Source organism: Lutjanus erythropterus, chromosome 18, assembly GCF_056507025.1.
Source record: "Lutjanus erythropterus isolate fLutEry1 chromosome 18, fLutEry1.hap2, whole genome shotgun sequence".
Taxonomy (NCBI): domain Eukaryota; kingdom Metazoa; phylum Chordata; class Actinopteri; order Lutjaniformes; family Lutjanidae; genus Lutjanus; species Lutjanus erythropterus.
This window is the reverse complement of record NC_139334.1, coordinates 21,844,992-21,917,080: the sequence shown is the minus strand read 5'-3', so window position 1 is coordinate 21,917,080 and position 72,089 is coordinate 21,844,992. Positions and strand designations below refer to the sequence as shown.

Sequence of the window (72,089 nt, the reverse complement as noted above, 5' to 3'; positions counted from 1 at the left end):
CTCCCTTTCCTCAGATGTATTTCAATGCCAGCATCAGCAGCACGACCAAGCTGCTGAAGCCATTGCTGGTGTTTGCTTTCTGCATGGCGGCGGGCCTCGCCGGGCTGACGCAGATCACCCAGCACCGCAGTCATCCAATAGACGTCTACGTGGGATACCTCATAGGAGCCGGCATCGGAGTCTACCTGGTTAGTTTACTTAAGTGCACGAAACTGTGCGACAACAAGCGTAGATTTCAGACTTGCCAAGCTTTTAACTAAAATCCACAGGCAAAATATATTAAATTACATAATTTATTTAGCCGGTTTCAAGATAATTGCTCCTTTTATGATAATGTGACTCGCTGAAAGACATTTGAACAAGTGAAATTGTCTGCAAATGGATTTACTATTTTAGGATTTAGTTTGCGAAAATGAGTGCCAGCATATGTTTGAGTGTATTTAGGGATTTGTTTTGTCCCCAGGGAACAGTTAACAGTCAGCACTCAGCGTGGTGGGAATGACCGATTTTTATTTTTTTTAATAAAGTGGTTTAGTTGTTTTGCTGTGACTGAACTGTCCCATTGTATTATTATAGCACTATCACAGCATGTGTTAACGAAACGCTTCTTTCTTTCATCACCTCTCCTCTCCGTGTGGCTTCCATACTTTTTTCTCCAAGCTTTTTTTTTTTTTTTTTTTTTTGGCAGGCTCTATATATAGCTTTTTCTATTACGGAGGGAAGGGAGAGAGAATGAATAATCCGATAAGAATTCTCTGGAACAATTTCACACTTCATTTTAAGAAAACTTGTCGTTGCCATTTTCCACGCTTGCCTCCTCCTCTTTCTCTCCCGTCTTTTGGTTTTTAAGAGGGGGGAGCAGTTCTCCCCCTCATTAAAGGATGAATTCTGAGGGAGACGGAAGAAGAGAGTGATTCATGCTGACCTCAGTCTAAACAGGAGGAAGAAGGAAAGATGCCTATTCATGCACTTGCTCCCCGCTAATGGGAATTTACATTTTTCCCCTCCTCAAGATTAAAGAAAACACCTTTTTGTGCTTCCGTCTTTGTTTAACACACCGGGCGCTTGTATCTCATCATTTATTTCTCCTCCCCGTATCCCTCTGTCTTCTGTCAGGCTGTGTACGCGGTGGGAAACTTCAAAGCATCAGAGGAAGACGCTCACTCTTTACAGAGGCTGACCCCGGCTCAACAGAAGGACGGCCTGAGGGTACTGAGTCAGCGGAGTCATGACTCCCTGTACAGGAAGACTCCCAGAGTGTCTGAGAGCAGAGAGGAGCTGGGGGCGGGGCTGGGGTCCGGGGCCCGCAGCAAGGTTAGGAGGGAGAAGGCGTCACTGGCCTCCCTAAAACGAGCAAGCGCTGATGTGGAGCTCCTGGCGACGCGGGGTCCCATGGGCAAGGAAACCATGGTAACCTTCAGCAACACCTTGCCCCGTGTCGCAAATGGCAACAGCCCCATCTCCCCCTCAGACGAGCCGGTGACCACGCAGCGCCACATGACCTTCCATGTGCCCTTCGACCCCCAGAGGTCTCGGCAGCTGGTGTCCGAGTGGAAGCAGCGCTCGCTGGAGCTCCGCAGCCAGAGCTCACGAGACGAGGAGGAGGGAGCGGAAGACGGAGATGAAGGAGCAGCAGGAGACGGAGGCGACCAGGAGATGCCCTCGTCTCTTTATCCCACGGTGCAAGCCAACAAGGGCATCGCCACGCCGACTGCAGCCAGGATGGCGATGGCACCCCCACTCGTTCACATCCCAGAGGAGGCCACTAGGCCGCCACCTGTCTCCCCTAAGAGTGCCAAGACCCGTGCCAAGTGGCTGTCACTCACCGAGGGAGGATCGGTGAAGGAGCCGGGAACAGGTCCCATCGCAGTGTCGACTCCCCGCGTGCCCAACACACAGCCCAACCAGCCGCCAAGCCAGCAAAGAGTCACTCAGGTGAGGATGAGATTAGAAACTGAATGCCTTCAAATCATGATAATGTCATTATTTTGAGCGATAATTTTTCATTCTTCAATTTCAGTTGGCGTGCAGCCGGTCTGAGAAATGTAGTTAAGACAGAGGAGCTGCCAAACGCTGTGCTGCACACACCTATGATTTATTTTGTTGGTAAAATCAAAACAGAACGTGGTTGGAGGCAATTCCACTGATTAGTTTCCAATATAAAATACTCTCACAAGGGTTCAGACACTAATTATTGCTGGAGATAAATCTTATTAAAATGTCCGTATGGGATAATGAATGTCCTACTATTAACCTTTACAATGTTTACCACCATAAAAAGTCCTTGAATTCTGGGTTTATTGTGGTACAAAGCAATTTTGTAAATACTATAAATTACTGATTTTTATAGTAACAGCTTTCCTTGAGATTGAAAGTTCTTTCTCGACCTTGGAAACAGTTGGCAAAAAGCTGTCTCATCACACGGTCCATTAAGTACTTGTTATGGAGGTTTCAATCATATCACATGATCTTCCTCAGCAGATGGAGTCGTTCAGTTGTCATTGATGTAAGTAGGGCTGACCTGAATGTCCCTCTTTGGGGGCAGGGATGAAATACAGTGGTTGATTTCTTCTCTCCTGTTCTTGTCTTTCATTAGACTCATAACTGACCCTTCCTTGTCCCGCCCTGTTTTGGTCTGTGCTCCAAAAATAGTCAGCAGGAAAGGAGAATTCCCTGTTTTCTGTACTTAGATGTGCTTTGTGCTATGCTCGTTTATGTCGAAAAGAAGAACAAATTTTGAAGATCACATCTTGAGTTAGTCTTGCTAATTAGCTAGATGATGCAGAACAGAAAGCTTGCTAGCTATTTGCTAACACTTGACTTCCCGCAACATCACCACACATTTTGTTAGGTCAGTTCTCCAGTCAGTGCTCTAAGGCCAAGGTGCTGGTTTACAACTGAAGTTGGTCCCCAGGTGCTGCACAGCGGCTGCCCACTGCCCCTAATACTGCAGAAATGCGGATTATGAATTTGCATGTATGCTTGGTCTTTATTGTGATCATACAGTCTTATAAAGTTAACCTTTGCCATTTCAATTAGTTAGTTAGCTAACATAAAGGAATTTTCATATTTTGTTGAGTGTGTAGGCCTCTGTGGATAAAAGTGTATGTGTTCCCACTGCTATAACCACAAAATATAACATAAAAACTAAGTTTATCTAAATAAAAGTCTGCTACCTTATATGATAGTCCCAAACTTCAGATATTTGTGGGTAATTCTCCTGAAACATCGAAGCCTCAAGCCTGGAATAAGGGACAGTCCTAGTTGTAAATGTTATAAATGTTCCAATTTAAACTCCTGAAACTAAGTTCAGTGTTTACCTTGGAAACAGCAGTTCCCAAAGCAGTAAAATGCATTTGGTAGCTTATGTGGAGCTACTTGAGAGCTCCTCTGAGCATTTATAGTGTCTTTCCTTTATACATTCTGACAAGAGCTTCTCCTGTCCTCCAGGTGATAGCCATGTCTAAGCAGCAGGGTGGACCCGTCACTTCGTCCACCAAGACATCAGAAGGTGGCTCCTCCTCTGGCGGTGGGTCCAACTGCTCGGAGTCGCCATACTACCGGATCCCCTCCGATCGAGACAGCTGCACAGGAAGCAACCCGGGGAGCATCGCCGGAAGCGGGAGCATCGTCACGATCGACGCTCATGCCCCTCACCACCCGGTGGTTCGTGTGTCGGCCAGTAACGGCAAGCCGTGGGAGTGGAGAAACACCATCAGTGGAAACATGATGACTGCTGACACGGCAGGGGACAAACACCGAGCGGCGCTGCAGCGACAGGACAATGTCAGTCACTACCGGGATTACCGGACGCTCCCAGTGAAAACGGACTCCCTCTGCTCCTCCTCGGCCAGCGGCAGCGCCGAAGGAGGAGCGGAGCTCCCTCCCCCGCCTCTCCCCACCTCCTCCTCTCCTCTGCCTCCCCCTCCTCAGCTGTCGTCATCCCCTCTACCTCCACCACCTCCTCACTCGTCTTCTTCCCCCTTGCCTCCCCCTCCACACCCAAGCTCCTCGCCACTGCCTCCTCCTCTTCCTCACATGCCTCCACCACCTAACCTGTCCTCTCAGATGTCCCCACCACCCCTGTCATCGTCCTCCCAAATGCCTCCACCTCCACACCCTTCCTCCTGTCAAATGCCCCCACCTCCACACCCTTCGTCCGCTCAAATGCCCCTACCTCCTCACCCATCCTCCTGTCAAATGCCCCCACCTCCTCACCCGTCCTCCTGTCAAATGCCCCCACCTCCTCATCCGTCCTCTTCCCCTTTGCCCCCACCACCTCACCCCTCGTCCTCAATGCCTCCACCTCCTCACCCGTCCCTCTCCAGCATGCTTCCCCCTCCTCCCCATCCCGACTTACTGATGGACAGCCACAGCCAGACGCTGTCCCGCACCTCCACCCTGCCTCGTCGGCCCTCGGTCTCCGCTCGCAGCCACGCCGAGCAGGAGCACTACTACAAGGCCATGCAGAATGAGAGGATGTTATAGTAAAGGGGGAAAGACATCAGACATCATTGTCACATCAACGATTGTACGTCAGAAGACTCAGCTGAAAGAGACAGTGAAACAAAGTCGGTTGTGGCAGGTGAAGAGAGATTTATGAAAAATGTCAAAAAGGTTTAGAGACGGTGAATCCAGAGCAGCAGCTTCAGTCAAAATGCTGGAAACAAGGAGGTATGAGGGGTAGTAGAGGACCACTGGGAAGTCTGGCAGCTCACACACACTCAGCAGGGGATCTGGTTCTTCCCTGCTCACACGTACTGCCCACAGCGCCGGCTCAGCAGCCCTGACTGGGAAAAGAACAGACAGGAGAAGAAAGAGGAGTCAAAAGAGAGCAGGGTGGAGAATTAAAAACCCTAGTTCAGCTCTGGTTTCAGCACGCACATCCTCCGTGTTTCTTTATGACATATTCAAAAGCAGGAACGGAAGAGGCTGCAGCTGAAAGAGATATCACAATGAACGGTCTGGGATTTGCAAGCTCAAGTTTCCCTTGAGAGGGAGGATAAGACTGAGAAAACAAAACAACTACAGGCAATACTCACTCTCCTTAAACTAGCGGTGCTGTTTGAGGTTGCCAGCCATTACACACAGAGAATTTGCTATTGTAACCAGTTGAAAAAAAACGCTTCAAAGTACCCAAAAGCTACGAATAAAGCAAAGAATGCAGTAACGTTAAGTTCAAACACAGGTTCAAGAGTATTAGCCACAACCCACAAAAGCATGAGGGCCTTTTTGCCCCCTCTGAATAAACAAACCAAATGGGGAATTTTATGTTTGACGCCAAGCAAATCTGTCAGCATCCACCAGAGAGAGCCGGCTTAGGAAGATGGGGTGAGAGAGGAGGAGGATGAGGAGGAGGAGGGGTGGGTATAAGGAGGATCACGCACAGCTGGGCACCCCTATACAGACGTCACTGAATGGATTACTGTTGTAAACACGAGAGGCGGTGGAACGGAAAGAGAATTGTTCCTAAAGTGAAGAGGGTGGCCGCGCAGCGCGGTGAGTCAGGCAGCCAGTCTGTCTTTGCTGTGTGCAGAACCTGCCACGGAGCCTGAAGCAGCACTAAGGAGATTAACGTTTGTTTATCAAACCATGCTAGCGCACTCTTCCCTCCATAGCCCCTTCACATTTTGGCCCTCTGGCAAATCATAATGGTGCTGAGAATTTTAATGCAAAGCTGCCCAGCCAGTAGTGCAGACCGCCATCACCACCAACATGCACACTGGCACAGTCAGGTGCTGGTTGGATGTGGCTAACTGGCGTCTATTTATACCTGTTAGCATTTCAAGGGTTTTGGTACCACTTTCTAACAATGCATACTTTATAAGGGGTTAAAACATTGGTGCTTTCTTTAGGCGTATTTATTTATTGTCAATTTGTAAAACATCTTGCTATTTGATTTTTCAGGAAAGGGTATACATGAAGACCCGTTTATCTTTTGCAGAATCACAAGAGATCACCAGTCTACCCTTATTTAAGTATTCCTTATAAGAATGTAGTATCAAGACTTTTTCTTCTTTCTTCTTTCTCTAATTTACTGAGCAGATGACTGTCTAAACAGCAAACCAACACCATAACAGGTCAGCAAAACCTTCAAAATATTTAGACAATCTCAACTCAAGGTCTACTTGCTTGCTTGCTCAAGCTTTTGACCCACATCACACGGTCTTTATCAGATGTTGTTGGCTCAGTTGCCATGGAACTATAGCCTGGTGTCTGGAATCTCTTTAGTTCATTTTTTGTTTCCAGGGGGCATTATCAGTGGACGCAGACCAGAATGCCTCTGGACGCAATTGGATGGACCTGCAACCATTCAGAGTAACGAAATGTGTGACATAGCGCAGTTGGTAAAGCTGGGCGCACACTGTTCGATTTCAGAAATGTTGTTTTGCAATTCAAACTGCTGCTGTAGATTTATGTGCTCACACTGTACAGTCTGATTGTTAAGCTACAGCCTGAGCACGTGTACAATATTCAACAGAAGCGGTTTTCCATCAGTGGCAGCCATCTTGCTTGGTTATGAAATGCCTCAATAGCCAATAAGGTCATGCTCCTCTGTACAGCTATCATATCAAACATGCCCATATTGGATAAACGGTTGTGATTGGCCCAACGAGATCCTGTACAGACAGATCTGTACAGGAGGGGGCCAGGCATGTCTGCAAGGGTAAATGAAACATGAACTTGCAGATTCGTCTGGTCCCCCAGACTAATGGAGCTGTTAATGTTATAACAAACTAAGGGGAAAAACTGCTGATGAGGAACATGTGATGTGGTCAGAACAAACAAGTGAGTACAACTCCAATTGAGATGTGTTTTGTCAATAACTGTTTCAGAGGTTGAGAATGAGCTGCCCTGCTGAAGGTTTACATTTAGCTTTTGACATTTTAGATGAAACAATTAATGATTAATTGTAGAACTAATCTAATTATTAATCTAATAGTCATTGCGCCCCTAAAAAAATACAACTGAACCGACATCTACAAATTGAGAGGAAGTGCGTGTTCTTCCTGCTCACCCCTGCCTCTTGTGTGTATTTATACTATGTTGTATAAAGTTGTTATCTGGTAGCTATCATTTCATACATCCAAGTTTTTTCTAACTTTGAGACGGTATTCCGTCCAATGACAAGTGCTTTATTTTGGATCGTGCTTTGATCATGATGTAACGAAAGATACAAACACGTAGATAAAAAGGTTGGTTTTCACCCGTGCGCCACAACATCTGAAGGGTACATGAACTGATTTTTTTTTTTCTTTTGTAAAGTTGTGATAGGACGGGGTGAGTTAAGTGGAACAAGTTGTATTTTGTAGTGGAGCTCCTCACGCAAGGAGCTGGTAGATAATGTTGCTCGTCGGTTTGTGCTGCATGTGTGTACGAGCGTGTTTTTTTTAACTTCTGTGCTTCAAGTCTGACAGACATGCAGCATTTTTCAGTGCTGGTGATTATCATACTACTTTCCCCCATTTTGACTGTAAAAATACTTGATATTACCTAATATTATTAATACTATTATTATTCCGCAGTCCTCTTTTATGGGCTCATGTTTTCTATCTGTGGTGATGTGTAACATTAATAACCTGATTGAATAAAAAATGAAGACTTCTTTACTGAGGTTTCATCTTGTGTTACTTGACAGCACAGTAGCCGGTGGATATAATATGGCTCAAAGTACAAAGAGGGTCAATGTTGGAGCAGCTTTTACCGCAAGTCTAATGAAAAGGATCTTCTCCATTGATTCTTGGGTCGTGAGGACTTTCATGCTCTTTCATACTGTACACACACACACACACACACACAGCCAGACGGATACAGCACGTGCACATTTGCAATGCAACATTTGCTCTTTTCCTGTGGGCTAGTGTCAGGTTTCCATAATGAATTCTGCGAGAATGTTGGTTAGTCCCAGATGACCTGCAGGGATGTTGCAAGCATTGGCTGAGATCTCTGTGTGTGTGTGTGTGTGTGTGTGTGTGTGTGTGTGTGTGTGTGTGTGTGTGTGTGTGTGTGTGTGTGTGTGTGTGTGTGTGTGTGTGTCTCTGTACTTGTAAGAAAAGCTTTGTGTGGTCCAAGTGTTTCAGACCTTCAGAGTGAGATCATTCTCGGAAAATGAGGACATTTTGGACACTCCTCATTCCTTCAGATGACTGTTTGAGGGTTGAGACTTGGTTTTATACTTTAGGTTACAACTAGGTTAGGATTAAGGTAAGGGTTGGGGTTAGGTACTTAGTTGTGATGGGCAGGGTTAGGGTAAAGAGCTGGGGAATGGATTACATCAGTGAGGGTTATCACAAAGATTGATGTGCATCCTCACTGTTTACCTGTAAATTCCATATGAAAACAAACATTCAGACTCAAAAATAGTTAACTGGGGATGGCTGGTGTAGTTGATCCTTCCTAAGTTCTGCCCGGTTTTGTTCTGTGCTCCAATAACAGAAGGGGAGAAACTTGGTTCCAACAGGTACCAAGATTGTTCAACTGTTTCACTTAGACATGCTATGAGCTAGGCTCGTCTTTGTTGAACCAAATTTTTAAGATCGTTGAAAGATTGCTGGGGGACCTGGGGAAGCAACATAAAGGCATAGTCATGTATTAACTTTGCTAATGTTAACAAAACTGGCCAATTAACTAGCTAACAATTGATGTAGAGTAGCTAGCTATTTAGCTAGTATTTTACCAACAGTGATCTGATGTAACTAGTTGGCTAACAATTGATATAGATTAGCTAGCTAATTAACTAGTGTTTTGCTAACATTAGCTATCAGACAAAGCTAGCTAATGATTGATGTACATTAGCCAACTAGTTAGCCAGTTTTGCTAACATTTTGGGTCACTCCTAAAAGTTAGGGTTAGGTTAATTTTAGGGTAGTCCTACCATACCAGGCAAACAGAGCTCTCGCTGCTTAACAAATCATCTGGGGATTTCTAAATACAAAAACAGTTTCTGAACGACAGGGACAACAGCTGCTAACAATCCTGTAGCCCTTACATTTTCAAAGGACACACTTTAACAGAAACGGCTCTCTCCCCATTCTCCTCAGTGGTAGACACTTCAGCATGTCACCGCCCCAATATGAAGGTTTTTGTGTCAACCCAGTTTTAGCAGCAAAAGCTGGGAAATTTGTCTTCGGTCTCTAATGAGTGAAGTGTTTAGAGAATTAATGTTCATGAGTATAATGTAATAAAGGTAAACTTTGCGTGTGTAAAGAATTTTGGTAAACATGTTCCTAAATTTGACTTTGTGATTGAGTACATGCACAGGCTGTGTCATCTAAATAAAAATATGCCCCTGTGTATATTCTAATATAAATTATAGCATCATTCACATGCATGTGTGTGTGTGTGTGTCCAGGTGTAGTGAGGTCATGCGTCCATTCAGATATGTGTCAGTTTGGTACATTTTTCCATCTGTATGCATGCCCGAGTGTTTGTTTCAGTATGTATGTTTATGTGTGTGTGTATGTGAGTGTGTGTCCAGTGCTTCGGAGCATTGAGCTGTGTGATGAGGCCGTACAGGCAGTGGGGGTGCAGATGGTGTGCTGAGGCCTGAGGACAGTCAGCCTGTCCATGACTCACACTCAGCAAAGCCAACAGCTCTCCCTCTCCCTCTCCCTCTTACTCGCTTCCTCTCCCCTTGGTGGCCCAGAAAGCACAACACAACAAGTGTGTATGTGTGTGACTGCGGGAGGCAACAAAAAATGCGGAGTGAGCTGTCCGTATGCATGTGTCTATTTTTGTGACTATGCCTGTGTGTATGCTTATATTTGTGTGTGTGTGTGTGTGTGTGTGTGTGTGTGTGTGTGTGTGTGTGTGTGTGTGTGTGTGTGACTGTCCAGGGGAGGCTGCTGACATTCTTTTCAGGACTGATTTACCACTGCAGAAACGGCACAAAGGCTTTTGTCCACAGCTCCACTTTTATCTAACTCACTTTGTCACTATCATTCCACCTACTGCCATCTCGGCCGGCTCCTCGAGAACCTTTACACATGGAGGAAAGGGATTTGGAGCTTTGGAGCTTATATGGTGATTTTCTTGCAGCTCCCAGTTTCTTCAATGAGGGATTAGAATTCTGAAGGGTCACACAGGGATCATTTTACTTCCAGTCCGATCAATATTGGAGGTCATTTTTTGGTCGCTCTTTATCTTACAGTACACTAATAAGACCAGACAAGATGTCTTTGTATTCAATTGGACAAAAAACTGGAAATAATACATTCTTTATTCAACAGTATTAGACTCCTAATAGACTTGATAAGAGGGTAATCGGGGACACACGAAAATAGATCTGTACCGTAAACTAAAGTGTATTGTTTCTCACTGTTCAGCCCTTATAAGGCTTTACAAGAGGGCAAGTGGGGACACATTGCAACTGAACTATACTTTAAAATAAAGCGTGTTATTGTCCATTGTTAGACGATTATTAGGCTGGACTGGACTGGACTGTAAACTAAAGTGAAATCACATATCTGCCCCTGCCCTATTTAAAAACAATATGTGAATCAGATCTAATCAAGCAACACCCAAAATTATTGAGGAATATTTTGTCTATGGGTGATGGTAGGAAACAATATACAACAGAACTATACTGTAAACTAAAGTAATGTATCCCAAATTCCAAGTGTACTATTTCTCACTGTTAGACCTTTATTAGACTTTATAAGAGGGTAATTGGGGACCCATTAAATCAAAACTGTACTGTAAACTAAAGTGGATTATTTCCCACTTTAAGAACCTTATTAGACTTTATAAATAGGTAATTCTGGACACATTACAACGGATCTGTACTGGAAACTAAAGTGCATTATTTCCTACTTTCACCCATAGACAGAATCTTCATCTACTTCTGTAATTGTGGCCGTTACTTGGTAGATCTACTTCACATTGTTCTTAAATGGGAAGTAGCAGATATGTCTTATAAGGTGGGAAACACTACACTTTAGATTACACTACAGTTCTGTTATAATATGTCCCTAATAACCCTGTGATAAAGTCTAATAAAGGTCTAAAGAGTATAATACAGATTAATTCCAGTTTTTTGTCTAATTTGATACAAAGTACAGCTTGTTATGCCTTATTATTGTACTGTAAAATAAAGTGTAACAAATCTTTCTCTAAAAAAATCAAATATTGATGCATTTTAGCATGAAAAGATGGTCATATCCAAAGTATTGCCCTCTGGTTAGGATCTACATGGACTGACTACAGTGACAATGGTTTCCAGCACTTGAAGAGTTATTCTGTATCGGGGTTCGTTGCTAAAATGGTCGAAGAATCCCTGTTTAACAGCCCTCTTGAAGCGCTTCACCAATTATGAAAAGGAAACGAGAGTGATGGTTTCATATTCCCAGGGTGTAACGGTTGTTAAAATTTTCAGCCCTCCACCCACAGTACATTACATTTAGTCTCAGATGGGCTTATTAAACCATGTTAGAAATCCTGTCATTTGTCGGCCCACCAGACACAGACCTTGTAGCGAGCTCTTTTAGATCCCAGGGTATGATAACCAGCCTTAACGTGCCAGTCAGCCGTCTACCACCACAGCTAAGGGCTAAGACTGACATTTCTAGGAGGCTGGCTTCACTGAGTCACTATCTGTATTTACAAAGCGTGTTTCTACCTAGGGGTCCGAGACAGTTCTTTTTTTAATCTACATTTAATCAGTCTTTTTTTTTATGTGACCAAAAAAAGACAACAGTAAAATCATGAGTGAGTACCTGCCATAGTAGAAGGTAATGAAACATGACATTTACAACCATATAATTTGCCAACATATTGCTGGTGGGAGAAATTATCTCCCTCCATGGATATCGTCGCGGAGTTGGGGATATATTCTAGCTCGCTCACTCTTTAACCCACAGGCTATAGAAGGTGATAAATGTCCTACCGGGCTACCGGTTGCACAGTTTCAGTCCAGCAGGGAGCCTGACATTTTTACAGGGTTGTTCTCGCCTCTCAAGGCAACTGCTGCTTTACAAGAGCTTGATTTTCAACCACATTGATTCTTTAGACATTCCTTACATGGAGCACTTTTATTTCCCCACCTCAACAGAAGGTCTACATAGCAAGTATTAAAAAACATGATAAAGAGCCCACAGCCGTGTTAGCAGCTCTGTGAGGCTGCAGGGGAGTCGAAAGTATAGAGAGGGCACGGTTGCAGCACAGGCCTTTTCTTTTGTAACAGGAACATGAAGTACACTGAAAGTACTGAAAATGAGCCCGGACTGATCAGTTTTGTCAGTTACAATAAAGACTTCCAATAGAAAAACAGATTTTTCATTTGGAAGGTAAAACTACAAGGCCAGGCTGACATGTCAAAGAGCAGTGCGCATCAAGATGGCTGGCGTTAGCATCAGAGGAAACGTCAGAGAGATTCGGGCATACATGTTTTGGCCCAAACTCAAATGACGAGTTTGTTGTGCGCCAAAATCGGTGACTAGCAGGCGTATCAGAATGACAAGTGCAGTTAGCATGTTTTATTTGTTTGCATGTTTTATCTGAGACGGCCAATGAAGCTATAGCCAAAGTTCAGTCAGCGAGATTATTCTTTTGCACGTTTGGCCTGTAGCTTATTCTTCTTACCCTCCTTCCTCTCAGGCATGCTCACTTCTATCAGCTAGTAACCTCTATCCAAATGCATAGCAACACACCTTTTTCATTAGCCTATCATCTTGTTGCTGTCTTTTAAAATGTGTTTCCCTCTCTGCCTGTCCTTCCTGCTGCTGGTTTGTGCAACCCTCCATTGCCCCATCACCACCCAGATGTCACAGATTCATTCATTCATCAGCATCATCAGTCCCTGGGTCATCAGCTTCCACCATCACCAGTGTCTGGACTCCATGATGGGTTTTATCTTGATGCTGCTAAGAGCAGACGGCATTCGATTACAAAATCTTCCTGTAGAGTCTAAGCACCAAAGATCTTCTGTCATGTCATCACATATCATTTGTGTAATAAAATGTATTGTAACTTCATTCACTTGTTTCTCCTGATTGAAATACTAACTCTTGCTGTCTGTACTGACCAGTCTGCTCTGTGCTGGAGGTTTCAGGTTTCTTTGCCTGCATCACAGCGAATGACTTTGGAATTTGTTTCGTACCAAATCTTTGCCCAAGTTGTGTTTGGCTTAGATTTTACAGAAGTGCACAAGGAAACACTGCACAGATACAAGTAAGTATACTCAAGGTCAGACATTTTGGAGGACATAAACATACGAAAAACACATTTTTGAGAGGAGGGGGTCTTTAAGGGATCATCAAGTGAAGACAGTTGATCCTGGGAAACATGAACTGACTGTTCCTGCCTTCAAATGCCTTCAAATGCCTTCAAATAACAGTTGAGCAAGCTTGGCAATGACAATGGGATTAATTCATTTGTATTTGAATAATTTAGAATAACATCAGACTGTGGTTATCTGTTATTCATATCATGAAGATCAGTGGATTCTGTGGATCATATGAAGAATAATGGCTGTGTTTACAAGACACACGGACCATAACACACAGATGACAGGTATGCTATAGTCACTTTAAACGTCTTTTTACCCGATAAGATCGTCATTAAACTACAGGAGCTCACAAACACATTTTTAGATGTGCGTTTATCACAAATTCCTCCCACAGTGGTGATATCACTCTTCATCATCTGCTTTAAAACAGACTGGATGACATCAGCAATCCATTATTTATCATTTATAATCAGTGCAATACACAAATGAAAACACATCAGTAATACTTGCAAATACACAGAAATTCATTTACAGAAATGAACAGGACATTTTTTAAAACCTAAAAGAAGAAATTTTAAGTGATTCAATAAGAATATTTTCACAGATTCATATGTCGTTCATATTATTTGTTATTATACTGGTTAATATTTGAAATAAAGAGGACAGGATTCAGGATTCAAGACAACTTCTTTTAACTCGGGACTGTCCTGAATTTTTCAGGACACCTGGTCACTCTATACGCAGCTGGATGTTGGTAAACTTTCACTTTTCCTGTTTCCTGTACTTAGATGTGTTGAAAAGGAAAACAAATTTTGAAGACTGGTTAAAAGATGTTGCATGTACTCACATCTTAAGTTTGCTAACATTAAGAAAACGTCTGATAAAAACATGAAAACAACACATCTGATAGTTAATGTTAGCAAAACACCAGCTAACTAGCTAGCTAATTCACATCAATCATAAGATAGCTACATCTGCATTAGCCAACTTAAGATGTGACTATACAGTATGTCCCCCAGCAACATCTTGAAACCATCTTCAAAATTCTGTTTTCGATTCATCACAGGCAAGACTAACATCATTTCAAAGTACAGTAAACAGGAAGGGAGAAAGTTGACCGAGGTTCTGCCTTGTACCAACTGTTATTGGAGCACAGATCAAAAAGAGGCGGGACTTTGGAAGGGTTACCTGTTAAAAGACATTTTACTCAAAAACCACAAGTGCCAACCCACCGGTTGTTCTAGAGGAAAAGTCAGAGGATGATCAACGTCAGTGAGATTCAATCTCCGAAGACTATGAATGTTTGTATAAAAATCCATGGCAATCCATCCGATAGTGGTAAAGATATTTCTGTCTGGCCCAAAGTGTTGAACTGACCCAGAGTCTGACATTGCCACACTGGTAGCACGGCTGAAAAATCATGAAAAGCATCCACGATAGAGTGGAAAAAAAAAATACACCGCTGACTGTCTGTAAATAAGACGGTTTCTAAAAATTCCTCAAAAGTTGACTTTGCAAAGACGAGAGGCTTTCATGTGACAGCTTAAAGACACACTCTACCGAGCAGAGAAAGCATGCAAGTCTATCGGTACCCTCTCTCTCTCTCTCTCTCTCCATCTCTGCTTCTCCAATTATACTTGATACATCTGCTTGGCTGTCTCCATGCTCTCCACCGAGAATTGAGGCGATGAAGATAGAGAGATGGAAACATTGTACTCATGTACCCCCTTTACCCCACATGCATGGGCGCACACAGAAACACATAAACACAGTTGCACGTTTCTGTACACACTCAGTAAATCTGATTTATTTGCTAAGACAAAAATCGTTGTGCAGATAGACGCACAATCGTGCCTACTTTTGCCCTCGTGCTATTTGTCTACGTGTAGACACAGACGAGGGGGAACGGTGTGTTTGAGCATGAGTGGGCTGATGTGGTTGTGGCCTTACATGCATGAGTAAGACTTTACAGTACACGGCTTCAATACCCTACAGGCCTAGGAATGGGTACTAACACACTGACACAGTTATCAGACCAGACTAATTGGGTCTGGGACTATATGTATGTGTACATGTGTGTAGGAAAACCTCATGTCTTAATGTATGTGAGACCCTTTTGTGCATTTGTTTTAAGGCCCTATACACAATTTGCTCAGTCTGTTCTCCTTCGCTGGCCACTCACCTCTAAACCTTCTCAAATGTGGGCATAAATGCATGCATGTATATGTTTATCTGCTCTCGTGTTCCTCCATGCATCAGTAATGACTGCATATGTCACATTTATAACCCTGTCCCTCTGCGCGCTGTCATACCTCTGCTCCCGTACCTCCTCTCAAATTCATATGCATCTCTCCTGCCAGGGAAAAACTGTCAGATGTGTCAGAGTTTTCTATGGGAGTTCTTGGCAGAGGATCACGCACTCTTGCAACCGTCTGACCCAGTTTCAGTCCTCACATCAGCACTGTTAAGATGCTGCTGAGGGATATTATGCATTATACACAAAAACACAAACATTTAGCTAAGTCTGCATCATTGCACAGTACCCCGCAGAGTCGCCACGCCACAAGCAAATAGTATCAAATCTGCAAGTACACATACATGCACACGCACACTGTAGCTTCACCAGTGCAAGTAATCCAGTACAAAATTAAAAAAAAAAAAAAAAAAAGACAGTCCCACCGTTAATCCAGTCTAAATCAGTCGGTCTGGGAGCATCAATTTAATGAGTAAATTAGAGCGCTGCGGCACCACACTCATCTGTACTCATGCCTGTGATCCGTCCTATTTCATATCAGCTGTGAGCAGGGGAGCAGAGACAAAGACTGCATCTAAATGGAGCTGACTGGGTGTAAGTGTGCCTGACTGTTTCTGGGTATTTTCTAACCTGGTAGTCGTTCTGCATCTTGTTACATTCTTGGCGAGTGATCAGATCTGAAAAGGAATACGGACTGATTGATAAACATGGATCCACTACAGAGTACACACATAGAGGCAAAGGAGGAACAAAGAAACAAGCAACAGAAGGCAAAGGCAAAGAATAAAAGAGGTTGGAAGCAGAAAGAGGGAAGTAGGACAGACAGAACAGAGGAAAGAGAGGAAGAGAGGTGGAAAGAATATACAGAAAAACAAATGAAGGAATGAATAAATAAACGAATCAAGTGTGATGCAAGAAAGGATGAAAGGAATGAAGAGTGGAGGTATGAAGAGGGATGACAAGAAATCAAGGATTAAGAGAAACATGGAGGTATATATGAGGAAATAGAGGAAAAAAGAAAGGAAGGAGCAAAGTCAAATAAACAGAAGAAAATTAAAGAGGGTTAAAGAAAGGAGGCAATGAAAATCTACATTCAGACAGCAGGCACAATCTCATATCTGAGAGACTGGGAGGGACCTGTACTTTTAGAGCTGGTTATCAGTACTCACTACTTTTAAAGTACTGACTGAAGTAACTAGTACAAAGTAGAATCAGCATTTATCCTGTCAAGTGAATGGCATCCCATCCCTTTTGAGGTCAGGCTGAGAAAAAATAACTACATGTATGGTTTTGCTTGCAGCAAATCACCACAAGCATTCTTTGACTTAATGCAAAGTGTGATTCACCCACTTCTGCATCAGCTACAACCCTTACGGGCCGCGGTCACACGTGCAGGAATTTGCGTCCTTTCTTTGTGTGGAGGTCAACTTCAGTGAACTTTGGTGAAATCGGAGCCCTGGCAGGTGATGGCTATTCCCCTTAATTTTGCGCATGTGTGACTGCGGCCACAGTTTGCCAAGATGCCACCAATATGAAAAAATGTGTGGCGCCTTGTTGCGTCTGATAAAAATTGATGCATTACATGTGGAAGGATTTTTTTCAGGAATGCTTCCATTTACGTGATAGGTATTGAATGAAGTACAAAAAAGATATCAAATGAAGTACTCTAGTGGTATCAGTATCACTTTAAGGGTAACGATACCCAGCCCTAAGTTTCATATTTGGTCCTATCAGATCTAGGTCTGATTTTTTGCAATGAGACCACAGTTTGAACAGTCATTTCGGAATTCATGGAACTTTTACGTCACTCTGGTGTTGTAACCAGCTTGTGTGCCAGCTAATACAACCCAACTCCTACGCACTTTCTAGGGGAGATTGGTCACCTGACCTGAGTGTTTTAGTCCCAAAAGTTTTGTGGAGAAGCACTGATAGATGTAGTTAAAAGTAGCCCTTGACATCCTAAACTTTTGAATGTTACTGTGAAGCCATTCGCGTCACGATCTCACCGCTCCGCATCCAAACACACCTCCGTAGAGAAGTAGCAGCCAGCACTCCACAAAAACACATAATTAAAAATCTGTGTCTCTTCTCTTCATCCTTGTCCTCATTATCATCTGATCACGAATTCACTGGCTTCCACTGCACATCGTCTTGTAAATAAAACCCTGAACACCGACTTCAGTGGCTTCCATGTTCACTTTGTATAGATGGTGCTGTGTGTGATGCTGTATGACATGTTACTGTTGTTTTGTTCTTTTGACTGTGACCAGTTCAGACTGAAATCTGATATTGGCTGCATTTTAAAAAAAAAACAAAACAATGAGAACGTCCAAAATGAAGCAATGAAGCAATGAATCTGAATTAAGGGTTGCAGTGTGAATGTAGCCAAAGAAGGAAGGAGCAGGAGTGACACATAAAGAAATTAACAAACAGACAAATGTATGGCACAAAGACGTGTGATATTAAAGTGGCCATTTTATCATTTTCAAGCTCATACTTTTATGTGAGGTTTCTACTAGAAAAAGCTTGCATGCTTTCATTTTTCTCATACTTGACATAGTTGCAACATTTCTATGCACGCTCTATGCAAATGTGTTACATAGTGATGTCACCACGTAACAGAACAAAGGCTGGATTACAAACGAGGTGTCTTTTCTGTAGAAGTGAGTAATTTCCTTTGGTATGGACTTTGTGACTTTGCAGACCTGTTATGTAAACAAAAAGCTATATAACATCTTAAAGGAAAGGGAAACCCCAAAAGCATAATATCGCCACTTTAATGAAGGCTGGAAAGCTTAAATAAGGATAATTGAAGGAAATGAAGAAGACAAAGGAGAGGAAAAGGAGGCAAAGACATGAGATGATCAAATGAATTGAGGAGAGAAAAGGTCCTTGTCAAGTTCCAAGTGACTTTATGGGTGAAAGACAGAAATAAAAGAGCTGTCACTCCACTGTGACTCCCAGTTGAGCCTTTGAATGGATCACTGGCTTCACCACGATACTCGCTGACCTGCATAACAGCCACCGATTAACACATTGTCACATCTGATGCCAACTTGATCCAGAAACAAAAGGGGGGGGGGGGGGATCACAGCGATGGTGTGTGTAAGGCAGAGAGACAGAGAGACAGACAGATACTGAGAAAGAAGAAAATAGAAATACAGCCCCAGAGCCTTTAGCCAAACATGAATGTGCATGTGTGTGTGGGTGGCTGCAGTGACGGGACAGTGACAGTAGGTGTGTAACTAATGATGGCGCCTTATAATGAGGCCAACACATCCGTTCACACTCACACATTTTTCATTGCATGACCCTCATTATTCCCCCGCGGTGGATTTATGGCAGCAGACTGATGCGCATTTGTGTGCATATTCAAAGGGACAGCCAGATTAAGAAGAGCGGTATTAAAAACTGAGTCAGTCGCAGACCAAAACGCTCATCTTTCATTATTCATGTCTGGTTTTAGTGGCGGTATTCTGCTGTCGCGGAGGGAAGGAAGCACAAAGAGGACTAAAAAGTGAGACGGGAAGAAAGGAAGAATAACAAAATGAAAGCATCAGACAAACGAGGTAAAAGGGGTTAGAGAGAAACATTATCGTTTGATGTACTCCAGTGAAACAGCTCATTACAAACCAGAGCAACAAAAGAAAGTACAAAAATTCTTCAACTCCCACACTCACCCACTAACACAGACACAACAGTATATAACAGAGAACACAGAACAATCTACAGAGGCCCGCAGAGGCTCGGCTGACATTAGAAAACATACAGACAGGAACAGACAGACTGAGGCAGGTAGACACATACGCTCTGAGAAATAAAGGTTCCAAAAAGGTTCTTCCTGAAGGGCTGAGGCTCTACACAGAAAGATTTGCGTCTGACGAACCCGCCGTTGAAGAAAAGGTTTGTCAAGGGTTTTTCGTAAGACTGTAGGTTCCCTTAAGAACCCCTGTCATCTAATAAAAACTTGTTAGAAAAAGGATTGTTGAAATCCTTGAAGAACTCTTTCGTCAAGGGTTCTTTATACAATAGTATAAAAGGGTTCTCTGTACAGCCCCATTGGTGGGTTCTAGATAAAACCTTTAGAATATATATAAAAAATACCCTTTGGATTAAAAAATATTGGTAGAACCCCCTGAGTGGTTTCTCATTAGCACCCAGAAGGTGGAAAGGTTCTTGATAGAACTCCAAGAGGGTTCTGGGTGGAACAATCAGACCATAGACAGGTTCTCTGTAGAACCTCTCATAGGTTGGAAAAGTCTTTCTTTCAAGGGTTTGTCAAGGGTTCTTTGTACTGTAATATAAAAGGGTTCTCTATAGACCCCTGTGGGTAGGTACAAAAAAAAAAAAAACTTGAAATATGGTTCCCAGTTGAACCCCCTGCATGGGTTCTTGATAAAACATTTGCAATATGAAAGAGTCCTCGGTGGAACCCTTTGAGTGGGTTCTTGACAAAACCTTTGGAAAAAAAAATCTTGGTAGAACCACCTGGGTGGTTTCTTGTTAGCACCCAGAAGGGGGAAATGTTCTTGATAGAACCCCAAGACGGTTCCAGGTAGAACAATAAGACCACAGACAGGTTCTCTGTAGAACCTCTCATAGGTTGGAAAAGTTTTTCTTTCAAGGGTTTGTCAAGGGTTCTTTGTACCGTAATATAAAAGGGTTTTTGAACCCTGAGATGGGTTCTAGATACAACCTTTCGAATATAAAAGGGTTCACGGTAGGACGCCCAGAGTGGGTTCTAGATACAACCTTTTGAATATAAAAGGGTTCATGGCTGGACCCAGAACCTAGTAGGTTCTTGATAAAACTGTTGGAATAAAAAATCTTGGTAGAATCCCCTGGGTGCTTTCGTGTTAGCACCCAGAAGATGGAAAGGTTCTTGATAGAACCCTCAGTGTTCTGTTACATCATAGAAAGGTTCTCTGTAGAACCTCTCATCAAGGGTTTTGAGGACTTTCACAAAGCCCTTCAGTCCTTCAAAGTCTTTCCTTGAAGTCTTTCACAAATTGTTTTTCATGATGGGCTGTAGTTAGTTTCTACGTAAAACCAAAAAGGATTTTCCTGCGGATACAAGCCAAAAAGAACCTTTACGGTTCTTGTTTGCACCTTTATTTCTAAGTGTGGAGGAAAGGGAAAGACTAAGGAGAAGTGAAATATTTTGGCATTTTTCTGGCCCAGTGCTCTGAACGTATTCCAGGATGGAGGAAACTCTTTATACTCCGTCTCCCCCAGGCCTCAATCTGCCTTTCAGCTCCCTCCCTTCAACACTTTAGTCTCTCCCTCCCTCTGCCTCACTCTCTTATCCATTCACTTTCTCAACACTCCCCCCTCCCTGCTGTGGATTTACACCCGCCTCCTCCAAATTCCACTCAGTTATTTTCATTTTGGGTAATTTTTATTCTGCCGATGTTTATTCATGACCGAGGTTCTGAGAGAGAGATAAGAAGCCAAGTGCTGAGCTGGCCCCGAGGGCTGCGAGGGCTCCAAGTCACGCAAACACACATGCACATAAACACACAAGAAGACGACGCACCTAATGCAACACACATGAACATGTCTGCATATGCACACACACACACACACACACACACACACACACACTAACCCTCCCACAAACACGCACAGCGTTTTCAGTTTCTCATCACGTACAAACGGAGGCGTTTTGTCCGTGAAACGCCACTATCGTTATCAGATTGAGACTGAGCCGGCTGCCTCCCTTTGCTGTTTCTGTTTGTCAAGGAGAAAATCTTTTTTTTTTTCTTGAGATGTCAGTACCAAAACATGCCTGACCCTCATCTGTCAGCAGTGTTTATCATGATGTCATGACAGACACACACACACCACAAGGGAGGAGGCTGTGCGTCTTTTCCAAACCCCTCTCCTACATGTAGTTGTATTTGTACTTGGTGCGCCTGTGTGTGTGTGTGTGTGTGTGTGTGTGTGTGTGTGTGTGTGTGTGTGTGTGTGTATTCAGGTGTGTGCATCTGTGTGTACAGACAGATTTGCAGTTAAAATGGCCAGAGGGAGAGAGAGATAAGAGACGTGATGCACGGAAAGTGAGCAAGAAACACAACAGAGGAAATGAGGCGTTTGTCTCTCAGAGTGGGTTCAGATCCTTCTTATTCTCCCCTCACCGGCTCACAAATCTGCTCAGCCACCTTCCTCTGTTTCTACACTGGTCTCTAAAGGATCCAGACAATACACACCAGTCTGATCCCTGTCTGTGTCTCTCCTCTGCACCTTCTCCACCTATCCATAATATGAGGAGCTGGGGACTCAACTCGGCGCCTGGCGCCTACCAGTTTTATCACGGTGGCAGAACTGTCTTATTTCTTTATAACAGACTGTTGCTATGAAGAACAGGCCGTTGCAATGGACACACATCCGATCATAGACTCCTGAATCACCCTGAAGTACTGTACATGATCTCTTACTTATAAAACACAAGTTTGTATAGCGAGATGAAGTTGTAGTTCCCTTTTTTTGTAGCAACATTGTACACAAAGGTATTTGCAAGAATTATAGATAATAAGCCAAATAAAATAAAAATAAAATGTCTCAGAGGGGTGCTGAGGATGAGTTTCTGCAGCCTCAGCCTGAGGGAAGAAGCTGCTCTGTAGTCTGGCGGTACGACAGTGGATACTTCTGTATCTCTTGCCAAACAACAACAGGGTGAACAGGCTACTTGGTCTACTTTCCTCTACATTGATGAGGACATACGTAGATGGCAAAATGTCCATTATGTTCCCACAGACAAACTCCCCCACATTTACATGTTGAATATACATTGATTTGGTGATTTTCTAGCTTGAAAAAACACCTGAACTGAGTTAAATATATTTTTTAGATGCCTGGTCACTGATATGTTGTTGACATATAAAACCTTTCACTTTCAATCACATTTAATCTTCATCCTACCAGAATATTTAACATACACGACCCACTGAATAAGAATAAACTACTGTGAGACACAACCATCAGACCGAAATGGTAACTTATTTCTTCTCAAAACATTTTTAGTCAAGTAATTGATGTCACCTGAGGAAAAAATGTGTTCATCATGTGTAAATAAATTAAATTAAATCATTCATGCAAACATGAACGTATTAGTTTAAACAAATTCATACCAAACTTATTAACAGAGAAAAATCTATTAAAACTTTGATGGGGGAAATTGGATGCTTTTGATAAGACTCCCCCAGGACCCCAGTAAATTGGGTTTGACATATGACAACAAATTAACTGACAGTGATGAAAAATTGGAATGACAGAGTAAAGCACCTGTAGCATATGATAAAAAATATACCTCCAGGGTCTGCAGGTACCCCTGTCAGTAGGATTAAGGTTAATCAATGTTTTACCTCGACAGAAAGATGTCTACTCCTTCAAATCTCATCTTAAAATTGGGAAAAATTGAATCTCTGTAAACAATTCTTTAAGGACCTAAAAAAACAGTTTCCTCAGTCAGATAATTAATATGAGAGACGGGGTCCTGCATGAACAATTTTGGGTTGGAACAGTTTCCATCATTACACATGGGAGATTTCTGTATCTCTGTTTTTGTCTCTTCTCTCCTCATCGAAGCTCAGTTGGACAGAGGTATGTATGTGCGCGCCAACGAGAATTTGGCTCGAAGCATTTAGCAAGATCAAATGTTGCTAAATCTGAAAATCTGACGACACAAATCTGATCAAACCACACTCACACCGTCCTGCTGAAGCAGCTCAGCTCAGTTTTTATTAACTCTTGATAACATGTAACATGTAATTAAATTAGTAGTTTAATTTTGCAGTAGCTTGCTGGTAGTTCAGCTACATTCATGTTTGATTCAAGTAGTTAGCTTTTTTTGCCATTGTGTGTACTTAAGTACCGAAACTACAAACATTATTTTTTATTTTTTGACATAACTTTTCTACTGTAATTGAACCTCCTTTGAACAGCTACTCTTTTTCTTTCGTATTGACTGCTGTGAATGTATGCCCAGACAATGAATTAGAAAGGTAATAATTAAGTATTGATTATTGATATTTATTAACAAATATTCAGAGAAGTAGTTGCATGCTATTGTAGAAGTTACCTGGCTAACTGAATAATCCTGCTAAGTGTAATACCCTCACAGGACAGGTTTTTGTCTGACTAATGGATATTGTACACAAAAACCAAACCATGCACTTTCCCATGATTCCCATTGTTTTGGTTTATGTAGGCTTATGACCTGTAAACAAGAGGGCACTTTTTGCAGTAAACTCAACTGAAAGGCTTTTTTTTTTTTTGCTGGCATGTGACTTTTTGTATTACATTTTGTTATAATTTCGAATTACATTTTCTATTTGATCTTCTACCGCCCCCCCACCCCTTTCTTTTTTTTTTTACAAAGTAGTTTGAACAACTTTTTCTGAGAAGTTAGTTAGTTTGAAACAGACTAGATTTCTCCCTCGGGTGTCTTTGCTATAGTTCAGCTTCTTCGAGTGTGAAGTAATTGGTAGCTTGCAAAGCTCTGCTTTCAAAGTAGCTTCCCCGGCACTGTAAATAACAATGTTTTCCCTAACTTGACCATAAATATTTAATGTTACAGAGATATTCCCGAGATTTAAACCCTGGTTGTCACAGGCTTTAATTGGGCCTAATATATGTAGGAATATATACCTGAGACAAAATAGAGGAAACTTAAACTTGAACTTAAAACTTAATGCACAATGCACAAATACACTGCAATATTTGCACATCAACCACATGAAATGAATGTTTCACTTTTATGATAGAAAGTCATATAATGAGAATGACTAAGAAACACTGACGACATCATGTTTTTTTAACCCCTTTATGTAATATACATAATTTATTAGGGACACGTGTGACTATGAAAATTTCCCTAAATACAGGTCAACTGACAGTTGTCCTTTTTTGTGATTGTTGTTGCTGTTGTTGTTCATCCTTGCTTGTTAAATATGATGTGTTGTTCAAATGATAGGGATCATAAGCTGCAGATTCAGCTTAAACCTTTTTCAGACTGCAGAAATGTATTTGTGACGTTCTCAGCTGCAGTGTTTTAAGTACCTGGCACTTTTTGTGAGAGGCTTTATATTTATCTTATGTATATGAATTTGCAGAATTACATAAACAAATTTCAGAATGAGAATGAGAATCAGAAATACTTTATTGATCCTCAAGGGGAAATTGTTAAAGTTACAGATGCTCTCATTCAAATATAGAAATATATAAGCTTAGAAAAATATGAAAATAGAAATATACGTAAGAATATGCACATTCTACTACAATATATTACAAAAACAAATAGTATAACAGAAATATATACAAATGAAAAGTATGTAAACATAAATAATAATAATAAATTCTAATTATTAAACAGAATACAGTGACGAGGTAAACAGACATAACACGTAATTTTGTACATGCACAAAGTTAAAAACTAAGCCTCACAGATGAATCGACAGGTCCAGAAGCTTTTCAGGCAGGAAACGTGGAACAATAAAGGAACAAGTCTGGGACACGAGCACCACCTGCTGGATGTTGGCTGCAGGTGCAACATATTTTGGTTGATATGAGGATGCAGATGTGAAAGAATAATTTGGGTCAGGCATGAATAGGCGACTCCAAATATATACATATAAAAAAAATGTCTTAAAATAAAATAATGTATCGCTGTGATTCATTTAGTGTTTTTCTCGTGAAATAAATAATGGAACGAGCCCATCTAAAAATCACTGCTGCAGGCTGCAAAACCATTCAGCCTCAGAGCCTGGGGTTATTTATGTAACAGAATGAAAACACATCTCGAGAAGCCTCATTCAGCTTCTCCACCACTAGATGGAGAAGTGGGACAGAAAAAAAAAAAATCAACAAATATAATGCTCCTATTCTCCTCTGGAATTGATCCCAATTTGAGGCTGCACGTACGCCGCTCCTCTGCAGCCCTGAAGCAGACAGCCTGGTTCCTTGGACGTCATATGATAAGGCTGGAGGAGAGCCAGCAGGGCCCCCGTTTGGAGAGGAGGACCCGTGCATATCTCAGTCAACGCGCGCACTCGCAGGCCAGGGCCCCCTTTATCTCCACCAGGCAGGGGAGGCGTATCCTTTTCCCCTCTCTCTCACCCACTCCCCTCCACATACCACTCTGACTGTCACCCATAATACACCAACTAGACTACAACCTGCTTCAGACGACGCCCTATCGCCCATGAGACTCCCACCGTCGTGCGTCTTTTTCGCTCCGGAGGAAACCAGCGGGCTCTTCTTGTTGTTATTGTCGGGCTGTGCGCTCAGGCTGCCCACGGCATCACCTCAGCAATAACAGAAGGGGTGCCAGCCACAAGAAGAAGAAGAGGAGGAGGAGGAGGAGGAGGAGAGGAGGAGAGGAAGGGGTGTTCAGAGTGTTAAATTGACGCTCAGAAATAAACAAGGAGACACCCTGTGTTGGAAGACGTCCGCGGCGGGAAGCGACAGGGATCTGCAACTGAGTAAGTCGTGATTTTAGGCTGCGGTGTGCGGTTGTGTTTTCCTGAAGCTGACCTGTTTTTTTTTTTTTGGTGATTTGTCCAGCGGCTGGTTGTGCAGCGGCGCAATATTTAAGCTTCCAGCCCCGGCAGCATCCTCTGGCTCGGACAGGAGGGATGACAGAGCGGGACAGAGGGATGGAAGCAAGGAAAAATTGGAAAAATAAGAAAAAAAAATGGCGTTAAATATCTGTAATAGTGAGATTCCTTAATGTAAACACGGTCGTTGAATTAATTATGTTACAACTAGTAGGCTAATCAGGAGGCGCGCAGCATCCTTCATGCAAATCCTAAATGACAAGCTCACAGATGGTGAATAACAGAATAAAAACGCGTTGTAATATGATGTCAACATCCTTTATTAGGTGCCCAGAGGCCTGTTTTACTGTACTCTACTTTCAAGCCATGACACAGGCAGGCAGACAGGTGTAACGGACGACATGTTTACGCCTTTGATGGTCCATCATGTACCATCGATCTGCTTTGCGAGCACAGTGTCTCAGTGTCTCTTAATTTTTTTTTTTTTTTACCTCGACGGTGAATTTCCAGTGGCGCCATGCAGCCGTGCATGGTCGTCACCGCCTGCATGTGTGAGAGATGCTGACTGGCTACAGGCTGTGGAGGAGAGAGGAGAGGAGAGAGGAGAGTAACAGGGTATTCTGTGGTGTGTTGTGATGTGAGCAGCCTGCTGCTCCAACATGGCGCGCATGAGCTGCTGAAAAACCTTGGCCATTACATACTCCTGTCTGGAATTTACACTGACTGTGGACTGGACCAGGCAGCTTTGGTTCAGGAGACTTGTGCATCTCTAGCTGCTTGTGCCCGGTTGCATAAACCACCTTAAGTTTCAAACTTATGGGGTTCACACGGCTCGTCTCTTTGCTTAAAGTGTTTAAAACAAGGGTTTCTGTCATAATACAGCACATGTGTGCTTCATCACACTTATATTGCTGACAAAAAACTATTACCATGTTTACGCTCAATCACATCATTCTTTAGCGCTATAATATGTAACATTTAAGCATTGAAATGTCAAAAATCACCAGACATATGTTTTCTTAAGTTGTGTACTTACTCAAATGTTTCCAACAATGTTCAAACGCAGAGAAATACGTAACAGCATGTTTGCTGCTAGTTCCTGCTAGCTAGTTGTGACAATTTCCAGTGCCTGGCTGGATAAACCACCTTAAATTTCTGACTTAACTTTGCACAATATTTCCCTAACAAAGGAGTTCACTTAAAAGCTTTGTATAAAGTCTCACATGTATACTTAAGTTACCATGGTTATGCTTCATTTACCTCATTCTCTACTGGTACTAGCCTGCATCCACAATCACATACGATGTACACACACCATACCCAAAATGTGTATTATTGTTCAAAACACTTTTAATAATATAAATTAACAGTAATATGTATCTTTTTGGATGCACTGTTCAGCGCATATCATGTCACCTCCTGAAAGCCTCATTGCTAATGATGAAATAAGTTAAAAAATATATTACGCCCTTGCAAAGTGAAACCTTACTTACATTTAAATGGAAGCATCAATAACGTTACACTAGAGTTGCCTTGGTGGAATTGTTTACTTGCATTATTCCAAACACAGAGAAATCTGTAATATATTCAAAGTAGCGGTGCATTTCCTGCTAGCAACACATGGAAAACATGGTATACTGCACTCCATGACACAACTACTTCACTTAAGTACGAGGCAGGCCCTCTAATATCTTTTCCAAACCTTACTCAAGTAGTTTTGGTGCCTAAAGCTACACAATGCAAGGGCTGTATCATGCGGTAACCGTGTCTTGCAGCAACTGTGAGTCCCAAGTAGACCTACTTTAATACGTTAATAAGTCGTCAAGAAATGAGAATGTCATCCATCCTCAAAGAATATGGAAAGAGCAACCACATAATTCAAAGCAAATGTAACCAAGTAGCCATAACAATTACTGTGAAACAAAACATAGATGAAGTATTGAAGAAATATAAAAAGTATTATTGCAACACCAAGTAATGAGTTTTCAGTAAAACTGCATAGCTAATGTTATTATACCAGACAGAGTTCTGTTAACTTTTCGCTATAGCTAGCTACAAATTCTCCAGTGCTAGCATCGGTTCTAACTGTCCAGTGAGTTTCCCCTGTCCTGAAAAACATCTCTTGGTATCCCCTCCTCCTTTTCAATGACCGTAAAAAATTTTTGCAACAGATTTTTCCTCTTTTGGTGAAATTTTAAGGGAGACCTGAGCCTCAGTGGTTTTATGCATCATGGCGCTGAGATTTGGCTCAAATTGAGCTGAGGTTGTCACTGGTGGTAGAGTCTGGCTCCTGTCATGTCAGAGTATCACGTAGGCTTGTGTGTGTGCTCTCCTATCTGTGTCTATTCCTGTCTCTGAATAGAACAGTATCAATTGGACCGACTCCTAATTTTACTCTGTTTTTGTTGTTATGTTTGATCGCAGCAGGTATCGGCACAACCAGACAAAGAGTGTTTTTGTTTGGTCTTGTGTCCATTGTTTCTCTCCTGGGTTTCTGCCCTGTGTGAACCGACACGACTCTTGCGGACAACATCTTTGTTGACAAAACCACCAAGAATTTCACGATGATAGCGTAGATAGACTCGATAAACATAACACGCCTGTTGAATTTCTGAGAACTCTCGAGTGATTCCTCGAAGTAGAGACAGGCAGGACATCAATTCTTTGTTTTATACGTCCAAATAGCAGCAGTGACACCTGTTTGATTCCTGGAAATGCTGGGAAAAAGCTGCAGCAAGAGTGACTGACTCTACTTCTACGATAGATTCTCCTGAGGTGACAGATAAGGTGTGAATGTTAGAGGCTGATAGTGAAAAAAGGAGCCAAAAATGACTTGATTTACACTTGGAGCATGTTTACAAGGTCAAGACAAGTTCAAAGAAAGATGTGTTTTAGTGTAACGATTAGCTAGAAAAGTTTTGGGCTCTTGTCGCCATGTTCTGTACTGTGTCACAGCTGCACTTAAATTTTAGAAATATTGCACAAAACAAAACAAAAAGTTAGGACCACGTTTCTGATCGAGTCATCAAATAAAAGTGTATGACACTTTTTTTTTCAGGAAACAGCCTAGAAAAAAATATACTGTGTTTTAATGTCCTGTGGTTCACAAATGTCTAATTTTAGTCCATAGGCTAAAAACAGAATTTCCATGAATTGGTATATATATATATATAGATATAGATAGAGATATTAGTAGTGGTAGTGGAATCTAATGGTCCAAATCCCAGACTCTTCATTTACTGTCATAAATGACGAAAGAAAAGTAGCAAATCCTTATATTTAAGACACTTGAACCAGAAAATTGTTTACATTTTTTGCTTGAAAATGACTGAAATGATTAATCGGTTATCAAAATAGTTCACAACAATTTTTTTTTTTTCTTTTTATGATTGACTCCTTGACTCGATTGATTAATCCATGACTTGTTGAAACTCTCATGTAAATATGAGTGTTGGTGTTGAAAAGAAGCAAAAGTGACTTGATTTCAAGGTCATGAAAAGTGCAGGGGATGATGTGTTTTGCTGAAACTCTTTGGTAGAAAAGTTTTCAGCACTGGCAACAGTTTGGGCTCTTTGTTGTCATTTTCTGCACTGTGTCACAGCTTTACTTAAATAAAACTCTTTATGATTCCCTCTTTTTCAGGAAATGTAGGCAAAAGAACGACAGTAAAGAAAAAATCTCGGTGCTCTGGTTTCTTATGGATCACAGCCTCTACATTAGTCTTCATTGTCCAGAGGAAATTTGCCTTTGTTTGACAATTACAAAATACAGAATGACACGTAATGAAGATATCTGATAATTCATAAATGAAAGCATCAAATTAATAATTGTAATTTTCATATATATGTATATTTTGAGAAATAATCATTATTAATATTAATATAATGACTAAGCTGGCAAAGACAAATAACAGAACAGCTAGAACAGTCTGGTAAGTTCAGAAAATTACATCACTTTATTGGCATAAAGCCATTGAAACCAGGAAAATACAACATTTATCCCATATAACTATCAAAAATATAAGATGATGTCTAGTCTTATATCAAAATAACAATATAATATCGCTATATTGCCCAGCCTGAGTACAAACACAAAAACAAATTACAATATCAGCAGCACATCTCTGCCCACTGTTTGTTGTCTGTTCTGTCATTTTATTGTATGAGCGAGACATGTTAAGTCCACGTTAGGCCCCAGCCTGGCTGTGTGTGAGCTGAGGGTCTATATCCGGTCGGCTGCTCTGTGTTGTGTCAGCGACTCGCAGTAGAGCTGACAGCACTTGTCTTGTCCAGCCAATCATCATGTGGCTTTATGACTCTGGACAGGCACATTTCTGTGTGAGTCCTTTGTGTGCTTATATGTCTGTGTATGTGCAGCTTTGTTGGTGCATTTAAGTCTGTCTTTGCATGTATTTGAGACAAAAAAAAAAAGAAAAAAGATGGATGGTGTGTGTGTTTGTGTGTGTGTTGATGGCTGGCTGTCTCCTGGCCTGGCCTGGCTGGTGGGCACTGGGATGGATCTGCTTTCACCAGTTTAGATAGGGGAAATGGGCTGGTAACCAGGAGGTCATCCATCCTAATCAAGGACTGTCAGTGAAAAATGAGGTGAAATGTGAATGAGTGGCACTTTTTTTTTTTACCACCAACAACAGTCAAAGTGCCCTTTGGTAAGCTCTCAAGCCCCGATCGCTCTGAGAAATATCCTCATTGAGCAGGACTGTGAGAAAACTGGTCATATCAAGCTGCTCTTTGAAGTGAAAGACAAAAAAAGCACAGTCACTAACTGCTCTGATAAACACAGCTTAAATAGGCGAAGGACATCCAAGTGTCAACACAGTGTTGTTGCTGATATTAATGCAAAAAAGTGGCCCAGCTGCACATCATTAAAATGGCTTTATATTTATATTGATTATTGATCACATTAGTTGTTGCTGCTTGTAGTGACAAACCCAAAGAAAAATTTTCGATACCAGTATCTATCAATGCCTTGGCTGTGATGGCGGTTCTTGAAATAAACTTTTTTGCAATAACAAAGCAATTTTAGCAAAAAGTTTCAAAATTTCATTGCATATTTCAGCACAAGTACTCACTTGAAGCCGTTCAAAGACCTGGCAGCAGCTGGAGAAACAGTTTTTACATTGCACACTTTACTCAACCTGAATAATTGGACTAAAATTAAGAAACTATTGGAATATTCTGCAGAGTATTGGCCCATATAAAAAGTATAAATAAGACAAAGACAAAGACTTTTGTCGATACTCAAAAGTACAGAAGCAATTCGGTCGTACCATGAAAGTATCAGAAGTTCAGTAGCCATCTCTAATGCTACCTGCCAGTGTTGTAGTCAAGATCACCTTTGACAGGACAAGACCAAGACTTTGAGGGGTTGAGACCAGGTTAAGATCAAGACAAAGACAAATTTATGTCAGAGCCAAATTTGATGTATTATAACTTTATATACATTAGTAACATACATACATGGCTTATATCATTATTGTTTATCATAAGTAAAAACACAACTTTACTAACACTTAGCTTACCTTTCTTTATGCTTCCTTTCTAAGTGCAGACAGAAATTTTCTTTCTACAATTTCTCCTACTGTCTCGCACGTTCACATTCCCTTTTAGGAGTTGGTGGAGACCAAAACAGAGCTAAAAGAAAACTGACTTGAATTCTACAGGTCTTCAAATTCCAAATAAATGGAAAAACTTGCTCTGTATCTGCCGGTTTTGCACTCAAGCAACTGTAGGCTAACAAATTATCTGATCCGCTTAAAGCTGTCCATGTCAGTGGTGTCTTTACAACTTGTTTCCACTGCCCCCAAGCAGCCAAATAAAGTTTATTTTTGGCGCTATCAGGCAAAAGTTCCATAATAAGCTTTCAGCATAACGTAATTCAAGCGGTCTGAGAGAGAAACTAGACTTCTGCTCCTCCTCTCTGATCTGTTTTCAGGCTTTAAAAAACCTAGCCCATGATGGGAGACTTTGGCCAAATGCAGATGGTTAAGGCAGTTGATTTTTGAGTTTTATTCCCAAACACAAGTATTTGACAACCTGGGAATGAGATCTTCAATGCAGGTTTAATGAAAATGCCAGGGGGCTAGAGGGTAACTTCTAAAAGTGACAGCAAATCTATTAATTTCTACGTATCACTACCACTGCTTCTGTGTGGTTGCAGTTTGTCGGTATCTCGGTGGCAGAAGTGGCTGGTACAACATCATTACCAGAGGACAGCAGGCCTCTCACGGGTTCATATCCTGCCCCGAGTGAGTTGCCCCGGAGTGATGGATATAACTAATTACCCCCGCTGACCTTGCTGTCGTTAAGAAACCATTTATGCTGTGGTTATAAAATCACATCAGAATGCCAGTCGAGGAGAATGAATGTCATGCATTACAGAGAGCCTCACAGTCACTGTTCTGTGCTGAAAGATTGTATTGTAGGGTAAAAGAGGAAGTGGAAGTGAAGGCTTGCTCAGCAGACTGATAAGGAGTAACATCTGGGCAGATAGTAGAGATATTATTTGATAATGTGATGCAGCCCACCTTGCCCTTTCTGTCTCTGTTTTTCTTATCCTTTCTATTAATCCTCTTTTCCTCCTGGATAGTCACTTTTTCTCAGCTTTTTTTTTCTCCACGCTTTCTCTCATTACAAACCCCCCTCCGTGCTGCTTTGTCATGACAGATAAGGCGAGAGAGGATTTGTTTTTTTCGCTCTTTTCCCAGCAGATAGTCTTGTCTTCTGATAAACTGTCATTTTTAGCCTCTAAGTCATTTTAATCTCACACGGAAAATGTGCTCAGCGGTATGAGCCTGTGCGCGCGTCATGCACTGCTCCCGAAACACGTGTGCACCCACGCGCTCATATGACGATCACCAGTGTTGTTGCAAAGATAATATCAAAGGCACTATTGATAAGCAGCGGAGAGGCATCATCCATCTTTTTGCACTGGAGATAACCTGAACCCAGCACCACACACACACACATTTACACACATCTACATCTGGTTTAAGGGGAAGGAGGAGGATGAATATGAGGTCTTGTCCCCTTGGAAATAAAACATAGTTTGTTCAGTCTCTTCTGGGATTATATAAGTGTGATACTGGACAAACATACTTAGCATAACCAATTCCAGAGCCTCTTGAGAGCCTTAAGTGAGGATTGGGATGTTGCCATAAGGGAAGGCACCTATTTGGCCTAATGGTTCCTGTGTTAGTGTTGAGAGGCTGCTCCAATAATGCAAATCCATAGGCTTCCTATATCCGGATATATAGAGTCTGCTGATTGACCAGAGAGCACACCAGGACACAGGGGACTTCTATAGAAATTGACTGTCTGAAAACATAAAAGCAGTGCTGTCAGCAGGTTGTGTTGATGCTAATGATGGTACATTATTTTTTACAAAGAGATGAAGACTGAACAAGTCAATAAGTAGAACCGCCAACCTATTTTCTTACCCCAATGCAACTCTGTTCACTTCTTGCAATGTTTTTATGCCTTAAGGGGGAAATTCTGTACTTTTTGACCTTCGATCTGCAACGATTAAACGATCAAACGGATATTAGTTGCAGACTATTTTGTTATTAATTTGTTTTAGTCATTTTCAAGCAAAAATATTTAACGTTTTCCGTTTCCAGCTTCTTAAATGTAAGGATTTTCGTCTTCTTTGTCAATTATGAAGAAAGTACAAGAAGAGTCTTTGGGTTTTTGACTGTTGGTTGGGCAAAAAAAATAGTTTAAAGGCGTCATTAGGGCTCCGGGAAATTGTGATGGACATTTTATAGACTAAACAGTTAACTGTGAAAATAACTAACTAATCAGACAAATCGCTAATAAAAATAAAGGTTAGTTGCAGCTCTACTCAACCTGGACCCTGTTTTCCCATGTTTTATTTTGAAATTGGTCTAGTATAAGGGGAAAGCGCTACAGCTGATGAAAGCCAAACCAAGTTACAGTGTAATCCCTCTGAGCTTTTAATCAAAGTATAGCTGTATCCAATAAAAGTGCTTGTTTTGCCATTGACAGGTTCAGATTGTTATTTTAAGTGTCTGACAACATTATGGAGAGAATCGCTTCAGAGATGGACCTTTTTTTTAAAGGCATAATATGCAACATTTTTCCCAAAAAACAATGCATAGACTCAGAAACATAATCCATGTCTGTCATCACTTACGACCCACGAGACGTGTGTGGTGGCGTCTGTATCTGCAGAGAACCTGCTCCTTATTTTGCTGTGCTCAGGACGCTTTACCAACCCAAAACATGAACAAAACAATAAACTATCTATCTGGGTTCATCTCTTGCCTATGATCCTGCGTGTCATTCCCTCTCTCACGCTCCCTCCTTTCCTGTCATATCTTCAGCTGTTCTATAACATTAAAGGCATAAAAAGCCAGTCAGTGGCAAGAACAAGCACTTTAAGTGGACTTTCTTTGATAGTTCCCCATGTGGATTACATTGAAGCTCAGTTTCACTTCTGCTGCCTGCAACGATCTCCGTCAAAAATAGACCAACTTTAACAACCTTTGTCCCCGTTAGTCACTTTCGTACAAAACATGGGACAATAGGGTCCAAGTTGAAAAATACTTCAGCTAACACTTAATAGTTAGAGGCACAAATAGACATTTCTAACATTTTTGTGGAACATTTTTGTAATCTTACCAACAATCAGATGATTGATTACTAATGTGCTATTCAGGGGTCAGGACATTGTGTATTCAACCAAGATGTTTTATTGCAGTGCCTACCTACATTCAAATGAAAGCACATGAGAACACTCATACAAAGGACACATTGTAAAAATCCAGTTGCTCAAGTGAAGCAGCAGCAGAGAGAGTGACCCTGTTTCTGGAGCACCCAGATTCCCAGCTGTAGAACTGCTGTTTTGTTGCAAAAACCAAGTGACAACCCCAACTTTAAAGTGCCTTACCATGAAGTTCCTCTCATGGCTGGATGCTGAGTCCAAAATTCTCTTTGTTCTAAGGTGTTGAGTCATGTTTTGTGGTAGGGCTACAGCTCACCATTGTTTTCATCATCAGTTAATCCACAGATTTAATTGTTTTGTCTAATAAATGTCAGAAAAAAGTGAAATTGTCATTTCAAACAGCTGAAGGTGACTTAAGGGTTAAGGTCGCAGATTTCTTCATCATTTTACAGTAGAGGCCAGCCAAGTTTATTTATACAGGACTATTCAGACACTAGGCAATTGAGCCCTCACTAAGCTCCGCCCTCCTTAGTTACTGTTGGTACACCTGTCAAGCTTTACATTCTTGCACTGTATTTATGCAGTTTACAGTGATAACAGTGGCAGAAACCGGCAGTAATTGTTGAAACACTTGGTCTTAGATTTTACAGAGAACTAAACAAAAGCAGCTTCTCATTTCTAGCTGACGACTGTGGATTTTGTGGGCTCAAACGATGACTCTCGCTAGCAGATTTCATAGGTGATCTCTAGCTGACTTTTTAATGTTTTATCTGTCAGATTTTAAAACGAGAAGCCTGTAAAAGGTTCTGAAATGCGTTATTTAATGGCTGTGTGACGTGATATAACATTAATGCTAAAAGACTGAGACGGACGGCGAGGACATACGGTCATTAATGTGGGAAAAGGAAGAGCAGAAGACACCGCCGTCCAAACTAATGAGACACATACTGTCACTCCTGTTAGAGCCCCCTGCACACAGCTTCAACCTGTAGAGAAATGCAAAGCTTGACAGGCCTGCGATGCCTAGTTGCTAATCTATTATATAGACACTTGCTGTCCAGAAGAGGTGCTTAGTGAAGGGTCAATTCAAAGTGCTTTACAGGGCCATACAGAAATTATTTTAAAAAGGAATTTTAAGAAGGGACAGTCAAAAAGGACATTAAATAATTTAATACACATTTAAAATCCAATAAGAACAAAAATATGAAAGTTGTGTATCTAAATTTCGGAAAACTGCAGTAAACGACATTTGTTTAAGCCCTGATTGAAATGAGCTGACAGTTTCAGCAGACCACAGGCATTTAGTTTGTTTCACAGGTGGGAGCATGCTTTTAAAAGCTGCTTTTTTGGCTTGGTTTTGAAAACTGAGTAAACCTGTTCCAGTTGACCTGAGGGGTCGGGATGTTTCATAACATACAAGTAAATCAGAGATGTATTTAGTCGTGATACCATTTAGTGCTTTATAGATAAGTAATAGGATTTTAAAATCTATCCCTTGAGACACAGCAGGCCAGTCCAGTGATCTCAGGACCAGTGTGGGGTTGTATAACCTGGTTGTATAACGTGATTAAGTTGTAGTCCGGTTTTGCTACTCACACACAAAAATCGTATGGAATAAGTAAGTGAGAAATAAAAATAAGAACTAACTACTTTTACACAAATAAGTGCTGAGGATGATCACAGCCTGAGGGAAGCATGTATGGCAGCATATACTCCTGTAATCTCTTGCCAGACAGTAGCAGGGTGAACGGGCTGTGGCTGGGGTATTGTTTTTTAGCCTCTCATTGATTATATCAGTGAGGTGATGATGACATGACAATGATGAAATTATGTGTTCACTTTTTTTTTTTCAAGTAACTGTCTAAAACCCTAAAGCCTAAAATGTTTTCCAGTTTACCATCATTTTGCCACTAAAAGCAAATCCCCACATTAGCTGGAACCAGTGAATATTTGCCATTTTTGCATGAGAGATAAAACGACTAATCGATCATCAAAATAGTTGGCAATTAATGTTCTGTCAGTTGTTGCAACCCCACAGTGTAGGATGGCCAGCATATGTGTCACACTTGATTGCACTGTTCTCTATTTGCTTTTGAATGTGGCTTTTTTTTACATTACTGAACAAGCAGCTGCTTTACACCAAAATTAGCACATATATGCAGGTTTTGTAAGTGAGAGAGGTGAGTAACACCACTAAAAATAGGCGATTGACTCCTCTCTCATCGCCAGCAGGTGTGTTCGCCTTTCTGTTTTTTCCTGGTGTGTAAAAACATCGATTTAAAGATCAATTTTGTGACATATACAATCATACAAAGTACAATTATACAGTCAGATTGGTCAGGAGTACTGACAGGAGAATTTACCTAACATACGTGTTTTTTGTGTCATGTTCAATGCCATGTTTCCATCACTGCCAATCAGAGCTGGAGCCGATAAATACCCATGACATCGAAGACACTGCTGCGTACATGTGTTTCCACCGTCTACAAGCTGAACCTGTGTTCCGACCTCTGTGCAGCGGCTGCAATCAAAACACACGATCGATAAAGTGTCACAGGAGCCGTGGGCTCAGCATGCGTTCCCCGGATGTAGAAAAATTAACAAGCAAGGACCACGACCCTACAGATTTCCAGTGAAAAGGTTTGGTGTTGTGGAAGTAATGAAGGTCGAGTTTGGTCAAGTGAGGAAAAGGCGAGTCGATGAGGAAGAGTCCAGGGAGAGGAGATGCAGGGTGGTGATGTCATCTCAGCGCAGTGGTTTTGAGGAGACATAGGAGGCAGGACACGAAAAGGAGTTCTGGAAGGCATGTGAAAACTTTATACTGCTTATTGAATTGTCGGACGTGGCCTTGACACCTTACTGACATCAGATTTAGGAGGGATGTGTCCTATAATTATCGTAACTTTTCAAAAAACGAGAAATCTGACAATGACATCCAGTTTACACAGTGACTGCTGAAGTGTGCAGAGGTTAGAAAGTTGACGCTCTTCAGGCACAAAAACTTAGGTAGATGAATTCAGTAGTATGTGAGATTAGCTGCGGACAGTAGGTCCAGCCACCTTGGTCACACACACACCAAAATAACCCTAACAATATCACTGATCTTAGCTTTGACTCAGACTGCAAACCTTTAGAGTTGTGTACAAGAGCTGTGTACAGGGAAGGTCTTTTTATTGCTTAATATTTTATTGCTTTTCCAATACAGAAAGGTCACATACACGCAAAACAAAAGAGGATAAAAAACAAACAAAAAAACAACAACAAGAGGAATCTGGATTGACCTGTTGCTATAATTTGTTCCAGTGACATAATCAGTGTTTCAGTCTTTATGCTATCATCGACGAATAAACATCGTCCATTTCTCCCATTTCTTCCCACATTTTTCCTCTTGAGCTTTTATCCCACGAGTCAGGTGATCCATAACATATATTTCAATGACTATTTTCAGCCATTCATCTTGTGCCGGTGGTTCTGACTTGTACCATCTCTTCGTGATGGCTTTCATACAAGCCGCTAACAAGATTTTCAGCAAATATCCGTCTACTCTGAACACAGTATTTCCTGTCATATTGCCACAGTACAGCACTATACATGACCAGGGTATATCATAGCCCAGAATAACCAAATGGACATTTTCCCAAGGGCAGGGAAGGTCTCATAAAAGAAACACTTTGTATAAATAGTGTATTTTGAGTGGTTTAGGAGCCATTGTGTTTGGTACTAGGAATTACAGCAAATGTCAAGATATTTCAGGCTCTGTTTCTTTATTCAACCTAGTTAACCTTTTTAATTGGCATTAAGGTACTTTGTATTGACTTCATGGAGATACAATCTATATCATGACATGGGTTAGTATTCAATTAATAATACTATAAGCAAGGTAATATATTAGTATTTTTTGTCAATTTTTAGGAGAACTGTTATAGTTATAAAGAACAGGGTTTCTGCACATCCTCAACACTTTGAAGTTCCAATTATCTGAATTTTAGGATTATGTGGAAAATGCGTTTTGGGGAAAGAATTGTATATATGTAGCAACTACAAAACAAAACCAGTATTGACCCAATGAACATGAAAACTGTGCATGTGCTTTTTTCCCAGTTGTGATGTTAACTTTTAACTTTTTGAAAACTGCAGAAACTGTGCAAGAACACTCCACCGTATGCATAAAAGTTTAATTTTTGTATGCAATCAGAGCTGTGAAGATAGATAACAACAGAAAATGAAATACTGCCATGAATATTTGCACGATATGACAATACAGTGTTTTTGAGAATTGATACAGTATCACAAAACAAAATATTGCCATACTCAAGCGTATCGATATTTTCTTACACCCCTACTGACTCTCACTCCTTTCTGACCCTCTCATTCCACCCCACGTGTCCTGGTCTGTGTTTGCTTTGTCGTTTGTCCTCTTAGCGTGGATGTTACACAGTATTTCACTCTCTTCTGTGCTAACAGAGCTGTTATTTATGGCTGACCTCTGGAGGGGAAAGGAGTTTTACCCCCTGACCCCTGCAATACTAACATGTGACCTCAGCGGACTTCCCTCCTTCGTTTTTATTGGCACCGCCGTGTTTATGTTTGGCAGAATGTGTGTTGTGCCTCAGATAGAAGGATGCAGAGCTGCGTGTGTGAGGTGGTGGAGAATTCGTGCCGGCCAGGGACGAGTCTGTGTTTGAGTGTGTGTGTTTGAGTGTGTGTGTGGCCGAGGCAGAGAGGCAGGGAGGAGTATTGTTGTCCCTGTGCTCTCTTGGCCTGGAGGAAGGAAGCCATGGAAGTGGGGAGTAGAGAGAAGGAGAAAGAAGTGCCACTCCAACACAGCGAGTGTGAAGGGGATTTGAGATTAGTTTCCTCTTCCAGACTCTCTCTCAGCTTTCTAATGCAGGTTCTGGGTCATTAAGTCCAAGAGTCATTTTCACAGTCATCATTCTTTCAGAAGAGGAAACATTTTGTGTGCCAGACAGTGTTATTCTGTGTGTATGTGTTGGTGTGTGTGTCCACACACTCGTTTTTATTCAAGAATGGCCAGAAACGCCTGTCTTGATTGCATCTGGGATCTTCCCGGATTTTAAGATTAAGTAAATAGTAAGTAATTAGTAATTTAATGCATCCTTAACCTCTGTTTTCTCTTTATTGCCTCTTTGTTTCATCTAATTTTAGTTATTTTGTGTGTGTGTGTGTGTGCTTGTGAGTTTCATTATGGCTGCACATTAGCCGTTAAAAGGTTCTTGTTGTTATGAAGTAACACCTGAGTGAGCACATTTCTCATTCACAAGGAAGAAGGGCTCTGTCGGTATGTATAACTGGAACCATCAGAGGCTGTCTCAAGGTAATTTGTTTTAACTTGTAACATGACGTGAATAGTACAAAATTAGAATGAGTCTCTCGGTGGCTTTCATTTTTTTTGTGTGTGTGGCTACCCTCGCCTCTGCTTGTTTGGCTTGGAAACACACATAGTGCCTTTCTGTTCTCTGATTGGTTTTCTAAAATTGGCCTACAAGATGAAGATGTATTTCAGAGGGATGTGCACGACTAGTCGACTAAAAGTTGCCACCAGAAATACAAGTCGGTTAAACCAAGTAAAGGCTCATTTATGCTCCCGAAGAAGAAGAAGAGTCAAAGGTTTCTGTCAGCTACAAACATGGCGACAGTGTAGGAGTTGAGGAGGTTGTAATAATGTACCTCTTAAGGAGGAGGCAGAAGCAGGGGCAGGTGGTGTTGGTCTGTATGAGGCATTATATACTTTTGTGACGTGTGGACGGAGGATTCTTTCACTACCTACTTGACGAAAAATGTCATTAAGGCTCTTTAAAACTTAATCACCGTGTCCTGTGGTCGTGTCTCGCTTGAATTATCGGCTACGCTGCGACACTGCCCTGACTGTCGGTGGTAGTGCTCCAATTTTGTCCATAACCATAAGCTTTCAGAAAACCTGCAGTACAGACAAGGAAAATATAGAATATTATAAGACTTATCCTTTAAAAAGTCTGCTTATAATGCTAATTTTCCTTGTGAAAATTCTGATATCTTTTTCATTTTTTGTTATTGTCATTCTTTTTCATCAAGCCGAGGTAAATCTCATATGGTTGCAATGCTGTAGGTGTTAGACCCGCTCAGGCATTATTGTGCATTGAAGTGTTTACTATCTGTAATGAAGCACAGATGCTATAAAAACAAGCTTTAAAAACAATCTGTGCATCTGAGTACGTGTGAGCGTGGGAGGCAGGATCAGAATCAGTGTCGCGGTGTCCAGTTTCAGGTTGTTGTGGTGTTTGTTTTAAGATAATCCTAGATTAGTGGTGATGAGACCTGATCTAATCTGCCACCACCACCACCACTGCCGACAACAGACAGACAGACACATAGATGGACGGCCCGTGGCCGTCCCAGAGTCCCTCAGTGTGACTGGTCTCAGGCACAGATCAGTACGCCGTGTACTTACTGACCTTTTCACTCCCAGACTGTGTTGCATAAATAATTCATACAGTGTTTCTGAAACGACTTTTCAGAACATATTAGTGCATTTTGCTGTAACAAATTTTATTCCTTGAACATGCATTAAAAGTTTCAAAGCCATGTTTTTGTTACTGCAAGGGCAATCATTGGTCACACTGTATTTTACAGTACTCTAATAAGACATAACAAGCTGTACTTTGTATTAACTTAGGCAAAAACTAAAAATAAGTGTTCTTTATTTGACAGTATTAGACCTTTTTATGCTTTTATTCAACTTTATTAGAGCGTAATTTGGGACACATTACAACAGAACTGTATTTTAATTAAAGTGAAATCACATATCTGCTACTTCCCCATTTAAAAACAAAGTGAAACAGATTTGCTGAGTAAAGACAAAAAATTATAGCAGCATAGGAATATTTTGTCTGTGGTTGACTGTGCAGATTGTGTAATATGTAATAATTGCAATACTGTAGACACAGAATGTGACCAGCCTGTCAGCGTCACATATCCGATTCTATGTCCATCATATTCACACATGTTCTGCAGGATGGTCACGTCATGCATGCAGCACACACTGACCTAACGTGAAACCCACAAAAGCAGCCACATACACTCAGACACATGCTTACATGAAGTCGGTGTTAGTGATAGGTTCCATGAACAGCATAAAGAGAAAACAGACGGTCTACAAGGAGACGCAGCGGCTGCCAATGTTGCAGAACAGCCATAAACGTTCTATCCCTTCATGCTAATGTTAGCCAGCAGCAGACTACTGTTCACAGAGGGACAGTTAAAATCTCACCGCTGAAGAACAGTCTGTGTTGATGCATCTCCCTCAAACATTTTCTCACCCAGACTCGTTTAACTTCTCATTCTGTTTTTCCCACTGCAGCGTTTTATTACAGCAAATTGTTGCATGCGTTAGTCTCCGATTTGTTTACATCTGCTTACACAAGAAATCCCACGAGATCTCAGGATCACGCAAGATCGTGCTCCCTCTAGTAGATAATCCTTAATATAATAACATAATAAGGCCTGGCTGTAACCTAGTTGACTTTTGGAGAAATGTGAAATAGTATTTAATGAATATTTAATAGTCAGTGTTTTATTATTAGTTGCAAAAAATGTTTGTGAATGCTGTCAAGTATAATTCTTAGAAAGACTGAAAATTGTAATGAGCCAAAATCGGTATTGGCAGGTCAGAAAATCTGAATCGGTAAAGGGTCTAATGCTGTCTAATAAAGAAGATATTATTTCTAGTTTTCGTTTAATTTCATACAAAAAACAGCTTGTTACGTTGTCTTAGTGTACCGTAAAATTAACTGCGACCCAATAATTTTATACATCATTAATCAAAACCAGTTGGAGGACAGTTTGGGTTTGATACATCCTAGCCAATCCAGCGGAAGGAAAACGATTTATTCTCACTTTGTACAGGAGGGTTTTAAATCCAGGTTGGGCTTTAGATCAACATGATATCTCTAAACAAAGATGCTCAGAGGGATTATTATTCATTTAGCTCTGTTGGCATTAAGGTAATCACTTTCAGGGGCATTTTGGTGCAGATAGAGGGTGTGTGTTAAGTGACTGCTGGTGCCAGAGGACCAGGAGCACAATGCTATTAGCTGGTGCTCTAATGTGTTCCTGGAAAGGCTACGGCAGCAGTGCACTCAGCAGGGAATAGGGCTGGTCATTAGTCCGTTTCCTTGACTTCTTCTTCTGCCGCGCACCTGCCACGGCATATTGACAAAAACATCCCTAGTTTTATTGTTTGTTTGTAAGTCTGCCGACTAAAACCACTTCCTCTCTCAGTGCTGTCTAACTGATCTTGTTGATCTATTATACATATCAGTCTTGATATGTTTCTGCTGGCCTGTCTGTGAGCGGCTGCCGCCCCCCCTCCATGCATGAATGTAATTACTCCTCCAACCATGCTGCAACGATGCAAAGATGCCTGTCTTTGTGTCTGCTTTCCTTTCTCCCTGTTTGTTCATAATTTATGAGAGAGCAGCAGGACACAGGCTCTTGATGTTCAACACGGTGGACGTATTTTTTTCCGATACATCTTAAAAATTCATTACAGCTGTAGAGGAAAGAGAGGCAGGGCTCAATTCAGATTTGAATGGTGGGACAAACTGGGAAAATCTGAGCACTTAATCCCCCGTTGGTCCAGTGGACATCTGCTGTTAACTTTGGCATGAACCGGTAGTCTTGGTAACAACTCACAGATCCACACAGCAGATTTTCTACTTTTGTTAGGGACTGATTATTTTCAGTTGCATTGTTTTTGGTATTTGCATGGGTATTGAACTCCGTAGCACCAAACCCGGCTGGTTTAGTCTGGTTGAACCAATACCTGGGTGCTTACCCTCCTTGGTGCAGTTCATTTGTGTTGGTGTGAACACTAGTGTGGCCTAAACAACCACTCTCTGGTCCACGTCAAGGTCTCGGACTGTCAAGTACACTCTTGAGTCTTTCATTTCTGGTGTGAACTTGCCCTTTGTCAAATCATAAATAAGTTTGTAAGACGAAGTAGTCTTAACTTAAGGTCAGCTTATGACCACCTTACACAATACAATCAGGATGACGGGAATGTGCCTCAACTCTGTTAAAACTCTCATGATGTTATCCTGACATTGGAAATGTGTCAGTGAGGTCACTTCGAAAGTCGTCTGGTGCAAGACCAGCAGAAGTTTTCACTGATTTTTCAACTGCATCTCACGGTCTTAAATAGTTTGCTCATGCAGAAAACAGTTGAAAGCTTTCTTTTCTAGACAAAAAGATTGTAGACAAAATCGAAAAATGGGTTTAGAAGGAAAAAATGATTCTTCAAAGCAATGTTTTAAAAAGTAGTGTTTTGGTATTGACCCCCAAATTTAAAATGATAACCACTTCGAATTGTATACTCATAAATGTGTGTTCAACATTATCTATAAGAATTAACACTGTCAGACATAAAATCTGTCATTTCCGTATTAGAATGAGGTCATGTTGGTTAATTACACCGCCCAAATTAGTAACATAAAAATAAAAAGTTCACTTAAAGAGCATAGTATGTTGTTTTGTTATGTCTTTTTTCCCTTTTGTGTTTAATAATAAACCATAATGTAACCTGATACTTTTATGTGATATATTCCTTTTTAATATGAAATAGAATTTAGTGTATTGGTGGTACGGTGGTTCAGTGGTGAGGACTGCCACCTCAGAGTAAGAAGGTTCTGGGTTCGTGCCCAGCCCTGTCAGCCCCGTGATGAATTGGCAGCCTGTCCGGTCTGTTCCCCGCCTCTCCTCCAATATCAGCTGGGATCGACTCCAGCCCCCAGCGGCCCTGCAAAGGATACAGAAAACTGATGGATGAAGATTCAGTGTTCAGAAACTCATTATGTGGTTAAAGAGTTCCTTTGAACTGAGTGAAAATGCGAGGGCTATGTGACACATTTACAGCCCCAGTTCCAAAAAAGTGTGGACGTTGTGGAAAACGTAAATAAACACAGAATGCAATGATTTGCAAAAAAGTTTTTGACCTATATTCAATTGAATACAAATACAAAATTGAATACAGTAGAAAGACAAGAGGTTTAAAGGTCAAACTTATTATTGTTGTCATTGTGAATTTGATGCCTGCAACATGTTCAAAAAAGTTGGGACAGGAGCATGTTTACCACTGTATTACATCTCCCTTTCTTTTAATAACACTCGGTAGGCATTTGGGAACTGAGGCCACCAGTTTTTAAAGTGAAATTCTTTCCCGTTCTTTCTTAATTTATGACTTTAAATACAGGCAGGCCAGTCTAGTGCCCAAACTCTTTTACTACAAAGCCATGCAGCTGTAACATTTGCAGGATGTGTCTTGGCATTGTCCTCCGATAAGTGGGGATGTCTCTGAAAAAGACAACATCTGGATGGCAGTAAATGTTGCTCCAGAGCCTATTTGTAACTTTAAGCATTAATGAGGCCTTCGCTTTACAAAACGTTAGCATACCCTGCATATCATGCATCCATTTGGAGCAATGGCTGTGCACATCCTCTGTGCACAACAAACGTGTGGTTTGACAGCATGTATACGTCCGGCCTTAGCCATGCCATGCACTCTAACCTTTTCCTCTTTAGCCTTGAGGTTGTGATGTTTCTGCAAACAATAAACTAACAATGAACTTTTGAGTATAGTTGTAGTTTACAGTGTATGCTGGTTTATTCATGGGAAGATATGTTTCCTTTTTCTCAACTGATTCATCCAGCAGATGTAATAATTAACATTCATAGAAAAACATGTCACTCGTTCTGTCAGCACCTCGAGTCTCTGTGCGGTTTCTGCTGTGGGTGTGTTCTGCCTCGTCTCTGCTGTTGCTCACAGTGACCTCCCCCGGGTCGGGTCGGGATGGTCAGCTGTTGCTTCCAGGCCTCTTTCATACCACTGATGAACTGATCCAGATGAGTCCCTGATGCTCCCTCAGCTAACTGCTGTGCTTCCACCGTAACCTAAGGGCTGGGCAGAGAAGAAGACTTAGAGAGAAAACAAGTCCCTTGTGAATACACAACAAACAGTACCTGAATTGTCTTAACAACACAATATACTTTTGACTTTGGAGCCTTACTTCATTCAGCCTGATTTGACTCAGCACATCTCCAGATGTTTTCCCCTTCTTCCTGTTTGTGCTGGATCAGTGGGAAAGACAAAAATTATAAAGAATGTGTCTAGACAGTATTATGTGTGTGTGTGTGTGTGTGTGCTTTGGGGGGTTGATCAGATGATTGTGGTTCTGCTTTTTCTCCAAAGGGACTCCATGTGATGATGTGGCTTGATGGGAGAGAGCGGTGCTGTTTGAATGTGCCAAAAAATGTGTGCATGTTACAGAGTGTCCTTCCATAAAACACCCTGGAGGTCTTTATCAGCACTGTGCAGCTTCTGTGGTTGGACAGTGGACTAACAAGCGTGACAGAAAATGTAGGGTTCTTTATATTTCCAGAGGACTCAGTGTTGTTGCACTGCATGCCTTTGTGGGGGACATGAAAAGTTTAGCAATCAGATGAGCCCCGCAGCAAAAGCAAGATAGATGGGATTCACTCCACTGATGTGCTCACAATCCAAACTTTATGGGTCCTTAGTTGAGAAACGGTGCAAGCAAATTTAAACAGTGACAGCGGGTGTCCTGGCCACCCATCACTAGGAGGATTGACACGATCAAACATTTTTAACACATTTTATTGGCACTGGAGAGACGTGGTTGTGATGGTGTCACAGCTCTTTTGTAAGAGTTTGGTTTGGACCAGTTCGGGGAGATGAGAATCCCATATGTGTTGTGATGCATTTTTTTCAGTTTTGAGCTGGAAAAGGCTCACTGCTGCTAAGATGTTGTGGCCATTTCGTGTGCTGCGTTCACTAGGGCTCAATAATTAATCAAAATTATGTAGAAACCACAATATGGTGTACTGCAATTTTGAAATCACAACGCCCTGCTGCGCTGCAGGGATGTCCTGGCCCACACATCGTATTCTACAGACTTAAGAAAACATCTTTTATTGGTGCAGATCCTTGCAAATATCATACATAATCATTTTGTTTTTCATTGAAACATACTGCAATTGCAATACCAGTAAAATAAACCCACTATACACGACCTCCAATCTGTACATTAACACATCCTCAAAATAGCAACCTGAGACACTAGTCAGAGTCAGAGAGGTGCTCTTCTTTTCTGTAAATTGAGTGGCCAAAGCAATTGGACACCAAGTCAGTTGATTTCTATGCACTGAGCACCTTAATGTGTGGGCTGCATTGCTTATCACATTCCAGCCACACTGTTTAGTTTCCAGAGGTTCTTGCTATGCTGGTGTCACAGAAAATGATCATACATAAATTCAAAGAGAGATCTCCTGCCTGTCAGATTGTTGAGTGAACAACTATGCTATCTACACAGCAGTTTGGAAAGCTAAGATTCTTATAGATCAGTGCAGAGCATTTCAAGATACAGTCACAGCAGCAGGTTAGACATAGAAAGGCTAGACATACCCTCAGAAAAAACAATGTGTAAATATGAATTATCTGTGGTATTGTTATCAAATGAAACTGGGACAAGGAAAGGCTAAATGCTGCGGCCCCATTTTATTTTCCAGGTAATAATCCAAGAAGAAGAATAATACTAATGATAATATGCCCCAGCTGCAGGCATCTGAAATATTCAAGTTAAAAAAAAAGCCTATGTCTAAACATCTGTTACTCAGTGCCAATAGCACTTACAGTGATTCTGACCTCAGAGTATTACCTCTGCAAAAGAGATTAAAACCATGCATGTACTCCATATGCACATTTTAGCCTAATTTTACAGGAATTTACAGGACAGGGAAGATGTTAGGTCATGCCTTTGTCTTGAATATGATATCGTTATTGCCTTTTCTTAAGTAATCGATTGTTTAGTCTATAAAACTTAATTGAAAAAGCAAAAAATGTCTTGCTTTGTCTGACCAACTCTTAATTTCAACATTTTGTCATCCTTTCTTTTAAAAAGAAAACACTCACACAGGTTCAACACTACATCATAGTATTATGCATATTGTGTACCAAGGCTTCGAGCGCTCCTGGTGAATGTCTCCGTCCAAAGCTGAACTGAAAGTGACACCCTTGTATATATATTCCTAGCATCAGTGAAAATTGGTCTTCATTGTAATGTTATTTCACATGACAGGCCGGCCCCTATTATAAATATATCATGTGTTCTTATGACTGATATCAGAGGTCAAAACAATTTTCTTCTTGGAAGAGATAATAACAGCCATTTACATCAGAAAAAAAAGAAAGAAAAACCTTAATATAAGAGATATGATTTTTTTCAGGGAGCCTTATACTGCGACAGTCTCACTTTTCCTTTGGTTCTGCCTCCGTCCATCCTCCATCCTGGAGCTCTGGTCTGGAAACTATTAGAGCAGGAATCTCCAGCAGCGCCCTGCTAGCACATTAGCATGCGCTCACTGACTCTGCCTGACAGGAAAGAGACACTGATTTAGTGCAAACAGACAGATATTTAACCTCAGTCACTGGGAAGTCGTCGGAAGGTAAATGGCCGGTGAGCGAATGCTTCGGTGGAGGAAAGTTGTTTGTCACAGTGCGTGAAGTGTGATGTTGGTGGTCATGTGTGGTTAAAACTCTCTCCTTATGTCTGTCTTTCTGTCTTTGCTTCAGGATGGCTGAGGTGTCACAAGAGGAGAGACTCCAGGCCATCGCTGTAAGTTCTCTCTACACCCACACTAAGACTGTCAAAAGTATTTAAATATATTTTGATATCAAGTGTTTAAAACCTTAAAACACCCATTAATTTAGTACCAAAGCTATAAAAAAAAGACCTAAGTGCTCAATTAAGACCTCAGTGTAAAAGTCTGGTATTGTGACATCTCTAATAGACACACATTCAGAGTTTACATCTGGCTGTAGAAACAAATCACTGCTGCTTGTCAGGATCTGACTGCCCGTCTTAATGACTCAACCTTTTAGATCCCATCTCCTTCCACCCATTAGAGGACATCGAATGCTAATGCAGTAGCTACAGCTCACAGCAGTTTTCTGCCTGTCTTTCTGTCTCTCCTCCCTCTGATGTCTTCCTGTGTCTCAAGACACGCATTATTTAGGTCTCTGAGCAGTATAATTACAGTTGCATGATTTACAAAACATTTTTAATTCATGGCAGACACAGTAACTGAACACACTTTGTGGTTTACAACAAGATAACTTAATCAGAACTTAGTGAAAAGTCAATATCTGTGAAAATTAGAGTTGTGGACTCACAAATCTAATGACTGTAGACATGACTTGACAAAAATCAAAAAAGACTTGCAACTCAGCTTGGACTTAAACACTTTTGGCTCATAGCTTCACTTGGACTTGAGCCTTTTGCCTTGAAAATACTTGATACTCTCCCTCAAGCCGAAAGATTAATACTTTTCATTCTCAGCAAGTCAACACTTAATTACCCAGATGCACTTTGTTTGAATCAATCTGACGGCGTCTAGTCAACTCGCAGGAGAGAACCATGGAGGACTAACGTTATGTTTCTGAGCTCCTCTTGGAAAAAATTACACCAAAGACAGTTTCTTACACGTACAAAACCTATACAGTGCTTGCTTGCAGCATGTAATACCTGCAGGTCAAAAATTACAGACGGAGAAGTTGCACTAAGAAGCGGAAGTCGAGGCTCTGTTGTTAAAACGGAATTACATTTGGTGAAGCGCTAACTTGTTTAGGACTTCAAACACAAAGATCAGGACTTGGGACTTGATTTGGGACGTGTCTGTCTCAACTAGGGACCCGCTTTGGCACTTGAGTGCAATTACTCATGACTTACAGAACAATGACTTGGTCCCACCTCTGATTAAAATACTTGAATGAAATGTCCTCTATAGAAGCTATGTACTAGTATGATAGTTTGTTGAAGCAGATATTTGGCCATAAACATATATTACAGGCAGTAACACCAACTTTTTTGTGCACTAACTTTCATCTCTTCTCTTTTTGCCTTTCAGACATACTGAGCAATTACACTGACTTACACACAGTGAACTCAAAAGTAACCATTAAATCATCAGCACTACCATTAAAGACCAGGGCTGGGTATTCGAACGTTTTGATATCAATCTTGAGTTTCAGCATAAATGCCGCATAAGTTCGGTAGCCCTGTTGAGGACGCAGCGCGGTGTTCTTTAAAAACATCTGCTTCATAATGCCCTAATGTGTATGTGTTGTAACAGGAGAAGAGGAAGAGGCAGACAGAGATTGAAAACAAGAGGAGGCAGCTGGATGATGACCGACGGCAACTCCAGCATCTCAAGGTACACACGCCAGCTCGTTCCCATGTGCATACACAAGTTGCACTGCCCTATTTATACATCTATACTTTATATATACTTGTGGAGATGCTTTTGATGTAATTAGGTTATTTGAAAATGCAGATGAATGCAAAATGTAGTCTGCGAACAGGTTCAGTGCTTGTTTGTTGAAGTATAAAGGTCACTGAGGTAGTTAATAAGTGTGCATTTAGTGGGGTTGGGTTTATAGCAGCTTTACTTTGTAATTTAAGCAGGGTGTTTACAACAAACAAAATCAAGGCAACTTTACAGATTTGAGACCAAAAAAAAAGCAGCACCATACTGAGCTTTAATCGCCACAGGGTGCGCAGGACACCGTCAGAGCATGTCCAAACCTTTGCACGGGGACTGAGGCTGTGCAAAGATTTGGACAAGCTTCTCTTGCTTATTACCGTTATGTCCTCGGATCATGTTTGCAGTTTACTTGGTATTTCTTACTCAGGTAGGCAGATGTTGACACCAGGACGAATCAGTTCCAGGACAGAAATCCATCCTCAGTTCCCCGAATCTGGCACTTGAATAAACAAAGAACTAGAAAGTGTTATTTTCCACATTGCAGAGTATCGGTTTCATTCACAACCAAACAAGAACATTATAATAATACATGTGGCAATTAGAGTATCTGCACTCATTGTGGCTGCAGTTAAACACCCACTGAATCGATAAAGTACAATAAAAGACAGCTGGAAAGTTGATGTTCTGAGCAGACTGCCAGAACATTTGCACAGTTTCACAATATTATGTCTCTGCCCTCCCTCACACTTTTCAACCTGCCTGTTGCCACTCAGAACACCTGTAAGGTTTTCACCCCATTTGCACCAGGTATTGAACTGCCATCTTTTTCTGGAAACGTTATTTAGGTATGGAAAAACGCATGTTAATGTGCTGGCATCTGTACACAATGTGATACTGATACATATTTGTTTTTATCTAGCAATAAATATAGGTTTTTGTTAAAGTTATATATAACTTACTGATTAAACATCTATTCTGTGCCATGAAAGCAACAAAAGATGCATGTAAAATCAGAAATGAATGATGCATGGTAAGAAACAATGGTGTGTGCGATGCCGTGTGTTAGACAGGATAGTTTTTTTTCTTTCTCTGTCGGGTTGTTGGAACTGAAGTGAGCTGAAGTGAAGTGCTGGGCTGATTTGGACTGTTCGGGAGGTTGAGGGGCAGTATGGTTCGTGTGTCAGTTCATGGGGGTTTTACAGTGTTGGGACCATCCGTCTGCTTACAAACAGACAGACAAAAATGTCTAAAATCTATTATGTACTGGGATAAGTTAAAGAACCCAGAACTAAGTTTTTAAAAGCTGCCAAACCGAAAAAAACAAGTCTTTAAGAAGGCAAAAGTGGATACAGAGGTGAGGCGTCAGCAGAATGAATGGGGAAACTAATGGGATCCTGACACCCATTAATATTATGTCTAGATTACAGTCACCAACTTGACCTGACGAACTGTAGAAATTTAAGATAACTCAGCTATAAAAGGCCTGTTTTTTATCTTTGTTAGATTAAATGATGATCTCACCTGGTGATGCGATCAAATAATTGTTCATACTAAAATAATCAGCTGACATGCTGAAGTCAAACTCCAGTCTTTTCACTTATTTTCAGTAACTGTGTTCTAATTTGGAAGAAAAAAACCTTTTTTATTCACCTGGACCTGCTTTGGATTTTTATCATCACCCTCACCTTGGCTCGCAAATTCCACTATCTTAAGTTTCCAGTGACTTTGCTGGTATATTTGCGCCTAGCTCTGTATTCAACATCCTCTGAGAACACTTTGTTTGAAATGTGCTGGAGCCCCACACAAAGATAAGATTAATTTATTTATGAATAAAATTCTTTCAGTGTAACCTGAACTCCTACACGGCTCTCTTTTACTCTTAGCAGAACTTGAGACGAGCTGACAGAGATCCTGCCGCTCGGCTCTGTGTTTTCGGTAATTGCGCCCGAGGTGTTCGCGGCGTTAGACACTCAAACAACTAAATTAAACTCGGCAATTCCTTTCAAATCCATCAGTCCCACATAGCGAGATACTCCCTAAATACTGCTGTCACGGAATGTTCAGAACGGACGGCCGATAACACCGGCAGCTCCTCCACATGCTGTTTATACACACACACACTCTCTCACACACACACACACACTCCATAAAAAAACGCACACATTCAAATCAGAGCCAAGGCTTTTGTCAGCGTGTGTGTCAGCACTATCAAAGCTATTTCAGCCGCGGACAATCCAGCAGGTCACAGATATGAGACGAGGTTGCGGCGTGTAGACGTGTGTGCGTTTGTGGCAGTAGTTCCTGTGACCTGTGCTGCTGCCCTTGCGTGCTCCCTCTTTTTCTATTTTCAGAGCGAACCTTTGTAAGTGCGTATCTGTACGTGTGTGTGTGTGTGTGCGTTCGTTTTTGTGTGCGTTGCTTCATAAAAGAACACAGAAGCCTCAGACAATGCGGAGGGCTTTGGCAGAGGAAACAGATTTTTGTCCCACTCCCACCAACAGGAAAAGGCTCTTACACCCACCGCACCCCGCTTTCGTCTCACACGCACATACACACACACACGAACACAGACACGGACACACCGAGGGGAAGTGTAATCACGCTGAACAGGAGCATTAGAAGGCTCTTTGTGCAAACCACAGCAAGTATGGCTTTTCCAGAGGTGGTGCTCATGTGGAAAACCCAATAAATGTCTCCGTTTACACGCCACGTTTTTACAAGGGTGTACCTGCCCCACCAATAAATCACAGTAATACAAGATCACACACACGCACATACACACACGGTCGCACTCTCATAGTGCAGACAGAATGAAGAGATGACGTAATACAATGTTGTTAACACAGAAAGCATTCATATGAGTTCTGTTTATAATTAAAGAGCCATAGCAGAAGTGATTATGCACGTAGCAGCTGGCGCTCCCTTTAATTAAGACCTCTGAATGTCAACATCTTGTGTTCTCATATTTCTATATATGTAAAACACATAGTTTATATGGGCACAGATGAAAAATAATGTTCCAGTGAAATGACCTGTACAGTTATAGCTTCCTTCTAAAAGTCCATTAGGCCGTATTTCTATCACCAAGAAACATACAGGACAATTGGATGATGAATAGAAAGGCAATATGTGTCTGCGTGTGTGTTAAACTATGCTAAAGCAAAAGTAAAGAAAGAAATAACTTTCACTTTATCAAATGAACAAGTAACTAAAACTGTTGAAAAACTATTTGGGCTCCTGGCGTCATGAAGCTGCTGCCTTCTTGTGATGATGGCGCCATCGACACAATTTATCAGCAATTCAATGCCGTGGTTGGCCACATGAGGTTGTACCCACCACATAGCAAAACACACAGGAAGTCTGGGGCACCTGTGGGGTAAATAATTTAGCCTAGCATTTAGTTTAGCATTTAATTACACAACATTGACAGAAGGCCATATGATGAGTTGTGCAGTCACTTCAGCTAAATGTGAATTTAGTTAGCTATATATTAATGACTTAATAATTATTGAAACATATTGGCCAGTTCCTTGTTATTATCCCAAGTGTAAAGACATTCTTGTGAGCCACAATAGATAATTTTGTAACTTACTGAGCAAGCAACTCTGACATACCCTCCAAACCTCAGAAACCACCTGCGAAAGTGCACAAGGTGAGGCTGATGCACATAACATGGTTCACACCACCTGCATGTACCTGTGCATGACGGCTACCTCGCTGAACTTGCTGCAGCTGGCGTGCCTGTGTGTGGTGTCCACACAGGCTGCGTTTCTGATGCGGGACTGCTGCTGAAAGTCTTAACCTTTCCGCAGTTTGCAGAGGAGTTTTGGAGGGAAGAAAAGAGCTGTATTCAGAAGGCAGAATCCGAGAGGAAGGGAGGGAGGGATGGATGGAGGGAGAAAAGAAAAGAGAAAGAAAATAACACTGCCCTGCACCTGATTTTTACATGTCTGTTAAGCAGATCAATACCTCTTATCTGTATGATCGGTATGAAGCTAGTGCCAGAAACCTGTTAGCTTAGCTTAGCACAAAGACACAGGAAGCACAGGGAAAAAGCTAATAAGATGTGAGTACCAGCGCCTCTGTAGCTCATTTTGTACCCTGTGATGTCACAAACTTTAAAAACAACAGGTGGTTGTTCTTTTTACGGAAGTATGCTGCTTTAACTTCCTGGAGGTGGATTAATTAACCTTTAGACAGGAAAGTGTAGATTTGATCTTGGGGTTAAGACAAAGATTAGGCTCATTTATTTTACTCCTAATCATTAGCAACAACAAAACAAAATAAGAATAATTACATGGACTGGATTCACTTTATATACATTTTAAAAGAAGTTTTAGGATGTCACTTTGTAGAAGGAAAGATGCAAAATGAATTTTGAAACACAGCTCTTTTCCCTGACAGCTGCTCAGTAGATTTGGATGTGTGTGTGTGTGTGTGTGTGTGTGTGTGTGTGTGTGTGTGTGTGTGTGTGTGTGTGTGTGTGTGTGTGTGTGTGTGTGTGTGTGTGTGTGTGTGTGTGTGCGCCTGCATCACAATTCCGCCCTTTGTCTGCTACGTTAGCAGCTTTTACTCCAAAGAACAATGGAGAGAGACGTAACTTCAGAGCAGCAGCTTTACGACTGCCTTTGCAGACCGTGTGTGTGTGTGTGTGTGTGTGTGCGCTAGTGTATGCATGAGTGAGTACATTAAGTGATGTCAGGCGTTGGGGTAGTAGGGTGTGGCGATACAGCAAGTTAGATTGAGAGAGTAGAGACAGAGAAAGAAAGGGAAGCGGGGTTAGATTCAGGGCCCAAGAGACCACGCAGGGCCGGGTTATGAAGAGTGTTGAATTACACTGTGTGAGTGTGTGTGTGCTGTAAAGCACCGCACAGCTGTGTGTCTGGAGCTGGATTACTCAGTTGGGAAAGTAAGAGTTGAGGCAGAACGACAGGCACTTTAACAGATAAAAAAAAGATAAACAGGGAAATACATCCTGACATTTACAACAGTATTCAACATAACACACACACACCACAAAGTTCGTGAACTCTATGATGGATACAGATGCATGCAAAAGAGAGGAAGGGGCGGTGGTCGAGCCGGAGAAGGAACAAAAAAAAACAAAAAAAAAAAACAGGGGGGACGGGTTTTTCTGTTGAAATTCTCGTTGCATCACTGGAGAAGAATTCACATCCAGCACAGGTCCAGATTTTCAGTCCAACTTGTGAAAACAAGAGCTTTTTCTCGCACTTTTCCATATGGCCGAGCAGGGCTGTCTTTCACTGCACCGTGTAACAGCTGCGAGTAAGACACACTGTTATATTTACCTCAAAGCATGCCAAGTATTTGCTTTGATATTAGCTTATCAGCAGGGGGGGAATGTGGATGGCCAGTCAAGATAAGGAGACAGGGCTGTTTGGAAATTGACAAAGGAAATACACAGATTGATTGAATAATAAAGTGGAAAAGACACTCCACACCATATACTCCTATGAGAGTATTAAATTATCTTGACCTAAAGGGATAGTTCAGATTATTTGATGTAGGGATGTATTAGGTACTTATTGATAGTCAGTGTATTACCTTCAGTAGATGGTGGACAGCATTCTACCAGTATGGAGAAGCAGAGAGGGGTACCATCATGAAAGCTAAGGAAAGAAGTGCTGTGGACAGGCTCAGCAACAAAAGGTTCCTGACTGGAAACAAGCCAAATACTGCTCTCTCCAAACCAACCAAACTCCACAGGCGAAATCAGTCATTTTACCTCGCAAGAAGAGTTTCTCATCTACCGCTGCCTCGATCTGTGAGTGTGCCTGTGTGACTCTGGTGAATCCGAACTGCCCTTTTAAAATGCAGAAGTCACACAATAACACAAACAGACTAACAGACAGGAGCAGCGGTAGACAGCAAGCCCCATATTCTGTGAGATAAAATTAATGATTTCGCCTTTGGAGTTTGGTTGGATTGAAGAGAGCAATATGAGGCTTGTACAATGGCTGTCTGCTGTCAGAGGAGGCTGTCTGACAGCAAAGTGAAGTGATGAGAATATTCTAAATATGGCGTACATTTAAACTGGTATCGAGTTTTTTTTTCATTGGACTTTTTTCAAGTGCTGACTCTGTATACAGCAGTTCATTGCTTGGCACAGCTTCACCAAAAATTTGGCCACGTTCAATGAACGCCACTCTTTTGGCGCATTCATGCACAACACCGGTACCTCATACAACCCTGCATCAAATAATCCGAACTATCCGTTTAACTTTGTCTCCAGTAATTATAATGAGACTAACAGTTTACAAATTTATTTTCAGAGTGCTCTCAACATGTCCATAACAATATTCTTGTAATCATATCAATCTCTAGGAAATGTTTGATGCTATTTAAGATTAGCTGTTTCATTTTTATCCCTCAGTGGTTTGTCTACATTTCCAATCCCATGCTCAGTTTAGTATAGTGGGATAATTACAGTATATCTTAGTTTAGATTTTTCTATTCAGTGCCAGAAAGCCTTGATTCATCTGGCCGGGTGCCATAGTCCACTTGGCAACAACAAGTTGGCAGCAGCTGAAGTATGTGACAGAATCAGTGAGCGGCGGCAGTCAGCAGAGAAGTGCTGGACGCCCTCGCTGGAAGATTTTTGTTGTAGATTAGCTAAAGGGCCTGTCGCTCCCAGTGAAAGTGCCACTAATCACCTCTGAAAGAAATTACGCTGATGTCCAAGTGAGAGAGGGTGATAACATGCAGCATTTTGGGAGATGGAATTACGGCTAATGAATCAATCAACTGCTCCCGATGAAAGACGCATGGTCGAAAGTCCTCCACCTGCTTAGGCTCTTTTCATTAAAGCTAACATAAACGCTCACACACCAAACACACATGTGCGGACGTGTGTTGCTGCTGTGCCACAAAAAGAAATCTGAGAATAAATGATGGGGTAGTTGGAGAATTGCAGATACTGCCATCAGTTTCTATTGATGAAGCTGAGGGCTCATTTCTATTGGTTGTGACACCCCAATTGAATTAAATTATAATTGTTTTTATTGATTTAGTTCTTTTATTTATTATTTTCTGTTTCTCGTAGTCTAGCCAGTTAATTATATGTCTTGTTTAGCTGTCTTATTACATCATATATTATTACTTTTGGTATCAGAACTGTATAGTGCTGAGTATTGTGTGTATAAAAACTGAATAATGTCAGTATTAAAAAGAATAATAAATACGGATCAGTGTCACATAATAAGGTGAAATGTTTATTGCTGTAGCAAGATGTTTTCATGTTATTACAACATTAAAAACGTATCTCCTTATAATGAAAAAATGTTCTTCTTTTAACAATGTAACATTTATCTTATTAGAACGTGAGACATTTCACTTTTTAGCGTGATAATTGATTGTTATAAGATCATTATTTCATGTTATAACATATATATAATTTCATATGGTAACATATTGTTATAATGAAACTTTTTGTTATAATGTCAAACTTCTCCAAAACTAACGATGCTCAAGCTACCCACTTTGGTCAGCCTTATTAATGACCAATTCAAAGTGACAGAAGAGTTGCTGAGTTTGTGTCCCATGCAGAAATGTATATAAAGATGTATAGAAACTGCTGTTTGGATCTTTTGTTAAATATGACTAAATTATCTTGTATAACAATAAACTTTTCAGTCTTATATTGTGATACTGATCCATTTTTTTTCCTCTGCTGGTGCAGAAATAATATACTGCTGTACACCAGGGGGTGCCAGGGGCAATGTTGTGAAATGTGCTCCTCTTTACGAATTTATAAAAAGGAGGAAATAATTTCTTTTCCTTACCTAGCGCCTGCTCTCTGCGTTCATTCTCAGCAACAACATGTTTGTATCTGTTATGTCCTCTTGCAGTCGAAGGCACTGAGGGAGCGCTGGTTGTTAGATGGAGCTCCAGCGGAGGAGGAGACTCAGAAGCGTCTGCAGGAGGACGAGGTGAAGACCAAACTCCTGGAGCAGGTCATCCTCAGGTCAGCGTCTAAAAACTCTTATGTCAGATCTTTGATCAAACAGTCCGGAATATTACTTTATTTGCAAGTGAGCGGGTCAAATATGTGTGGTTGTTGTGGTGAAATTGTAGGCATACATTTGCTCAGGCAGTGTCTTTTTCCGGTGCTAATATAAAACTGCAAGCTGCAGGACTAATGAAGATTGATCCTCTCATTCCACTAATCATGGAAAAGAACTCTTTCCATCTAGGCAACATTAGAGACAGAGGACACGACGCTACAAAACAACAACAGCCACAACAGTGCTGAACACAGCATTTTAAACAGAAATTTAAAAAAAATAATAATGGAGTAAGTAGTAGTAATAAATGAAGAGTCAGATAATACACATGATGGTCGACTGAAAAGAAAATTCAAAAACCAAATCTGTAGCGTGCATCCACTGACTTTTAAAGCTGGGCTGTCAGTGAACAGGGATGAAAATGCTTTTGATGTCATGTGAGGGTTATGCGTTGCGCTACAGGTGATGTAATCCAATTTGAGCGTCCAGACTGAGACAAATCTTAAGAAAAGCAATTTTAACCAGACACTGAAGCCATGAATAATTTTGATTATGTGGCGTTTGAACTGGTTCAAAGAAATCAGATTCTAGTCTGTGTGTGTCTGAGTGCCAAGTCCAAGCATAGTTAGGTGGCATGTGAACAACCGGTCAGTGTTTTCACACTTTTTTAACATAATAATTATGTAATAATTATTATCATGTGATTGTGCATGCGTGTAAGCCTGATGTCGGGACCGATCAGCCTAATCTTTGTTGTGCACATTCATGACTGTATGCTGAAGGATCTCTGTGATTCACAACTTAAAAAAAAACTTTTTTTTAATGGCAGGAAGCTTTATGTTTTCTGGTCGTCTATCTGTCTGTCCCATTCTTGTGAACACTCAAAAATGAACTGATTAGATGTTAGCGGTCAACGGTCAAGGTCACTGCAAACTTCTTTCCATCCCATTCTAAGGAATGTGATATCTCAAGAAGGCCTTGAAGGTATTTCTCCTCAGATTTGGTACAAATGTTTACTTTAGTAACCAACATACTTGCAAACCTTGAGACCTCAAAACAGGGAGTTTTGATACCAAATTTTGGGGTTTCAGAGACTGTATTCTGATGACTTTGAAAGAATGAAAAGTACACTGCAACAGCATTTTCATGTTGAATACCCTACTTTTAATTGTATCTATCTAATTCTCAGGAAAGAATACAGAATAATTCAACCCTCTAGTCCTTCTTCATTCCTTTATTTATTTTATTTTTTTTTGCCCTAGCCCCTAAAAGAAAATTGGCACAGCAGACTTACATGACTCCCTACCGACCTGTGACACACCCACCAAATGAGAGAAAACATATCTCCTTTTGAGTAGGGCTGTACAAATAGTCGACATTTTATCAAATTTGCAATATGACTTTCTGCAATTTGTCAAAGGCAAAAAGTGTGTAAAAAAAATTTAATTAATAAATGTTGTGAGGCAGAGATGTCCTGCAAATCAGACTCTACAGACTTAAACATCTTCATTTGGTACACGTTCATGCAAAAAAATCACACCATCGTCATTTTAACTTGTTTTTCGATGAAAATAAGAACTCATAGGAACTCATCTTGCTCAACGTTCTTTAAAAAACTGGTCATATACTCATCATTTGTGCACATATATTGTAGTCTCTCTGGTGTAAAGGAATTAAACCTTCATTTTAATTAATTGTCGTGTGTGTCTTGTTGTGTGTCTGTGTTTCTGAGCCAGGCTGGAGCAAGAGATTGAAGAGCTGGAGACAGGCGTACCAGCCAGTAAGGGTGTGGCCAAAGAAAATGGAGGTAAGTTCAGTCCCCATGGCAACGTATGATCACATATGAAACCATGACAACACAGCCTGACCACTTGTGTCAGAAAGCGAGAGTGAGCCAATAATGGCCTCTTCATTTGCTCTATTAAATTGTTCCTTTCTGCCGGAGGTCATTAAAAAAATTTCCTTTCTTTCTTTCTTTGTCTCTCTGACTTCGGCCATCCTCCTTCCTTCACTCGCCTCCTAACCTCTCAATGATACTCTGGTGCTCCCTGTAGGTGAGAACGGAGTAGTGCAGACCTCTGGTCAAACCCCCAAGAGAGAGGTGACGGGGATTGAGGCCAAGCTGCTGGGTCCCAGTCCCGACCAGGCCAGTGCAGACAACCCCGTCACCCTGGTGTTCATGGGCTACAAGACCGTCGAGGAGGAGCAGGAGACCCGCACGGCCCTGGGAATGGAAGGCGTGGATGGCAACGTCAAGGCTGAGTTTGTTGTCATCGAGGACGGGGAGGGGAAAGCGGGAGGAGAGGCGGCCACGGCGGAGCAGGCGCCACCCAACGGGAGCATGGCGGAGAAAGAAAAGGCCAACGGAGGTGGAGAGGAAGGAGAAAAGGAGAAGGAGAAGAAACAGACCTGCAAATGCTGCACGGTCATGTGAGCTGTGTGTGTGTATGCATGTGTGTGTGGGTGTGTGTGTGTGGGTGAGCGCACACTTGCTCCTGTGCAGGCATGTGTGCCATTGCATGTGTCTGTATTTGCAGATGTGTGTGACTTTGTGTCTGTGTGGGAGAGTGTGTGTATGTGTGTGTGTGCGTGTGTGTGTGTGTGTGTGTGTGTGTGTGTGTGTGTGTGTGTGTGTGTGTGTGTGTGTGTGTGTGTGTGTGCGTGTCAGGACTGGAAAAAAAAAACAAAAAACCGAAGTACAGTTCCACAGCCAATACACCAACAATGAGAGCCAATACAAGCTCCAGCTACAACAACAAGAACCACAAAGACTCATAAGTACACTTTACTCTGTATACTTTCTCTGATATGTATTTGACTTTTGATTTCTATTGATATTTTTCTATTTTTCTGTCTTGACATTTATATTGTATTCAGTATGTATATCTTTATTATGGGACTGTGTACTGTAAGTTCATTGTTATTATTGTTGGAAAAAAAGAAAATGTATTAGCTCTCTGGATTGTACTGCTACCCACTGGGAGGAAATCTGGAAACTTTAATTCATTTAAGTCAAAACAGCAAACTATGAAGGACACAGATACTTAAATATATATATATATTTCTCTGTGTAGGCCTACCAACTATTTATCGGTCAATTTCATATTGCAATATTGTCTAAGATATTATTTTAAATAGTATTTTAATATATTGATATGAAATTATGTTTTATACAATGTATTTATTGTTTTTGGTTCTCTATATCATCTCCAACCATTAACTGCATGTAAGCTTGTAAGCACTACCAGATTCGCATTACAATCATTACAAGTGTCTGTGCTTTCTTAGACTCATATGTGCTCATATCTTTAGTCACGCAAGTCTTTCTGTCAGTAACAGCTCATATAATTGATCCTTCCTAACTCCCACTATTTTTCGCTCTGTGCTCCAAAGACGGTTGAGCAAGTTTGGTATCTCTGTCAACTTTCTCCTTTCCTGTCTACTTAAATATGCTAATTGCTAAGCTAGTCTAGGTTGAAAAGAAGATTTTAAAAAAGACGTTGCTAGAGGACCTGCAAAAGTGACGCATATTCACATCATAACGTAGCCACTGTTAGCAAAAACTAGCTAACTTGCTAGCTATATGACATCAATAATTAGGTAATTAGTTAGCTAATGTCAGCCACCTGGTTAGCTAGCATTTTGCTAACATTAGCTAACTTAGGTTATGACCCTATAGAGAGGCGAAGTCTCACTCTTTAGGTGTGTCCCATGCAGGGTTGCCAGGTCCACGTTTTTTGGGGGTTTTTTGCAGAATTGGACTAATTTTTAAGTGTCGCCATGGGATGGATTTTTTTGTCCGCTGATTGGATGGACCTATTTTGCATCCAAATTACATTAATACTATCTATGAATACGCATCCAAATGGAATGAAAACATTTATACCTACGTAAACCTTACCAAACTGACTCCAGATCAGCATATACACCCACAGACATGGCACATATCACACGCACGCCCACATAAACACCCTCAAATATGATGTGCCTATGCTCTCCGCCTGTCGGTGCTAGTTTTATTGTCCATTTGGCTGGTTTTGACATACCATTGTGCTGGTTTTGCCACACAGACCTGGCAACTCTGGTCTCATGGGACCTTATAAAAAATATGTACAGTAGTCAAGTAATTTTTCAATGCTGTTTGAACTGTGCTATGAATTACACATTTGATTTTTATCCAGTCTTGGTTAAAAGAAAATTTGACAAGTTGACACTTCGCACAGTATACGTCATCAACACCAATCATTAGCAATCTACAGCAATCATCAGCCAGTCAGTTAGCTAGTGTTTTGCTAACTTTAGATGTGACCCTGTGTGCCGCTTTTACAGGAAAAGGAGACAGTCGATCAAGGTACCAAGTTTGCTGAAATGTTAATGGAGCACAAAGCAGAAAGGGGCGGGACTTAGGAAGAATGAATTGCAGTGTTAGAGATGTGCATTAAGTTTTAAAAAGAAACCTACAGCACGGAGACAACAATGCTAATTAGAACAGTGACCACATTGCAAACTGCATTAGCTTGTCATATAGATACTATATGTGACACATGTACATGAAGATCACAGCTTTTGTATTTTTTAAATAAGATGGATACACTCACTTTACGATCAGTAGAGTCATGACGAACCATTGCGCAATGATTAGAAATGCTTGAATAATTTTGTTCTCTCAACAGTAGAATCAATGTAAACTTTATGAGGTAGCACTGCATGAAGCCTTGCAACTGTTTGGACTGTCTTGTCACTTGTTAGGTCTTTATTATACGCTATCACGTTCACATGAATGTAAATCCAGGGGTTAAATTGGGATTAGTTCTACCATAACAGAGGCGGGCTTGCTCAGCTCGCCGTTTAAAAAAAAAAACAAGAAAAGCTTTTTGTCTTATGAACCAAATAAAATCTGATGATACTGTATTTTCACTGTGTGTTGGTCGGCTGCTGGTTTCTGTCCTGCTCGCTCCCAGTTTAACCCCTGACTCCTTGTCCGTAGACCTGGGGCTCAATAGTACTTTAATAGATTCACAGAAATAGAAAAAGATTTGGGGATATTAAATAGACTTTTCTCACAAGTAAAGATACTATCTGGGGACCTTAAATCTCCTCAGTCTAAGAACACAATGTAGCTGTGCCAAGGCACCCAAGCTTTTTAGTAATTATTGTATTAGAAATAGGCCTTATTCTATAATAAAAAAAAACAGTCTAACTGTTTTAAATTGTGCAGATTGTTAGAAAGACAATTTATGAATGCATAATATGGAAATTCAACCCCTGAAAGCCTATTGAAACATACTTAACAAAAACATAAACGCGACTTTTGTTTTTTTCTCCCATTTTTAATGAGTTGATGTAAAAAAAAAAAATCTTCTGTGCACACTTTCCCTCAAATTTTGCTCATGAATTTGTGTTTGTGAGTGCTCCTTTGGCCTTGCCACGATAATCCGTCCACCTAATGTGCAGTTTTATCTGGAAAACAAGACATTTATTTGGAGCTGAACTATGGCTATTTCACAAAGAGCTACAGGTACCATTTTTTTCCAGGAGGGCAAAGTCATGACCCACCCTACTCTGCTTTTGATTGGCTACTATTCATTGCCTCTGCCGGTGGCGTCTGTTAGGTTTAAGCACTGAACTATAGCTACTGCAAATAGAGCTACAGATACAGGATACAAAAGAAAATTCCCAGGAGGGCCAAGTCATGACCTGCCATACTCTACCTCTGATTAGCCCACCATGAGATTCTGAAACAGGCATAGTTCAGTGCCTAAACTTAACCAACCCAACCAACCAACGCAATGAGTACTAGCCAGTCAGAAGCAGAGTGTGTCAGGTCATGACTTTGCCTTCCTGGGAAAGACATTTGACACCTGTAGCTCCGTGTGAAGTAGCCATAGTTTGGTGCCTAATAAGTGTCTTTTGTCGAGATAAAACTGCACATTTTAGGGTGGTCTTCTGTTGTGACGGGTCCAAGGCACCTGTGTAATAATCATGTAGTTTAATCAGCATGTCTATATGGATTATGTTGGCAAAGGAAACAGAATTTGAGAGAAATAAACCTTTTGTAAGCAACTTTTTTTTTTTACTTCAACTCATAAAATATGGGATCAAAATAAAAGTGTTGCTTTAATATTTTTGCTGGGAGTGCATTTTGGCCCAGCAGAGGCCTTTGAACGACCTGGGACAGTGATTCTATGCCACCGATTCATCTGCCCCCCCCCCAGGCTCACCCTTGTCTCTGATGTCACCCACACACCATCACCATTATTTCATCATCTCGCCGTTTCATCCTCGTCGTCAAAACGCACACGGCCCCACCTTCTATGCTCGGAGACACGCAGTTCAAAAAAAAAAAAAACCTCTGAAGTTGGTGCTAATCCTGAGTCTCGTCAAACACTCCTCCATCCACCAACTATTTATTTTTCTCTACCTGTTCCCTCTGTCTAACTCAAACCGCTGGTGAGGGGGGATTGTGGGAATCTACTGCCTCCAGCATACACTTGTTGAATATAAGAGAGTCTTTCGCAACCTTCAGTGCCAGATGCATTCTCTCTCAAGTCCTGCCTACATTTACCACCAGAGAAAAGATCCCTTCTAACATTCCAAAGGGAGGTCAACAGGCGTGGGCAGATGAAATATAAGTCTATGCTTTCCATATGTACAGTTCCACTGTAATTGTACAACTTGCAAGTTTGTTTTCTTATATTGACTCTCATGTTTTTTTTTCTTTCCTATGGCCTCTTTGCAAGGCGGATATTGTATTTGATGTGTGTATTTTTAAAAAAAAAAAAAGATGAATACATCTGTGTATTGTTGGTGCCTTTGTCAGGTTCAGTTGGTTGGACTTGTCTGTCTGCTGCCATTTTTATTAGACCGGGGTTTTTACTTGCTCTGCTCCTGGTCATGACGACCCACTGGAAACACTGCCTTCTAGTCTAGAGGGTCACTACACAGCTATGAGCAAATATTCTAAACATCTTTCACACGATCAATCAATAAATGCAGCTCAGACAATAGATAATATGCAGACTACTGTTGGTGTCACATCCAAGAAACTACACCCAAAGTTTAACATTTTGCTGGGATACAAACTTTATGCAGGAGACTACCTGACAGTCTGTATGTATTTATGTACAGAATACACACATGTACATATGTGTGCATACCTATAGGCATACATACATCTGTGTACATAGTAATACATGTAAATTTGCTGAGCTAAAAGCTTTGCTTCTTAATAGTGGGTCTCTGGGACAGCAGCAGAAAAAGCAACCTTGTGTTAGACCAATGCCTGTTCATCTATTCTGTGGTCGTCTAAATGTTTAATCTTGAATAAAACTACTGTTTGTTTACGGCAAGTCACATAAGTGTGTATGTAATTAAGCAAATGTACACATACTGTAGATAGAAGTGTACACAGAAGCCGTGGGTAATGATGTGTGTGTGTGTGTTTTTGGCATCTTAGCTGATGGAGACACAGATGGGGAGAAGTACACACAATTATACACAGATAAACCATCCATTCATTATAGGACTAATACAATTGGCCTGTAAAAATAACAAAAGAATATAGAATTGACTAATTCTTAGTTTGTAGAGATTGAATAATGTAGAAGAGTGACTTCAGAGGTGTGATTTTAGGAGATAGAGGTGATTTTTGTCACCGCAAGGGGAGAAAAGTAGCAGCACAGGATGAAATGTATTAAGAATCAAATAAAAAAATAGAATAAAAATAAATAAGAGAAGATAAAGTATGAATTCTATATACCAGAGTTTTCAGAGTGATAGCGGGCCTCACCAGGGAGGCTCCAAACAGTTTCAGGGGACGATCAGTGAATGGAAGTAAAAAGTTTTCTCCGCTTTCCCTAGAGTCACAAACTAATAAATGCAGTTGGACAAACTTTTTTATGTGTGCAGTATAATCTGAAATTATGTAAAACAGCAATATTAAGCTATGTTGTCTCAGTTATTAAATATCTATGGAATCGAATAACTCAGTAGAGTGCAGATCTTTGTCAGACAACCCTAAAATTTGAATATAACCCCTTTGTAATCATCAACATTTTGATCAGTAACTATAATTTAATTACCCATTCTTCTCAGTAAACTGTAACAGATGACAATTACATTTATTTTGTAATTTAATTAGATGCAACCAGTGTGCGAAACACCTGGTGATAATCTATGTTTCCACTCTTATTTTGATTCAGCTTTTCAGAATCAAAGCCAAAGTTAGCAACAAATGAACTCTGCACGCTCCTTGACATATTTTCCTGACTTGAAGTGTTCTGAGCCCAAGCAGCAGAAAATCCACTGCTTTTTAAAGTTGTATGGGGTAACATTTTCCCAAATACTGGGAAATACTGCAGCGCCACCCATGGAAGAAGGCTTTGAAACAACTGCGTGTTCAATGGCAATATAAGAGAAAACACAACAATATTTTTCTGTAGCTATATTTTTGAATAAATGTTTTTCCATTTGAATAATGAAAGACGTTTTAAGTGACAATTGCAAGTGACAAATATTTTTTTTTAAAGATTTTTCCAGAGACCACCAAAATTTTGCTGTTGGGGCTTTCAGGAGGTCTCAAGTGTCAGTGACTAGTTACATTTCACTACTCTCCAGCACTGCAAGTAGATGAGCACTGTTTTTAGCCAAGCGGTTGTTGATGACTACTGGAAGGTAAAGAGGAGTGAACAGTCAGTATAGGTTATATATAGGTTTTATATAAGTTGTTCAATGTTTATCAAAAAGTTTGAATCACTGCAACCATGAGAGGTTCTTGAGCATAGAGTCATAAATGTGCACAAAATATTTTAGGCTCCTCACACACAGATGCACATGAATACACGACCCATCACATGATCTCCACCAGGCATAATAAATGGATCTGCATGTATTTAATTAATTTTTTAATTTATTATTATTATTATTATTATTATTATTATACAAGAAAATATTCGATGTAGCATTGTAGATCTGTTACAATCAAACAGGCCTGACTCAGTTAAAACTGGTTTACAGCAGTAAAAGTTCCTGTCCTGCAGCAGATAAAAGACAAAATCACATCACAATACAAAGCAAAGGCAACAGACGGAGACAAAAACAACAAGACATAAAACAGCTACGCAGACATTTAGAGAGGAGAGGACAAATGAAGGTTAAATCAGTGGCTGCAAGCGTTTTCCTCCATCAGACAGTGTTTAAATGCCTGTTTGAAATGTGCACTTACTGCTCTACAATTTAATTTAATTTATTATTATTATACTGGAAAAGTATGCACATGTGCAATGTGCAAATGCTCCTGCAATATGCACACAGTACATACACTTATATAGTCTGTTTGCAGGCCTTGATAAGTGCAAAATCTGACATTTCAGCTCTAAGAAAGGCAGACTGGAAACATTAAACAGAGTTATAGAGAGCAGTTTTTCTGTAAATTGGGCGTGAATGGGATTCCTTCATAATTAGAGCTACATTCAGTATGTCAGTTGGCTGCAGTACTCTGTCAAGTGCAGTACCCAGAACATGGCACTAGAGAGCGTACGTCTACTGCCGTGGAAGTTGGTTTCAGTCATGTCAAATACACTGTGTGGGGTGTGTGAAAGATTGGGGGTGGGGTAATTAAGGAGACAAAGACAGACAGGGCATTTAAACAAGGCATTCATCAGATGCAGGTCAGGTATGCACTATTCAACAGAACAGCCATAATTATATTTCTTTATGCTGCAGCAGTCCTGCCTCAGATAAATAAAAATTTAAAAAACATCTATTGAGCTCAGTATGAATGTGACATATTCAGTTACACATTCTGAGATGAGGTAGATTTTACTATTTAATAGAAGAGGCAGAAGCCTGACCGCATGACGGGACACAGAATATACTGTGTGATGTTTTTAGGTCACACCCGTGAATGCGCTTTTCCGCACTCAAACACTCTCTCACACATACACACACATACACACAAACAGGCATGGAAGAACAACATGACTGTCCTGGATGTGACCAGTGGAATATAAAAAAGTCATTGGAAATAAAAAGGAGATGAAGAAGCTTTCATTTAAAGTTAATGTTCAAGGTAGAGGAGAAAATTCCATTCCTGTCCTAACACAGAAATCATCCCATCCGGCCCTACGAGGGCAGAGCAAAATCCAGTCGCTGCTATGGTAACGGGTACCAGTTAATTACCTCTCCTCTGTTGTTTGTTTGTTAAAGGAGAAACATGTAATAAATTTCCTGTAATAAATCATAAAATGACTGTGATATGTCATCAGAAATAAAGGAAACATTTTAAGTTGAAATACTTGGTTCTCATCCGTTTGACATTTCTATTCCATGTGTCTGTATATGACTTGTAAGAAATTATTAATAATATTTTAGAGGGCGTGGATATTTATAACGGTTAAATAGAGCAATATGTTGATGGGGTCTGGCAGTAAGACAGGCAGTCACTGACCTCAGAGTCCAGAGTGTGTATTTTCAGGGCTGTGGGCTTTTGTTTTCAGGATAACAAGCTTAACTTTACATTGACAGATGACTGACAAACAGCTGATCAAGAGGACTCATCGTTGCTGAGAGACTGGGGGGGGGGGGGGGGGGGGGGGGGGCAACTCACTTCAACTATAGACTATTTAATGTACCATCTATGGCTCCAACTACCTATTTGTACTGCAGTATTCATTTTCGAATGCACAGCTGTAACATGTTTATAGTTTTATTTTGCACAATTAAAATATGCAAAAAAAATGAAAAATGAAATACAGTGCATGAAGAGGCAAAAAAAATCCTCCACCTCATAAAACTGCTCCTTTAAAATGCTCCTTTAAAAGTGAGCCTCAGCTACACCAGTATGAGACACATTTTAAGATTGGCCGGCAATCATAATATGATGAAACAATTAACCATTCGCCCCAAAGTAACTCTTTTTTTTTTCTCGGAATATTTGTGGGAATCAGTGGGATTGAGTCATGTCCTCTGTGATTCAACAATGTTTCAGCACCAGCTGCACGTGGCTCATATTTTCCAGGAACAAATTACTGTGCATGCACACATCTTATTCACACACCATGTCTACCATGTGACAATTTGCCTGCCATCAATGGCCACTTTATAAGGATTTCTGTTACTACTCAACGTTATATTTAAAGACACCCTATCATTCTTTCACCTCTATACTACTACTATACTACAGCTGTCACTCTGACAACTGTATGAATTAAAGGATTGTATGTTTCTTGACATGAAGGTCCCTTCTTCTTCTTCTTCTTCTTCTTCTTCTTTTTTCCTCTAAATTAGCCAGTATGTAGGCTGTGAAGCACCACAAATGAGCAAAAATAAACTAGGAGAAAACTGATCAAACAAGAGACCCTTTTCTTTATGACTGTAGTTCAGATGCTTTCCAAAATGAGACGAAAACGTTTTAAATGTTATTGTTTTTCTTGCTTCAGCGATGATACCAGTTCATTACTTTTTAATAACACGCGTTCAACTGACTCTGGTTGATTACAGCGTGCACAACCTCCTGACGGGCGCTTATTGTGTGTGTGAGCTCAACAGAAACTGAAGTTAAAACTGGTTATGTATGTTTGTGACTTCTTTCTGGCACCTACACTGCCTTGTATTTGTCTGTTTCCTTGTTTCATTGTCTCCACCAGGACTCTGCCTTTTGCAAGTTTAGACTAGATAATTGTGCCCAGTATCTTTTCCTGACTTGATACTTGATGTACTGACAAACATCAAGGCAATTACCAACTCCACTGTGTTGTACCCCAACAAAACCAGTGCTGCTGTTCATACATTACAAGGAGCAGTGAAAACCACGGCACGTTTGCCCTGAATCTGAATACTTCAAATCTTTATAGGTCCACAAAGTGTTGCTCACTATGACTGTGTACATTTCTGTAGTCTATGAAGTTAGAAAAGAATTCCATTTCCACCAAAGACAGCTCAAACTGGATTTGTCATTCTTCCAAACATGACAACTATGAGCAGTTAAGATAAAATCCATTGTTGATTGGTCTACAATAGTGTATAACGTAAGCCTTATATAGGATCGTGCTTGTCTATACAAATACAAATACGGGCTATTTACATATTAATGCCTATTATTCTATATTCTCAAGTACGATTTTAAGTGTAGGACTTATTCTTATGATGGAATATTTTACACCACACAGCAGTGGCTCTCAAACTTTTACTGGCATGCCCCCCTTCAGAAGCTTCCTACCCCACAAATATTCATTAACAATAACTGAAGGAATTGGTAAAAATAAAGATTCAAGTTGAATGTTATTAACATAATAGCATCCCCAGACTTTTTGTTTGTTTCTCCTGCAAAAATAATATTCATTCAACTTTGTTTCACTCTATATTTCCTCCCTTGGTCATCCACACCCCTCACGCAGTGGCTCTGCAACCGCCCATGTGATATTTTGAATGAATTGTTTTTACTTGTAATAAGAGTATTTCTACACGGTTAGTATTTCTACTTCAGTAAAAGATTTGAATACTTTTTTCCAGCTCTGGTTGTTTTAAACCAGACACAACACCGGTATTGTGGACACTGATGCTCATATAAGTGCATCACTAAACCACTTCTTTAGTATTCATGTTTGAAGGTTTGGTTTTGTTGCTTACATGTAGGCTACTGTAAATTTATAAGATAATATGAGCCCGTGTATATAACTGCTTTTCCCTACTTTACCCTTAGTCCCGCCTTAAGGAAAAACTCGACGGGCTTCTTTTACAGTAAAAACATGACGACTCAATGTCCCCTTTTCATCTCATAACACTCAATCAAACGTGACCACTTGATATGATGTACTGGAAATTTGCCGCGGCCTTCTTTTTTCAGCAAAATGATGGTCGTCTTGTCCAATCGCGACTCAAGTAGACGCTTGTCCCCGCCCATTTTTGGCTCTTGAAAGTGCCTGGACTAATCAGCGCTCGCCTCCGTGTGTTCAGCCATTTTGTAAGAAAATCAAGCAAGTCTGCCGCCCTACCTTCGCTTCAGACCTGCAGTTTTTTTCTTGTGCAATGGACGGGTAAGTGAAAAAGAACGACACTTAAGACTTTATTTTGTAGGACAAATCGACCTCGGATTAATTTATTTTCATAGTTCGGTTTCTTAGAAACATATTTTGATTCCGACGGCTGTTTTACTTAACCATTAGACCAGGAAAGTTTTGAAACAGTTTTTTTTCCACCAAAACATGCAACAGTTAGCAGGAGCGTAAGCTAACTAGCAGCTGCTAGCCGTCGCTACTGCTAACAAACGTTAGTTATGTGAACGTTCCAACGGTCATAGTTCATGTTTTTCTTTAGAGATGATTAAACATAATTTAATGAGAGTTGAGATTTGAGCAGGCTTGTTCGTTTTGGCAACACACTGGCAGTACTCCGTCGTTTTCTAGCGCAGACATTAGTTAACATGAGCTAACTGTACCTTGGTAACGTTAACTTGGTTTCACGGGAGCTCAAGCGCTAACGTAGCTAAAGCAACGTGTCTCATTTCCGCATTCATTTGTCTGCGGAGTGCCTGCCAGGGCCATGTTGAAGATGTCTGGCCTGAACATTTCACGTTGATTCAATCAGAGACTTCTACGCCGGGTTATCTAAACAGGGTAGGGTACACAATAGCGTGTTGTTTCATTCAATCAAGCGTGTTTTACTCTTTTGATCACCTGGATTCGACAGTTTCAAGGACTTTCTATGCAGTGGGAGGGTTGTGTAGCAGTCGCTCAGCAATACGCGTAACGTAAAATCGTAATTAAGAGATTTGTTTCATCATTTCTTCTGCTAAGTTTCAACACTGAAGTTTGCTTTTATGTTTTGAAACCCCCTCCAGCCGCCTAGACGCTGACTTGTACCCTCTGGGATCCGGCTACGTCCCTGAAATTGAGTAAGTATTTTGTATATTTTTGCATGGCTGACTATGCGGTGCTTTCTGGATTATACGCTTCCTAAATGTAGACTTATCTGAATGAGGAAGTCAGTTCGCGTTG

General features: G+C 40.9%; 3 protein-coding genes across 6 annotated transcripts in view; all 3 read left to right on the top strand.

Annotated features, from left to right (window-relative positions):
• LOC146311021 (phospholipid phosphatase-related protein type 3-like) overlaps positions 1–6,622 on the top strand; it is a 26,350-nt gene extending 19,728 nt beyond the window's left edge. Inside the window, exons 7-9 of the mRNA XM_084742287.1 lie at positions 15–188; positions 1,117–1,935; positions 3,451–6,622. Of these exons, the coding sequence (XP_084598413.1) occupies positions 15–188; positions 1,117–1,935; positions 3,451–4,488 (2,031 nt within the window). The 3' untranslated portion in view covers positions 4,489–6,622. The remainder of the gene's footprint in view (positions 1–14; positions 189–1,116; positions 1,936–3,450) is intronic.
• Positions 6,623–25,569: 18,947 nt separating this feature from the next.
• palm1b (paralemmin 1b) lies at positions 25,570–62,036 on the top strand. The gene is made up of 6 exons (XM_084742025.1): positions 25,570–25,960; positions 48,381–48,423; positions 49,940–50,020; positions 57,940–58,055; positions 59,832–59,902; positions 60,150–62,036. Exons 2-6 carry the CDS (start codon positions 48,382–48,384, stop codon positions 60,527–60,529), a joined length of 690 nt encoding a protein of 229 aa, XP_084598151.1. The 5' UTR covers positions 25,570–25,960; position 48,381; the 3' UTR covers positions 60,530–62,036.
• Positions 62,037–71,047: 9,011 nt separating this feature from the next.
• The window catches only part of ptbp1a (polypyrimidine tract binding protein 1a), a 16,076-nt gene continuing 15,034 nt past the window's right edge, over positions 71,048–72,089 (top strand). Inside the window, exons 1-2 of one of the 4 annotated variants that reach the window (XM_084741789.1) lie at positions 71,048–71,129; positions 71,933–71,986. In XM_084741789.1, coding sequence (XP_084597915.1) covers positions 71,122–71,129; positions 71,933–71,986 — 62 coding nt within the window. In that variant the 5' untranslated portion in view covers positions 71,048–71,121. Of the gene's footprint in view, positions 71,130–71,607; positions 71,709–71,932; positions 71,987–72,089 lie in introns of those variants that run through there. The other 3 variants (XM_084741790.1, XM_084741791.1, XM_084741792.1) reach the window with 3 other exon arrangements.

Excerpts from the sequence above, each read along its gene's own strand:
- palm1b (XM_084742025.1), top strand. The coding sequence starts at position 48,382 with ATGGCTGAGGTGTCACAAGAGGAGAGACTCCAGGCCATCGCT. Across the intron at positions 50,021-57,939 it reads GGCAACTCCAGCATCTCAAG|TCGAAGGCACTGAGGGAGCG; the intron begins GTACACACGCCA and ends GTCCTCTTGCAG. Across the intron at positions 58,056-59,831 it reads CTGGAGCAGGTCATCCTCAG|GCTGGAGCAAGAGATTGAAG; the intron begins GTCAGCGTCTAA and ends TTTCTGAGCCAG.